This window comes from Bufo bufo, chromosome 4 (assembly GCF_905171765.1).
Source record: "Bufo bufo chromosome 4, aBufBuf1.1, whole genome shotgun sequence".
Taxonomy (NCBI): domain Eukaryota; kingdom Metazoa; phylum Chordata; class Amphibia; order Anura; family Bufonidae; genus Bufo; species Bufo bufo.
Genome location: NC_053392.1, coordinates 157,586,140 through 157,658,228, shown reverse-complemented (window position 1 = coordinate 157,658,228; position 72,089 = coordinate 157,586,140). Strand labels below are relative to the sequence as shown.

Sequence of the window (72,089 nt, the reverse complement as noted above, 5' to 3'; positions counted from 1 at the left end):
CTCGAATCCCGACGTAATTTACCGGATACGAATCCCGGTGGGGCCCAGACTGGTGGTGGCGGCGGCAGGGCACAGCAGAAGATGAGCGCTTCGCTGCTGCGGCAGGGGAGGGAGAGGCGTTTCCTTTCCCTGTTCCTCTGTTAGGCTGCCGGCACAAGGCCATCAGAGGCCGGTGCAGGCGGCGCAATGACGTCATCGCGCCGGCTGAGCCGTACAGCGCTGGACACAGGCCAGAAGAGGCCTGCATCGCAGCAGAGGTAAGTAAAAGTGTTTTTTTTTTTTATCTGTTACTGGCACATTGGCGAGGGGGAGAGGTAAGAGGCACTATGATACTACTGGCAATTTGAGAGGGAGGCACTATGATACTGGCACATTTGGGTGGGGAGAAGGCACTATGATACTGGCACATTATGGGGGAGATGGCACTAGGATACTGGCACATTATGGGGGGAGATGGCACTATAATACTGGCACATTGGGGGGGAGATGGCACTATGATACCGGAACATGAGGGGGAGGAGAGAGGCACTCCGCACTTGATACTGGCACATATGGGGGGGGGGGGAGAGAGGCACTTGTAACTGGCACATGGGGGGGAGGAGAGAGGCACTTGATACTGGCACATGATTAGGGGGGCATCTATGGGGACACTTACTGACACATTATTGGGTGGCACTGTGGGACCACTTCTTATTGGCACAATATTGGGGGGCACTATGGGGGCATCTACTGAGGCCACAAAGAAGGGGTATTTTATATGGGGGGCTCTGTGTGGTACTAGTATTATCAGGGGTATTATCTGTCTCTGCAGTATAGTATTGGGGAGCACAGCGGCACAGAATTGGGGGTGGTAGGATGATTTGTCCAGAAGATGCGAGGATGCTGGAAAAGTAGTAAACTAAGATTTTTTTTTTGTCAAACTGCAGAGACGAAAAATGGCTGAAAAATGGTGGTCTGGTCTGATAGTCTGAAAGGAGAAGATGAGGAAAGAGACCATTTACATCAAAGGAGACGTCACTGGATGTAAGAGGTATGTGGCGCTGTATTACCCTGTATTTCTGTAGTGATAGGAGCAGGGGTGTAACGATCGCGGTCATAGAGGGTGCGACCGTGACTGGGGGGTGGAGGCGGAGGTTCAGACAAACTGACGCGGTCTGACTTTGTTTCTTACACCGTTCACACAATTATGTACAGGATTCGTAGGATTCGAGATTCAAAAGATTTAATATATTTGAGAACCTTTTCGGATTCGGATTTGAAAAAAATTGGATTCGTCCCACCTCTACTTTTCAGACTATTTAACAAACAATAGAAAAAAACCGCATCAAAAACGCAATACAAACGCATGCAATGTGTTTTATTGTGTCTTTTATGGATTTTTCTTTAAAATGCTTTTTACTTCTTAAATATAAGGCAAAGAAAGATTATTAATTGGAATACAAGATACTAATCATTACTTTGTATAGCAATTATTTTATAATTAATCCATCCCACACTTTACATGCATTCCATCCTACATCTCATGGAAAATCCAGAACATGGGCATATAAAAGCAGGAAAGATTTGAGTCCTAATCAAGGCCACTGAGGAAGAGGTGGTACACCTCGAAACACGTCTGGCGGTATTGGATGGGACCCTTTTTTGATAATACTACGTGCCCATTTCACATACCCATAAGTTGGAGACTGTGTAATTCGCAAACAATTTGAATAATACTCCATTGCAAGCATTAAGAAAATCGGCATCTCGCAAATAAGGAGTAACACGTGACTTATCGTGTTATCACGTGAGCGACCCGAAATCCTGTGAGACACCGTCAGTGTAGCAAGGCCAGCTACACGAAACTACCAGACGGAAAGACACAGTGCCGGCACAGACACATCAGGACGGGTGAGTGGCTGTGTAGCGGGTGGGACGCCCCCGACTCCAGCCAAAAAACACAAGAGTCTCTTGTGAGTAGAGACTTTAGATACCAATACGTTCAGCATAACTACTATTTTGCTATTCTACCCATAAGGCCTCATGCACACAACCATTTTTTTTTAAGGTCCGCAAAAACGGGGTCCGTAGGTTCGTGATCCGTGACCGTTTTTTTGCCCGTGGGTCTTCCTTGATTTTTGGAGGATCCACGGACATGAAAAAAAAGTTTGGCCGTGCGGAGCTAAACGGATCCGTCCTGACTTACAATGCAAGTCAATGGGGACGGATCCGTTTGACGTTGACACAATATGGTGCAATTGCAAACGGATCCGTCCCCCATTGACTTTCAATGTAAAGTCAGGAGTCCCTTTTATACCATCGGATCGGAGTTTTCTCCAATCCGATGGTATGTTTTAACTTAAAGCGTCCCCATCACCATGGGAACGGCTCTATGTTAGAATATACCATCAGATTTGAGTTAGATCGTGAAACTCAGATCCGACAGTATATTCTAACACAGAGGCGTTCCCATGGTGATGGGGACGCTTCAGGTTAGAATATACTAAAAGAACTGTGTACATGACTGCCCCCTGCTGCCTGGCAGCAGGGGGCAGACCCCCCCCCCCCGTATTTAACTCATTGGTGGCCAGTGCAGCCGGCCCCCCTCCCTCCCCTGTAGTTAACACATTGGTGGCCAGTGCGGCCGCCCCCTCCTTCCTCCCCTGTAGTACTGTAGATTCATTGGTGGCAAGTGGGCCCCGCTCTCCCTCCCCCTCCTAATTAAAATCTCCCCCCCTATCATTGGTGGCAGCGGAGAGTACCGATCGGAGTCCCAGTTTAATCGCTGGGGCTCCGATCGGTAACCATGGCAACCAGGACGCTACTGCAGTCCTGGTTGCCATGGTTACTTAGCAATTTTTAGAAGCATTATACTTACCTGCGAGCTGCGATGTCTGTGACCGGCCGGGCGCTCCTCCTGCTGGTAAGTGAAAGGTCTGTGCGGCGCATTGCTTATAGCACAGACCTGTCACTTACCAGTAGGAGGAGCGCCCGGCCGGTCACAGACATCGCAGCTCGCAGGTAGGTATAATGATTCTAAAAATTGCTAAGTAACCATGGCAACCAGGACTGCAGTAGCGTCCTGGTAGCTATGGTTACCGATCGGAGCCCCAGCGATTAAACTGGGACTCCGATCGGTACTATCCGCTGCCACCAATGATAGGGGGGGAGATTTTAATTAGGAGGGGGAGGGGGGGCCCACTGGCCACCAATGAATCTACAGTACTACAGGGGAGGGAGGGGGGGCCGGCCGCACTGGCCACCAATGTGTTAACTACAGGGGAGGAAGGGGGGGCCGGCCGCACTGGCCACCAATGTGTTAAATACAAGGGAGGGAGGGGGGGCCCACTGGCCACCAATGAATTCAAAACTGGGGAGGGAGGGGAGTGTGCCCCCTCCTGCCTGGCAGCACATGATCTCTTACAAGGGGCAGCACCTGAGGGGTTAATTGTGCGGATCACCCTGATATTTAGATAAATATCAGGGTGATGACATTGTTGATGGCACAGCCTCTTCAAATAGCCTGAGTATGTCAGGCATTTTTGATGATGTCCACTGCATAACTTCAAAAGCACAGAAAGAGAAAAAAGAGAGGAGGCAGCGCCTCATGTATGGTGTTACTAGCACGATATAATTATTATAATAATTGTAGTTCTTTTACCAGACATTGTTGTGAGAGAGTCACAACAACTTTGAAGGCTTTGCTGGTATACTTCCCAACCACCATGCAAGATAATTGGCTACAGCCTGGGTTCCTGCCTGCACCCCTCGAACAGGTGCTAGAGTTGAATAAAATAATAAGAAAAAATATGGGAAAACCTCTATGCCGGCGCTGCCAATGATGACATCGAGCGTGGTAAGTAATCTCAATGGTGGAATAATTATTAACGCGTTTCAAAGGCAGAATGCCCTCTTTATCAGGACAATCAGACATGCAGGATCTTGAAGAATGACAGCACGATCAGAGCACTCTCCACCACTTCTTTCAGACTGTGATATATCATTGTGGGCTCCACCCCCCTCCTGATTCTCTGCTCTGTGTTTGCCGCAAAATGCCTCTGTATCTACCGCTGCCCCTACTTATACCATTGTTGCTATAAGTGCCACTACTACCATCACCACTAACACAGCTATGCATGGGGTCCCCCTCCTCCCCTGAACCTCTTCCTTATGGCAGTCCAAATGCTAACTATTCTCACACAACTGATCAACAGGGATACTCTCTTGAGTATCTTCCATAGTGCATGGTAGGATTTTATTACCTCTTATTATGAAAAAAGAAGATGCTCCACTAGGAAGGGGTAGTGGAAACAGGTTGGATGCAGCTAAATCTAGAAGGCTTCTCTGGGTCTGCAAGGAGGAGGAATAGGAGGAATGCTCTGACCCCTGGCTCCAAGGCATTATGTCAGACTCAGAGGTAACCTCCACATCATCCTGCTGTGACTGAGAGGATGAGTGAGCCATCAGTCCATAATCTCATTCTCTTTGTCCTCAATAATAATGTTGCGCCTTTTGAAACCAGGGAGAACTGTGAACTACTACTACTGAAAGACTGGTGCTGCTGCTACTACCGACATTCTGACTCTGGGAGGACAAGGAATAGGTTTTTCATTTTGAACTCTTCTGTTTTCCAGACAATTTATTATGAGGCCTATAAATGTAAAGTTATTTGCTACACAGATTATTACATGATACTAGAAAAATTGCAAGTTTTTTCCCCTGAAATTCTTATATTCTCCCTATCACAATTTAACAGTGGCTTATGCCTGCAATTGCTTTATGACACTCATGGTCACAAGAACAATGCAGAATGGCATTCTGTAACGCTGTCTACCACAGGACCTTGCTGAATATTGCTCCTGATATGCTTATCAGGCTGTATGTCAGCATGCCCTCCCCCTAGTTCCTCCCAATATCATGTGGCCATTGTTCTTCCTCCTTCCTCTTGGCTGTGCACACCAACATGATCAGTAAAATGGCACTGGGCACAGTTTTTTTAATTTATTTTTTATTAAAATTTTATTTTCTTCAATGATAGTTACAAAAAAGCTATTAAACAGAGCGGAAGGAACATAAATAAGCCAAAAAATATAAAAAGAAAGACAAAGCTTATACACATATGCCAAATATGTTAATATAATTTCAACATTATCATAGCCAGTATCATTCAATCCAACACTGTAAACTCAAGCCTAATACCTTTAAGCCCCACTGTTCCCCCTCTTTCCCTTAGCTGCTGTCGCTGCTAGCCCGGACCCCGTATCCCACCCCCATACCTGTCCCTATACTCCACCCTTCAAGCTGAACTAATCAATTCACCTCACTTCTGCAGAGCAGCATATTAACGCATGCCTCACCTACTCCGCCTCTCAACCTCCTCATAGAGCTTTATTTGGGACATGATCCGTCTCCACTCCTCAAGTACAGGGGAAATGGGGGAACCCCATCTCTTGACTATCAGCACCTTTGCAATCAAACAGCCCTTCAGCCAAGCTAATTGATGTATGGAAGGGTTAGGACTGTCAGGTATATAAACGCCTAAAATTGCTGAGATCATATCTGGTGCAGAGGATTGGGGTAGATCCCCCTGCAATGCTGTAAATACTTGCTCCCAAAAACTTTCGACAGAAAGAATCACGTCATCGGTTATTAGCAAATTTAGCCTGCATTTGCGGTGTATAGTATAACCTGTGAAGAATCTTAAACTGGATCAAACTATAGCTGGCTGGCGATACTATCTTTTTCATATTTTAAAAAATCTGTGACCAGGGAAGGGGGGAGAGTTGTAATTCCTGCTCCCATTTAGGTATACTTTTAAAAGGAAACACCATGGACAGTGATTCTCGCATTTCTGAGTAAATCTGTGCCATTTTAATCTTTTTCCCTGCGTGAGAAAAACAATAATCAAAAAATAAATGTTCTGCAGTAATCATATATGTTTTGTTAAGTGTGCCATCGTATGCATGTTTTAAACGTGTGTACATAAATCGATCTAAGAAAGTGTTTGTGAAGTTAAAGTCTCCTAAAACTTTTAAACGATCTACAACAAACAAATGAGCCACTCTGTTAATACCCCTACAACTCCAATAAGTGTAATCAGTTATTTTCAAAAATTCATCTAAATTCCGATTTTCCCACAACGGGGTAAAATAAAAAGCGTGTGTCACCTGCAAGGTCGTTTTCAATGTGTCCCAAACCCTCTGTAGCGTTCTCGCGATTGCGCATCTAGTGTCCAAAATGCCAAAATGTGCAGTTTCTAAGTGCATAAAAATATTATACAATGACCTACCTAATACCCTAGTTAAGTACTGCTCTAGTGCATTCTCTCCAGCATTACAACATCTTTGTAACTGCGCAGAGAAAAAATAGCCTTGAAAGAAAGGGAGTGATAGTCCCCCATCTGGCTCAGCCAGCCACAGATACCTCTGCTTTATGCAGATCCTCTTCCTCCCTCAAATTAGGTCATTTATTAAGACTTCCAATCTATAAAAAAAAGCCTTGTCTATCCAGATAGGGGAAGCACAGATCGGATGCAAAACCAGCGGTAATATGATCATTTTTACTAATGCCAGACGATCGGTTTGTGATATTACCAATTTTTGCCAGGCTCTAATTTTCCCCTTTACTTTATCTATTACCGGGGAAAGATTTAACTCATAAAATCTACCTATGGGGACACCTATCTTTATCCCCAGATAATCCAGGGAATCATCCTTAGTATATATCCGAACCCGGGAGCCTCCGTCGGGGGCATTTCGATTTAGCGGGAGGAGTGAGGACTTAGCCCAGTTAATTAAATAACCAGACAGTTGACTAAACTCCTCTATCACCTGCATAACATAGGGGACAGCATTCCAGCCCTTATCCAAAAAGAGTATGACGTCGTCGGCAGAAAGCCTGATTTTGTCACTCTCTCCCGCTACCCCGAGCCCCCGAATCTGACCGTCCAAACGAATCCTGCAAGCCAACGGCTCCATAAATAGCGCGAATAATAAGGGAGAAAGGGGACATCCCTGTCTCGTGCCACGTTGAAGCTCAATAATGGAGGAATTAACCCCATCAATATTAACTCGGGCGATTGGTTGGGTGTATAACAGTTGAGTCATTGCAATGAAGGTAGACCCCAGTCGAAAGTGAGCCATAGTCCGCCACAAGAAGGACCACTCTACCCTGTCGAACGCTTTGGCAGCGTACGTCCCATACAGATTCGCCTGGATCTGACTCCCAGATATAAATCCTGTTTGATTAGGATGAACCAGGGCTGCAATCACCCGTTTCAGACGGTTTTCTAAAAACTTTGCAAAGATCTTATAGTCAGTATTAAGGAGTGATATGGGCCTATAAGATCCAACCTCACTACCATCCTTATCTTTTTTTTAAATTAAGATGATGATTGCCTCCCTAAAAGATGGAGGGAGAGAACCATATCTATGAGATTCACTTAACACCTGCAACAAAATAGGGAGGAGTACTTTAGCGTGATATCTATAAACTTCAAATAGCAAACCGTCCGCCCCGAGGGGTGAGTTATGTTTAACCGACCGAAGAGCATCTTCCAATTCTGCCTGTTGTATGGGGTGATCGAGCATTCCAGTTTCCAGAGGTGAAAGAAAGGGCATTTCTAATTGGTCCAAATAGTCATCGATTTTAGAGGAACTACATACCGTTTCGGATCTATATATAGTAGAGTAGTAGTTGGCAAATTCCTGTCTAATCAGATCCGGATCCTTCGCTATCTGGCCCCGATTATTCCTAATATACCTAATTTTGGTCCCACCCCTTTGATTGGCGACCAATGTGGCTAACAATTAACCTTTTTTTCCCTCCTCCCTAAAACGTCTCTGTCCTTGAAAAAAGAGTTTATGCTGGGCTTTATTTACCATAAAAGACCTATATTGTTGATTAGCTTCCTTCAGTTGTATACAGAGTGAATCCGTACCATATTTAGTCAACGCACCCTGCAACCTCCTAACTGTCTCCCTGATTGCATTTTCCTGCTTATGGAACTCCGCTCGTTGTCTTTTTATTTTACTACAATAAAGGCCCCTAATGTAGGCTTTCAAAGCGTCCCATACAAAATGTATATGAGTGGAGCCCTCATTACGGTGCCAAAATTCAAGGATCTCTTCGTTGATCAAATCCAATAACCTCCAACCAATAAGGGTTCAGTCTAAAGGCTCTATTGGGACGCGTATTTAACCTCACCCCCCTGAGCAGAAGCAGAACCAGAGAATGGTCAGAGATTCAGTGCAATTCCTATTTCATCTTCACCACTTGATCAGACATAGCCCCAATTGCGAAGGCTAAGTCGATTCTTGACATTGACCTATACGTCCGGCCGAAGCATGAATACGCACTTTTTTCCCGTACAGATAGCGCCAAACATCAACCCATCCAAGCTCCTGAGTGATGCTGCCCAAAAGGGACCGAGTATGCCTCTGCTCAGAGGAGAGAGATATCCTATCCAGTTCTGGATCCAAAACCGAATTGAAGTCACCTACCAGCAACATCGGGCACGGGGGTTTACTACAAATGAACGTAGACAACAAAGATAGGACAGTTGATGCAAAAGGCGGAGGGATATAGAGAAAAGCCAAGATAGTCTCCTGTCCATTCCACTGATTGTGGAGAAAAACATATCGACCCGCCCTATCCACCCGAACATCCAACGGGTGAAAATCAACCCCATGATGAATATACACACTCACACCCCTTGAATATGATGAGAGGCATGAGTGGTATTTCAGTTTCGCCCATCGCCTCTTTAATTGGGGGAGCTTCTCAACCGTTGCGTGCCTCTCCAATAAGGCCACTATTGCCGGGAGGTGCCGAGCCATAACATCAAACACCACTGTCCTTTAAATTCTGTCCCCCAGCCCTTGCACATTCCAACACAGGACCCTACGCGTCATTATAAGTTATCACAGGACGAAGCCTTCCGCAGACCGGCAGGAGAGGGGAGAGAGGTCCCCTAGGCCCAGCGACAGCAGCTAACCCCCCCACCCCTTCCCCTTTCCTAATACCCACCCCCCACCCATATCTATTACCTAAACCCACCATTTGGCTCACAGAGAATATTATCCCCATCAACCTCTTTCACTATCGCCAACCCCACTACCAATCAAACCCCCCTCCTCACTCCACCACCATATAGCCAACGTGTAAAAGTACAAACGCCATCAAAATATAAATTAGAGATCCCAACAAGGGCTATAAACCTAAGGGGGCATTATAACTAAGTGTAGTAGCACCCTATATCAAAGGGCGTGACCGGCACAACCTAGAGAGAAGATGGAAATTCAATTCATGCAAAGTAAGTCAAAAGCGTACAACTGTAGCCATCTTTTCGGGGCATAATAGACAACCGCATATTACAGAAAAAGAATAGAGGTTAAAAGTAGGACCCCTACTCCGCACACCCGCACCTCCCACCAGTGTTTAAAGGGACTAAGCTAGTTTGCCCAATGTCTATGTCCTTGAACCGCTGCAGATTAGCACCGCCCTGAGAGCAAATAGGCGCTGCGTCTGAGTCCGTCAATATAAGCCCCCTCTATGTCCAGACCATCACGAAGGCTCAGATCACGCTGGCACACGGGCCATGTGACCAATCCCACTTGCCTCCAAAAATGCTCCTGTAGTACGGTGACTCAAAAAGCCCTGATGTTAAATCTCCACTTCCTTAAACTACTATCCATGGTAGAGGATAAACGACTGAAACGCTGGAAAAGACATCAAATAAAGGGCCCAGACGAAGCTTCACCCAGATTTCCAGCCATCCATCAGAAGACTCACTGGTGGTAGACCTGCCATCAGCAGAAGGTCACCTGGTCATCGGGATTGGCATCGGCGAACTGCAGCAGGGGAAAAGAGGCGGTGAAGAGTCCCACACCCGCGTCAACCGTTCATCCGACGTCCGGCATCCGACATCCCACAAGGACAGGCGGTGGAGCGATGGAACAATCAAGGCAGCGGTAAGGCGGTGGGGCGATGGAGCGTCCGAGCAAGGAGTGAGGCGAGGGGACGGGGGCGCGGCACGTCCTACGTCATGCCGCTCCGCTTCACGTGGGCACTGTTTTTACGCAATCTATTCAAAGCTAATCAGAAAAACCTGTGATTTGAATTCATGTGGCGTTTGGAACAAATTTGGTTCTATTAGAATCTGTGTGCTCATCCTTAATTCAAAGATTAAATAAGCATTTGTTGCTTCATGGGTCTACATATAATTACTTCTTCATTTTGATCTGTGAGCAAAGTTGACAATTCAATCTAGTCAATTCCACTATTAAGCGCCACATCTCGATGATAAAATTTAACACATCAGGGTCATGACAATTAATTTACAAAAATATGACCATATTAGGAGTATTTCTGGCGTAGATCTGCAACTTTTCACTGCTCACGCCACATCTAAAAAAGTGGGCGTAATGTGAGAGGGGAAGAGTCGGCACAGCCGTCTCATTCATCATTTTCTACTCCTGTTTTAGGAGTAAAAAATTGTCTAAATGTAAGCTGTCTTACATTTAGACTGGTGCTGGATGCCTCTTTATAACTCTTTATAGGGGTCTAAATGCCGGTCTTAATAAATTACCCACCAACTTTTTAAATGGCAATAATATTGATGCATGTAACAATCAAGTCATTTCTGAATTCAACAAGTAAGGTGTAACTTTAGCATCCATAACTGTAGATCAATTTTTTGTCGAACACACAAGGACATTTTGAGATCATATAAAATCTCAATATTTAATCATCTTCATTAAACAATATGTAATTGCTGCGGTTTGTGCCCACCAGTACAGATGTAACCGAGCTAAACTTCATGGTTAACGTGTTAAGTAAACAAATGTAAGAAAATGTTAATAGACTTTTTCAATAAATTTCAACGGCTTTTGTCACAAGATAACACTGTGACATGAGTTATCAGAATCAATTTTAGCTTGGCTACATCTACAGTATGTCTCCTTGTTCCTGCGGACACAGCCATTGGAGTGTTTGGTATCTCTGCTGTTCAACACTTGACTGCTCGTGGTCATCCCTGCCTCCAATCTCCGGGTGCATGTTAACTTTAGAGCATGGACACTCTCCTTGGCTATTAAAATAGCAGCCAATGGCTGCTTTCCCTGATATATATGCAATATGGACATCAGTATTGGGGCACCTACACATTACACCTACATGAGTTTTATGACATCACATTCTAAATTCATAGGCATTAATATGGAGTTAGTCTTCCCTTTGCAGTTATATCAGCTTCCATTGTACTAAGAATGCATTCTACAAGATTTTGGTGAGTATCTGAGGGAATTTTTGCTGCCCATAGACTTCTATTATGACACAATGCAAAACAGTCCAGGACAGATCCATTATGCTTCCATAGACTTCTATTATGACGGAATGCAAAATGGAATGCCTCTAAAGGTGTCCCTTTTGCATTCCGTCTTAAGTATTATTTTATTTTCTGATATAACTATGTTATAACGAAAATAAAGTGAAGTTTGGGTCCCCATTGACTTTAATGGGATTCAGGTTCAGGTTCGAGTTCGAGTCAAGTTTAGTTCCTGAACACAAACTTTGACCTGAAGTTCGGCAGAACCCGAGGTTCGCCCATACCTATTTATTACCTATCCTGAGGCTCATTTTCAATATTTTACTCTCGGAAAACCCTTTAACTTTATTTAAATTGAACCAGGAAAATGTAACTTGAGTTTGTTGCAATGGTCACCATTAATCTTTTCTCTAAGATAGTTTGATATATGAGGTCCATGTTTACATCAGTCTTTATATAAATATATTCTTAAAAATGTAATGTCAAGATTAAATGGAAGTTACCTTTTTGGGTGAAAAAATAAAGTTCCAATATTAACCTCTCTGTATCTGAAATCCATTTCCAGGGTTAATTCGTCAATGTCCACATGATACAAGTTATAACTGCAGGGTTACAAAAGAAAATCCTGTTGCTTTTAAATGGAATTTCTCCTATGATAAATTTGATGATGATTTTTTGCAGCATGATAAATAATATCATTGTGAAGTTTGCACATTTTTTTTATTTTTATTGTGGCTCTGCTACATTCGATTTTGACATACTGTTTGTATTTATAGATGGAGACATCAGCAGCTCTGGCTTTACAGTGAATAAATTGCTATGGAGAGTAACTTTCACGGATGAGGTAAAGGAGTAAACACCACACCGACAACCAGATGAGAAGGGAAAAGCCACTAGGCCTCAATGCTAGGGAAGGGAACGGGTCACCACCTAAAGAACCCTACTCCTGGCGCTGACTCCTAACCGTATGGGCACCCCTTGAAGGTAGAAATGTGCATACACAGGAACCTGGAAGCACTGGAGACCCTGAGGAGCCCTAAAGATATTAGCAGGGCTGAGACAAGCCGTTCCTTCGAAGATAAAGGGACAAGCGTCTCCCTGAGGCCTAGTAACCACAACCAAGGGGAAAATACAAAAAACAAACTAGCGAGACACTTAGCTTCTGTTGTAGAAGGATGAGCAAGAACTCAGGGAGAACCACACTCCAGCTCTTTCAAAAACAAAATGAAACAATCTACCACATAGTCAGAAGGGTGGGGTCAGACTATAAATTGATGACCACTGAGAAAGAGTGAGACAAGGTAAGTGGTCATTAACCCTATCAACACTGAATCAAGAGAAATCAAGGAGGCTGTTAGATTCCTCCACACTCAGCCAGTCTCCTTGATCTCCTGACATCAGTCACCTGAGGGACCGTGACAGTGACCTTTTACTTATGCTTAGAGATTTTTCTCAGATAGAATTTCATCCATAACATTTTCATTACTGTACTGGGACTTACAGTATGTAACAGAGTTGCCATTCTCTTATGCGGCAGTTTGGGTTGAAGGTACACTAAGAAAATATCCAAATGCTATCTATTCATTTTAATGCCTATAGCCCACCCTAAAGCATAAGTTAAATATGTGAAACAGCTTAAATGTGCATACTATTTAGTGATGTTCCTGAAGCAGATGTGCTACAGATTGTGAAAACACTGGAGATTTGAGCATCTGAAAACAGTGTGATGTACTGTAGTTTTGGCATCTACTGTAGGAATTTGACAGATGTACAGCTTAGTTGATGTGTAACCTAAGGCTTCTAAAAAGTGTTGTATATAAAGCTTAACACCAGAGAACAAAAAGCAAGAAAACAACGCAGATCCAGGAAAATGGTGTGTGAAAATACTGACACAAAATACAAAGTATATCACTTACATATAAACCCATTTTTATTGCAGTCATGTACTACTGATAAACTATATATGTGGTTAAGTGGGTTACTACAAGAAAATTTAGACTTGCACATTCATACTCATAGTCACAAGTGCATATCCATCAAGCAAACATGGTTGATAAAAAAATGGCTGCACAACATTTCACATACAAACAATAGAGCTGAGAAATGGGGATCATTCTAAATTAAAGTGGTATTATACCTACTATAAATGGAAAAATAGAAGCTATTTGTGCACATTTTTGGTCAAACGTGTGTCGGGCCCATCTACCAAGCGTCAAGGTGGCTTCCGCAGATGGGTACCTAACACTAAAGGAACTGTCTCTCCTGGGCTTGACTAAGCCTACAATATTCAGGACAGTGTAGGAACCAGCTACATTTATACTCTGCTCAGAAGCACCAGGCAGATGGGCGTTGCTCAGTCTAAAGGAGACGGCTACCCTCAATATATACTGCAAGAAAATTTAGACTAGCACATTCATATTCAAAGTCACAGGTGCATATCTATCAAGCAAACATGGTTGATAAAAAAATGGCTGCACAACATTTCACATACAAACAATAAAGCTGAGAAATGGGGATCATTCTAAATTAAAGTGGTATTATACCTTGTAACGGTCACGTACACACACACACAGGGGGGAGGATAGTGACCACTGCGCTCCACCCTCACCCCTGGCCCTGCCTTCTTGCCTCACGAGTCCTGATGACAGGGGACAACTGGACGGCAGTCCCTAACTTAGTATACGTGCGGGAAGGACAGACAAGACAAATAACGGATAGTGAACGGACCGGGTCAAAACCAAAAGGACAACGCAGTACAGAGGGATAAGGAAAGAAAGGTCAGGAGAAGCCGGGGTCATAAATACCAGGAGAGTCGAGAAGTACCAAAGGAGTCCGCAAAGAATAGTCAGGTGGAAGCCGAGGTCAATATACCAGGAAGGATGCGCAGTACAGGAGGAGTAGGCAAAGGATCGTCAGGGAACAGGATCAGGTAAGTACACAGGTATCCAACAACTGCCAGGAACCTAAATTAACAGGCAACCTGTGGCCAGCAGGCTGCCTGTACTTATAGTGGGGAGTGAGGGTCATGTGACGTGACCAGCGTCACATGACCGACAGACCGACCAGTCGAGCACCGAGTGATCAGATCGGCGCTCAAGGCAGACCTAGGAGCAGGGAGCCTCCCAGCTAGCAAAGCCGCCCTGGGAACGAGGTCAAACACAGATCCTCGCTCCCGAAGCTAAGCAGCAGGTCTGCGGCTGATGGGAGACCGAGTGTGCCTTCGGCACCCCGTTACATACCTACTATAAATGGAAAAATAGAAGGTCTTTGCGCACATTTTTGATCAAAAATGTGCGCAAATAGCTTCTTTTTTATTATTTATAGTAGGTAGAAAAATATGTTCACAAAGAACAAAACCTATCTACAATATGATTCTATTCCCCATGATACAGAAAGACATACTCTTCATCCATGTGAAAAATACTCAAAAGTCTACTTTAAGGCAGATTGACATGGGACAGTTGTTGGCCTTATTATTGGGAACGAACGTTAGTATGAATGCTCGTTCCTGATAATCAACCCATGTAAATATGCTGCCAATCACCCGATGGACAAGCAAAACACTCAGTAATCACCTAAATCCTCATTTCTGGGCAGCAGATTGCACTGTACGAACAGTGATCTGCTGCCCAGAAACAATCAATCTGTATGAAGATGAGTGATGGCAGCAGCCACTGTGTTTCCCCCTAAGTAGAGGTGATTGCTGCATATAAATGTAGCTCTTCACCTTCACAGAGAAGAAGGCAGTTATCAGGAAGGAAAAGTTTGTTTCCAATAATTGCACATGTATATGCGCCTTTTGGTTACTGCTAGATTTGTGTGACCTGTACAGATATACACATGTGGACAAATTTGTTAGTACCCTTCCGTTAAAGAAAGACAAACTCACAATGGTCACTGAAACAACTTGAAACTGATAAACATAATAATAAATAAAAAATTACTGAAAATCAACAAATGAAAATTAGATATTGCTTTTGATATGTGGTTCAACAAACTAATAAAACTGCCCTGGAAAAAAAAAAAATGGATCATGGTACCCTTAACTTTATATTTTGCCAGCATGTTTCAGCTCCTTCACAATTGTTCAATAGGATCAGGGCTCATAGAAGGCCACTTCAGAATAGTTCAATGATTTGCTCTTAGCCATTCCAGGATGTTTTTAGCTGTGTGTTTTCGGTCATTATCCTGTTGGAGGTCCCATGACCTGTGACTCAGACCATTGCTTTCTGACACTGGGCAGCACATTTTGCTCCAGAATGCCTTGATAGTCTTGAGATTTCATTGTACCCTGCACAGATCAAGATACCCTGAGCCAGATGCAGCAAAGCAGCTCCAAAACATAACCAAGCCTCCTCCATGTTTCAAGGTAGCTACAATGTTCTTCTCTTTGTATGCTTCATTCTTTCACCTGTGAACATAGGGCTGATGTGATTTCTCAAAAAGCTCCAGTTTTGTCTCATCTGTCCAAAATAAATTCTCCCAGACGCTTTGTGGCTTGTCAATATGCATTTTGGCAAATTCCAGTCTTGCTTTTTTAGGATTTGCTTTCAACAGTGGTCTCCTCCTCAATTGTCTTCCATGAAGTCCAGTTTGGCTAAGACAGTGACGGATGGTTTGATCTGACACTGATGTACCTTGACCTTGGAGCGCACCTCTAATCTCTTTGCAAGTTGTTCTGGGCTCTTCAGTTACCATTTGTATTATCCATTTCTTCAATTTGTCATTAATTTTCCTGTTTCTACCATGTCCAGGGATGTCGGCTGCAGTCCCGTAATCTTCAACTCCTAACTTTTGGGCACTAACAAGGCTGTAAAACAGCCCAGGAAAGAGCTAGAGGGCTGCAAAAGGCAGCAACATGTAGGTAAATCCCCTGCAAACAAATGTGGATAGGGAAATGAATTAAAATAAAAAAAAATTAAAAAAAAATGAACCAATATCAATTGGACAGAGGTCCCATAGCAGAGAATCTGGCTTCACGTCAGCAGAGAATCAGTCTCTTCATGCCATAGCAAAGAATCTGGCTTCATGTCAGCAGAGAATCAGTCTCTTCATGCCATAGCAGAGAATCTGGCTTCATGTCAGCGCAGAATCAGTCTTCATGTCATAGCAGAGAATCAGGCTTCACGTCACCCACCACTGGAACAGGCCACTGTCACACATTTAGGCCCAGGCACCCAGGCAGAGGAGAGGTCCCGTAACAGAGAATCTGGCCTTATGTCAGCGCAGAATCTATCTTCATGTCATAGCAGAGAATCAGGCTTCACGTCACCCACCACTGGAACAGGCCACTGTCACACATTTAGGCCCAGGCACCCAGGCAGAGGAGAGAGGTCCCGTAACAGAGAATCTGGCCTTATGTCAGCGCAGAATCTGTCTTCATATCATAGCAGAGAATCAGGCTTCACGTCACCCACCACTGGAACAGGCCACTGTCACACATTTAGGCCCCGGCACCCAGACAGAGGAGAGCGGTCCGGTAACAGAGAATCTGGCCTTATGTCAGCGCAGAATCTGTCTTCATGTCATAGCAGAGAATAAGGCTTCACGTCACCCACCACTGGAACAGGCCACTGTCACACATTTAGGCCCCGGCACCCAGGCAGAGGAGAGAGGTCCCGTAACAGAGAATCTGGCCTTATGTCAGCGCAGAATCTGTCTTCATGTCATAGCAGAGAATCAGGCTTCACGTCACCCACCACTGGAACAGGCCACTGTCACACATTTAGGCCCAGGCACCCAGGCAGAGGAGAGAGGTCCCGTAACAGAGAATCTGGCCTTATGTCAGCGCAGAATCTGTATTCATGTCATAGCAGAGAATCAGGCTTCACGTCACCCACCACTGGAACAGGCCACTGTCACACATTTAGGCCCCGGCACCCAGGCAGAGGAGAGAGGTCCCGTAACAGAGAATCTGGCCTTATGTCAGCGCAGAATCTGTATTCATGTCATAGCAGAGAATCAGGCTTCACGTCACCCACCACTGGAACAGGCCACTGTCACACATTTAGGCCCAGGCACCCAGGCAGAGGAGAGAGGTCCCGTAACAGAGAATCTGGCCTTATGTCAGCGCAGAATCTGTCTTCATATCATAGCAGAGAATCAGGCTTCACGTCACCCACCACTGGAACAGGCCACTGTCACACATTTAGGCCCCGGCACCCAGACAGAGGAGAGGTTCATTCAACTTTGGGTTGCCCCGCAATATAATGGTAAAATGAAATTAAAAATAGTATTGAATAAGGAAGTGCCCTGGAGTAGAATAATATATTGTTAAGGGGAGGTAGTTAATATCTAATCTGCACAAGGGATGGACAGATCCTGTGGGATCCATGCCTGGTTCATTTTTATGAACGTCAGCTTGTCCACATTGGCTGTAGACAGGCGGCTGCGTTTGTCTGTAATGACGCCCCCTGCCGTGCTGAATACACGTTCAGACAAAACGCTGGCCGCCGGGCAGGCAGGCACCTCCAAGGCATAAAAGGCTAGCTCTGGCCACGTGGACAATTTGGAGACCCAGAAGTTGAATGGGGCCGAACCATCAGTCAGTACGTGGAGGGGTGTGCACAGGTACTGTTCCACCATGTTAGTGAAATGTTGCCTCCTGCTAACACGTTCCGTATCAGGTGGTGGTGCACTTAGCTGTGGCGTGTTGACAAAACTTTTCCACATCTCTGCCATGCTAACCCTGCCCTCAGAGGAGCTGGCCGTGACACAGCTGCGTTGGCGACCTCTTGCTCCTTCTCTGCCTTCGCCTTGGGCTTCCACTGGTTCCCCTGTGACATTTTGGAATGCTCTCAGTTGCGCGTCTACCAACGTGCGCTTGTACTCGTGCATCTTCCTATCACGCTCCAGTGTAGGAAGTAAGGTGGGGACATTGTCTTTGTACCGGGGATCCAGCAGGGTGGCAACCCAGTAGTCCTCACACGTTAAAATGTGGGCAACTCTGCTGTCGTTGCGCAGGCACTGCAGCATGTAGTCGCTCATGTGTGCCAGGCTGCCCAGAGGTAAGGACAAGCTGTCCTCTATGGGAGGCGTATCGTCATCGTCCTGTGTTTCCCCCCAGCCACGCACCAGTGATGGGCCCGAGCTGCTTTGGGTGCCACCCCGCTGTGAACATGCTTCATCCTCATCCTCCTCCACCTCCTCCTCATCCTCGTCCTCCTCGTCCTCCAGTAGTGGGCCCTGTCTGGCCACATTTGTACCTGGCCTCTGCTGTTGCAAAAAACCTCCCTCTGAGTCACTTCGAAGAGACTGGCCTGAAAGTGCTAAAAATGACCCCTCTTCCTCCTCTTCCTCCTGGGCCACCTCCTCTTCCATCATCGCCCTAAGTGTTTTCTCAAGGAGACATAGAAGTGGTATTGTAACGCTGATAACGGCGTCATCGCCACTGGCCATGTTGGTGGAGTACTCGAAACAGCGCAACAGGGCACACAGGTCTCGCATGGAGGCCCAGTCATTGGTGGTGAAGTGGGTCTGATCCACAGTGCGACTGACCCGTGCGTGCTGCAGCTGAAACTCCACTATGGCCTGCTGCTGCTCGCACAGTCTGTCCAGCATATGCAAGGTGGAGTTCCACCTGGTGGGCACGTCGCATATGAGGCGGTGAGCGGGAAGGCCGAAGTTACGCTGTAGCGCAGACAGGCGAGCAGCGGCAGGGTGTGAACGCCGGAAGCGCGAACAGACGGCCCGCACTTTATGCAGCAGCTCTGACATGTCGGGGTAGTTGCGAATGAACTTCTGCACCACCAAATTCAGCACATGCGCCAGGCAAGGGATGTGCGTCAAACCGGCTAGTCCCAGAGCTGCAACGAGATTTCGCCCATTATCGCACACCACCAGGCCGGGCTTGAGGCTCACCGGCAGCAACCACTCGTCGGTCTGTTGTTCTATACCCCGCCACAACTCCTGTGCGGTGTGGGGCCTGTCCCCCAAACATATGAGTTTCAGAATGGCCTGCTGACGTTTACCCCGTGCTGTGCTGAAGTTGGTGGTGAAGGTGTGTGGCTGACTAGATGAGCAGGTGGAAGAAGAGGAGGAGGAAGCTGAGTAGGAGGAGGAGGAGACAGGAGGCAAAGAATGTTGCCCTGCGATCCTTGGCGGCGGAAGGACGTGCGCCAAACGGCTCTCCGCCTGGGGCCCAGCCGCCACTACATTTACCCAGTGTGCAGTTAGGGAGATATAGCGTCCCTGGCCGTGCTTACTGGTCCACGTATCTGTGGTTAGGTGGACCTTGCCACAGATGGCGTTGCGCAGTGCACACTTGATTTTATCGGACACTTGTTTGTGCAGGTAAGGCACGGCTCTCTTGGAGAAGTAGTGGCGGCTGGGAACAACATACTGTGGGACAGCAAGTGACATGAGCTGTTTGAAGCTGTGTGTGTCCACCAGCCTAAATGACAGCATTTCATAGGCCAGTAGTTTAGAAATGCTGGCATTCAGGGCCAGGGATCGAGGGTGGCTAGGTGGGAATTTACGCTTTCTCTCAAATGTTTGTGAGATGGAGAGCTGAACGCTGCCGTGTGACATGGTTGAGATGCTTGGTGATGCAGGTGGTGGTGTTGGTGGTACATCCCATGTTTGCTGGGCGGCAGGTGCCAACGTTCCTCCAGAGGCGGAGGAAGAGGCCGAGGCGGCGGCAGCAGCAGCAGAAGAGGCCGAGGCAGCGGCAGCAGCAGAAGAGGCCGAGGCGGCAGCAGCAGAAGAGGTAGCAGGGAGAGCCTGAGTGACTACCTTGTTTTTAAGGTGTTTACTCCACTGCAGTTCATGCTTTGCATGCAGGTGCCTGGTCATGCAGGTTGTGCTAAGGTTCAGAACGTTAATGCCTCGCTTCAGGCTCTGATGGCACAGCGTGCAAACCACCCGGGTCTTGTCGTCAGCACATTGTTTGAAGAAGTGCCATGCCAGGGAACTCCTTGAAGCTGCCTTTGGGGTGCTCAGTCCCAGATGGCGGCGGTCAGTAGCAGGCGGAGTCTCTTGGCGGCGGGTGTTCTGATTTTGCCCACTGCTCCCTCTTTTGCTACGTTGTTGGCTCGGTCTCACCACTGCCTCTTCCTCCGAACTGTGAAAGTCAGTGGCACGACCTTCATTCCATGTGGGGTCTAGGACCTCATCGTCCCCTGCATCGTCTTCCACCCAGTCTTGATTCCTGACCTCCTGTTCAGTCTGCACACTGCAGAAAGACGCAGCAGTTGGCACCTGTGTTTCGTCATCATCAGAGACGTGCTGAGGTGGTATTCCCATGTCCTCATCATCAGGAAAAATAAGTGGTTGTGCGTTAGTGCATTCTATCTCTTCCACCCCTGGGGAAGGGCTAGGTGGATGCCCTTGGGAAACCCTGGCAGCAGAGTCTTCAAACAGCATAAGAGACTGCTGCATAACTTGAGGCTCAGACAGTTACCCTGATATGCATGGGGGTGATGTGACAGACCGATGGGCTTGGTTTTCATGCGCCATCTGTGTGCTTTCTGCAGAAGACTGGGTGGGAGATAATGTGAACGTGCTGGATCCACTGTCGGCCACCCAATTGACTAATGCCTGTACCTGCTCAGGCCTTACCATCCTTAGAACGGCATTGGGCCCCACCAAATATCGCTGTAAATTCTGCTGGCTACTGGGACCTGAGGTAGTTGGTTCACTAGGACGTGTGGCTGTGGCAGAACGGCCACGTCCTCTCCCAGCACCAGAGGGTCCACTAACACCACCACGACCATGTCCAGGTCCGCGTCCGCGTCCCTTATTAGATGTTTTCCTCATTGTTCCCGTTCACCACAATTTTGAGAATGGCAAATTTGGGAATGCTTTTTCAACTCAGAACAAAAGTCTGCTTTTACGGTCACTACAAATAACTTGACCAGCTAAAACAGTGCAGATTTGGTTGAATAGAGATGTGAGACCTGTTTTTTTTTGCGCTGTGTGACAGGTATAGGTTTAATCACAGAATCACACTTCTATCAGCACGCTAGCGTGTGTCTTAGGTTTTTCTGAATGACACTATCAATACCTTCAATGTAAGATTTTCTTTTTGGGATAGATTTCAAGTAGGCCTCAAATACCAGAAACTAGTTATTTTGAGAATGTCAAATTTGGGAATGCTTTTTCAACCCAGAACAAAAAGTCTGCTTTTACGGTCACTACAAATAACTTGACCAGCTAAAACACTGCAGATTTGGTTGAATAGATATGTGAGACCTGTTTTTTTTTTGCGCTGTGTGACAGGTATAGGTTTAATCACAGAATCACACTTCTATCAGCACGCTAGCGTGTGTCTTAGGTTTTTCTGAATGACACTATCAATACCTTCAATGTAAGATTTTCTTTTTGGGATAGATTTCAAGTAGGCCTCAAATACCAGAAACTAGTTATTTTGAGAATGGCAAATTTGGGAATGCTTTTTCAACCCAGAACAAAAAGTCTGCTTTTACGGTCACTACAAATAACTTGACCAGCTAAAACACTGCAGATTTGGTTGAATAGAGATGTGAGACCTGTTTTTTTTTGCGCTGTGTGACAGGTATAGGTTTAATCACAGAATCACACTTCTATCAGCACGCTAGCGTGTGTCTTAGGTTTTTCTGAATGACACTATCAATACCTTCAATGTAAGATTTTCTTTTTGGGATAGATTTCAAGTAGGCCTCAAATACCAGAAACTAGTTATTTTGAGAATGGCAAATTTGGGAATGCTTTTTCAACCCAGAAAAAAAAGTGTGCTTTTACGGTCAATACAAATAACCTGACCAGCTAAAACAGTACAGATTTGGTTGAATAGAAATGTCAGGTCTATTTTTTAGGCGCTGGGTGACAGGCTCAACTTGCCCCTGATGTAATATATGGCCAAAAAATAACCACACTGTTGATGGTTAAATGCACTTGGGTGACACAGACTCAGCCTGCACCAGATGTAGTATATGGCCAAAAAATAATCAGACTGTTGATGGTTAAATGCACTTGGGTGACACAGGCTCAGCCTGCACCAGATGTAGTATATGGCCAAAAAATAACCAGACTGTTGATGGTTAAATGCACTTCGGTGACACAGGCTCAGCCTGCAGCTGATGTAGGATATAGCACAAAATAACCACACTATCGATGGTTAAATACACTTGGGTGACACAGGCTCAGCCTGCAGCTGATGTAGTATATGGCCAAAAAATAACCAGACTGTTGATGGTTAAATGCACTTCGGTGACACAGGCTCAGCCTGCAGCTGATGTAGGATATAGCACAAAATAACCACACTATCGATGGTTAAATACACTTGGTGATAGCTCGTGCTGGCGCACCACAAGTCACAAAATGGCCGCCGATCACCCCAGAAAAAAGTGATCTAAAAACGCTCTGGGCAGCCTCAAAAAAGTGAGCAAGTCAATAATAGCATTTCAATGATCCACAGCTGCAGATCGATCACAGAATGAAGTCTTTTGGAGGAGTTAATCTGCCTAATCTCGCCCTAACGTCGCAGCTGCAACCTCTCCCTATACTGATCATAGCAGAATGACGTGCGGCGCTACGTGACTCCAGCTTAAATAGAGGCTGGGTCACATGGTGCACTGGCCAATCACAGCCATGCCAATAGTAGGCATGGCTGTGATGGCCTCTTGGGCCAAGTAGTATGACGCTTGTTGATTGGCTGCTTTGCAGCCTTTCAAAAAGCGCCAAGAAAGCGCCGAACACCGAACCCGAACCCGGACTTTTACGAAAATGTTCGGGTTCGGGTCCGTGTCACGGACACCCCAAAATTCAGTACGAACCCGAACTATACAGTTCGGGTTCGCTCATCCCTACTTATAGCCTTTACCTTTAACATGTTTCTCTATAATTTTTTTATAATCTCCTGAGACAACTCTCTCCGTGATACCAAACAGCACAGTGACTACTTTGAACACTTTAAATAGACAGACCTACTAATTACAAGTTTGAAGACACCTGTGATGCTAATTACAGTACACACCTTAGTTTAACATATCCCTATGGTAAAATTATTTTCGATCACATCTAGGGATACCATCATTTTTGTCCAGGTCCGTTTCATTAGATTTTTTTTTTTTTTTCAAATTATTCTGTTGAACCACCATTCAAATGTCTGATCTTTATTAGTGGATTTTCAGTACATCTTTATGTATTACTACTTTTGTCAGTTTTAAGCTATTTCAGTGACCATTTTAGATATTTCTTTCTTTAACAAAAGGGTATCAACAATTTTGTCAACATGTGTATAAATACAGAATAAAAGGAATTAAAAGAATATTTTGACACAAGGCAAAAGCTTAAGAATTTTTATAAGATACATTCTATAGCGAAGCGGTTAATATGTCTTGAGTGTAAAGGATTCTTATAAAATGATGTTTAATTTGCCTTGCTATTAATGCAGTCCAGTGCTCCTTCACATCAAGCTGTTTATTGATTTTAAATCATTGTGCTATCTAAGAAGGCTTGTACAGTTAGTTCTCACTTGGTGGTAACTCTCGCTTCATTAACTCCATTATGTTAACAGAGACTACCTAGGACAGAGACAACATTATTGGATTGTATACTCTGGAACTTTATAAGGGCACATTGTATATGTCATGTAAATCTCTGTTAACAGCATATAATAAGCATATCCTTGGAGACAATAAAGACACTCTGTCACTTACGACACCCCCCTCCCCCAAAAGTACTGTAATCAGTAAGGCTACTTTCACTCCTTCGGCGTGGAACTCCAACTCCGGCATGGCCTTTCCATCTGACAAGTGGAGGATCGGCGGGACACAAACCGTAGCATGCAACGATTTGTGTCCTGCCAGTTCTCTGCCTATATGCTTGAATGTGCAAGGATTTTCACCTGACCCCAGCATCCGGCAGCGCCAGTCCCGGAGAATTCCAATCGGGCAGGCTCTGTCTGAAGGTGTCTTGAGCTGTCCTGAGCCTCTATTGAGCACTTTCAGACTGGAATGTCTATTTCAGTTCTCTGCCAGAACATCCTGCCAAGGATGTGAAAATAGCCTAAATAGTTTAGAAGACTCTACTCCCATGTATTCTCCTGCTATGCATCTGCTAATGGACCATGATCTGCAAGCTGATGCACAGAGAGGACTCCTAAGAAAGTGCGATACAATGGAGAAGATTCTTTAGACTCCTTCATCAGCATGCAGTGTCTGGCCAATTTGAGTGCACATAGTGGAGAAATGCTTTTCCATTCAGAATGCATTAGGGCAAAACTGATCCATTTTGGACAGCTTGTGAATACCCTGAACGGATCTCACAAACGGAAAGCCAAAACGCTAGTGTGAAAGTAGCCACGAAATGCAATATGTTCCTATTATTTTCATGAGCCTAAATTACCAACCCACTAATATGTCTTCCAGCCATCATCAGGGCCCTCTCCAGAATAGATGGCTACTAACAAGCAGCTTCTTTAGCTGTGTTATAAGGATTGCAATTTATTGTAGTATTTTTTAGATCAAATGCATGAAGATGAAGCTAACGACAGTATTATTTGCGGAGTGCATGGCGGAAGCAGGGCAGAGCAGGAGCTCTGTGAGGTACAGCTTCAGAGCACTCAGCGGTCAGAGAAAGGGGCGATATCTTGGTAACGTCTCCTGCACAGTCTTGTGGTGTCGATGGTATTAAAGATATAGATTGTAAAGAGCATCTTGGGAGAGCAGAGTGAATTAGTTTACCACTTTGGTATGTTAAATGACCCTAGCCATTTTTTTATCTTTTGTAAATTTCACTTTAAAGAAGTTGTGTCAAAGAGCAGTTGTCAGCAGGATCAACCCTATTGACCCAGGCATACTGCCTAGTAAAGCTGAATAAAATGATAATTGTCTTGTGAAAATTGGTTGAAGTGTTCTCGAGAGAAAAAGAAGACTTTTACTTTTTATGTAAATTAGGGCTTCAGTGCACTGAGGGGTGTGGCCAGCACCGAAAATCCGAGGAGCTGAGGCCCACAGAGGAGCTAGGCCCCACCCCTCATGCACTGAAGCCCTCAGTAGCCTAAAGAATAAAAATATTTTTTTTCTTGGCAAGGCCACAACCAATTTTCACAATCATTTTAATCAGCTGGATTAACCCTACCAGGCAGTATCTGCTAACAGGTTCTCTTTCAAGCATGAAAACCATTAGTAGCAAAATCATGAACAGTCCTAAACACATCTTGAACAAATAAAAATGAAATAAACACAAGCTCACTCGTTTCAGACAGTGGGTCCAAAATATACGGGCCCCAGGCATTTTTGCACAGCATCACAGATGAGGAACCATTCCCTTGAATGGGTCCGCAGTCCGGTGTGGAACGGAGGCACGGAACCACGCGGAAACACTACGGAGTGCTTCTGTTGGGTTTCTCTCCCTGCCTCCGCGCCGCAAAAAAATAGAACATGTTCTATTATTTGCTGTGCGGATGCATCACGGACCCATTCAAGTTGAACGGGTCTGGATCCGTCTGCGAAATCCGCACAGGTTGTTGCTCGTGCATTGGAGACCACAAATTTAGCCCTTAGTGAGATTGAGGAAGAGTGGTTGTCACAATGCACTACTGTGGTGACTAAATTACTGGCACCTACTGTCTGTCTGTCTGTCTATCTAGATTATTTTTTTATGTAAAGCGGAAATGAATAATATGGTTTGTAATTTGCTCAAGTCAATGAGATCCTAGACAACTTCTACCATAAATTAGCAGGTTGATGATTTACTGAGTCCAACAAGCAATCAGCTTTATTGGATAGCACAAGTTAGGATTGATTAAGACAGGGAATGGTTCTCATGAATATTGGGAGATCTTGTTAGCAAACTGTAAGATCAGTGTAACCTTCTGTTTATTGAAGTATTTGACCATATCCACATATATCACACTGCTTTCTCGGGGGCAGAATGTGCTATAAATGCTAATAATTTTTATTATTCAGTATAGCAAGATTGGATGGAATTGCAAATAAGAAAAATAAATCCCAGTCGCATTATTTGGGCTGAGGGTCTGTGATGCATACATGATATGTTACAGGTTATCAGATTCAGATATATGAGACTTTGGAGAATATGTCAAAATGTGTCCTTTCCTTTTAGCAAATGATATAGTAAATCTAAACATAAGGGCTCGTTCACACGGCCGTTGGTGTCCCGTTCCCAAGCAGGTGTGGATGCAATGCATTTTTCACTGATGGTTGCTAAGAAATATTGTTTGTAAACCCTCCGTTTTTTAGCACGCGCGTGAATTGCACCTGCACAGAAAAAACTGAACAACTGAACGTAATCGCATGAAGAAGGCATTGGCTATTCGTTCAGTCCTATAAGCCTACCCATCCCTAAACCCCACCCCTTACCCTAACCCACATAAATAAACACACCACACCACTGCTTGGATTTAATCGGCCACAGCAGCCGTTTATTAAATAAATATAACATGAGTTAACCCATGACGAGGGAGGTCCTAGAAGCCCCAATAACTTTATAAACACTGGAACACCTGCGTCTCCATCTTGCCCCCAGCCGTTGAACCCAGCTCGGAGGCAGCAACTGATGGACGCGTAATTAGTTCCTACCAGCTCCTCAATGAGAGTCCAGCCCCTCCCGCGGGGCCCTCCCATCCTCAGGTACCACCATATTCCACCACTTCAAGGACCTCCCCCGCCTCCAAGAACGCGCAGCTTGACCACCTCAACCCTGCGCGTCCCTCCACATACGCAAAGCTATCTCCACTCCACTCTGCAGCCCCAGAGCCCACAAATCCGTACCTACCGCATTCAGGTGCACTCCATCTGCCCTCCAAAACGCACCCTCACCCTTCTCCAATACCTCATGCCGCACCACCACACCACCATTCCTCGCCATAAAACGGCCCACCGCTCTGTTTACCTTTATCCTAGCCTTGTTAAGGCTCTCCACTGACCTCGCACCTCTCCACGCCTTCCGCGGCACAATGTCAGACCAGACAATGATCACCCCCGGAAACAACGCCCAAATCCTGAGTAAGTCAAACTTGACATCCCGAACCAATTCCCTAAGCGGACGCTTTCCTAAATCATTCCCCCCCACATGCAAAACCAACACATTAGGAGGACGATCCAAACGAACGAAATGATGCACTTCCCGCAACACTCCGCCCCACAACATACCTCTGACGCCTAACCACCTAACCGTAGCCAACTCCGGACTCACACCCAACTGCCGCCCACTCGGCCTCACATCCGCTCTAATCGCACCCCAGAACACATAGGAGTGCCCCAAAATCCACACCAACGCCGCCATCATTCGACCTGTGAACACAAAAGAACAAAATAAACATCACCTACCTACATCCTTACTCTACAACAATGCAGGCCGCACATACGATTTAAAACGAACCGACTCCCAACGCCCAATCCTCCTAATCACCTCCTCACTGGCGCCCAACCTGGCTGCCTCCGTCGCCGCCCCAATTCTGAATGAATGCCCAGAATAATCTTTGACCGGCACCCCCAAAACCTTTAAACATTTTTTAAAGACCGCCAGAAACTGGAACCTAGACAAAAAGGAACCGTCCTCATGCCTCAAAAACGGGACCTCGTTCCTCTGCAGACCCGCGCCATACGATCCCGCACACCTCACCGGGCACATACTACACCCCGGCACTGTAAACAACGTAAAACGCTGCCCCCTACCTTCCTGATCCGTTTTTGACCTGCAAATCCGGACATGCAACCTATCCCCCACCAACTCAATATCCTCACTCCTAAGGCCCCCCGCTCTCCTAACACTATCACACACCAACTCCCCCAAGCGGAAAGCCCCAAAAAATGCCAAAGCAAACGCAGCCTTAAACAGCCCTAGCTCCCACCCTGAACTACAAACACCACTCAGCTTATCACCTATTTGCACCAACAGCTCAAAAGACACCGGCCTACGACAGTCCGGCACCCTGCCTGCCCCCCTACGCCAACCCTTCAAAACCTGCCGCACCAAAAAACTCTTAGTCAAATCAGGTAACCCCCGCCATTTAAAACCAAACGCTATACCTGAAATAAGAGTCACCTTTGACACCGACCACCCCTCGTTCTTCAACTGCCCCAACAACATCAATAACCGCACATCACCATCCCCTCCACCAGCACCCCAAGACCCATTCCACGCCTCCCAGGTCGTCCACGCCTTACCATACTCCCTCCAAGTACCCGGACTCAATGAATCCCTCAACAAACCCATCACTTCTCCTCCAGGATCGCCCACAGCCACGACGGACACTCCAGACCCTCCACCTCCGCTTCTGGCGCAAGAAGCCGGAACCGCTCCCACTGTAAACGAGAAAGAGAATCCGCCACTGAATTAGCCACTCCAGCCACATGTTCCGCCACCAACCACACGTTAATCGACAAGCATCGCAATACCAAAAACTGTAACAGCCTCACCACCGGCGGGGAAGATGCGGACAAACTGTTGATAGCCTGAACCACCCCCAAATTGTCACAATGAAAGCGCACCTTCCTGTTTTCAAATTTCTCGCCCCACAACACCACCGCCATTACAATGGGAAAGAGTTCTAACAAGGCCATGTTTTTCACCCACCCACGACTTACCCACGACTCTGGCCACACGCCTGCACACCATTGTCCCTGGCAATAGGCCCCAAAACCCACCCCTCCTGACGCGTCTGTATATAACTCAAAATCCACGCTATCACACAACTCCGCCATCACCAAAGACCTACCATTGTACTGACCCAAAAACTCCGCCCACACCCTCAAATCCCCTTTTAACTCTTTACGTAACCTGATAAAATGATACGGCGCCGATACCCCCGCCGTAGCCGCGGCCAATCTTCTACAAAAAATTCTACCCATAGGCATAATTTGACACGCAAAATTCAATTTACCTAACAATGACTGCAACTCCCGCAACCTAATCTTCTCCCTCCCAATGGCCCTATCAATCTCCTGACGTAAATCCACCAACTTATCCTGCGGAAGCCTACACTCCATCAGTTCCGTATCTATAAGAATCCCCAAAAAACACAATTCCGTCACCGGACCAAACGTCTTCTCCTGCGCCAACGGTACCCCAAAGCGCGCAAAAACCGACTGCACTGTATGCAGCAACAAAGAACAAACCCGAGAATTCGCCGGCCCTAAACATAAAAAATCGTCTAAATAATGGATAACGGATGAACAACCTGAAACTTCCACCACTACCCATTCCAAAAATGAGCTAAAGGTCTCAAAATACGCACACGAAAGAGAGCAGCCCATCGGCAAGCACCTATCCACAAAATACTCCCCATTCCAACAACAACCCAACAATCTCATGCTCTCTACATGCACCGGAAGCAAGCGAAATGCCGCCTCCACATCAACCTTAGCCATCAATGCCCCCCGCCCCAACCGCCTCACCCATTTTACAGCCGCATCAAATGAAGTGTAGACCACCGAACAAAGTTCAGGATCTATACCATCATTGACCGACGCACCTTTCGGGTAAGACAAGTGATGAATGAGCCGAAACTTGTTCGGCTCTTTCTTCGGCACCACCCCCAGCGGAGACACCCTCAACCCCCCAATCGGCGGCTCCTTGAATGGACCCGCCATCCGCCCCAACTCCACCTCCTTCCTCAATTTCTCGGTTACTACTTCCGCGTGAACAAGCGCAGACCTAAGATTCTTAGGAACCATAGGCCCCGCCGTAACCACCGATGGAATCTGAAAACCAAACCTAAAACCATCCCCCAACAAACCAGCCGCAACCCGATCCGGGTATCTATCTAGGAACACCTGCATCTCTTCCACCCGCACCGGCGTCCGTCCCTTTTCCAGAACCATCACCCCCCTTATTCCTTCCTCCTTTGAAACAACGGTTAGCTCCATGGGCTCCCCCACACCCCGTGCACTCGTGCTTAAATTTGCACTTGGCCCCAAATCTGCAATTTCCTTCGTTGAAAAGGAAACACAACCCTTTTGCCGATGCCGCTGCCAACGCCCCCGGGGATGATCCCCCGGACTCCCCCCGAAAGGACTGCCCAGCCCTAGGAGGCGCCGTCACCCTCAACCACAACCCAATATCCTTATGATCCCACCGGATATCAGGCCTCACCGCCTTACGCTGCCAGAACTGCTCATCGTACCTGAGCCAACCCATCCCACCATAAACCCTATACACCTCCCCAATAGCGTCCTGGTAGCAAAAAAGCGCCGAACAACATTCCGGAGCCCTTTCCCCAATGACACTTGCTAATATGGCAAACGCCTGAAGCCAATTAGCAAAGGTACGTGGGATCAAACGGTGCCGCCGCTTCTCCTCCTCCTCCTTTTTTCCCTCGTCCTTCTTACCCCTATCCAAATTAAACCTTTCTAATGGGAGCAGCGAGAATATCTCCACGTACTCACCTTTCCAGATCTTTTCCCTCACTTCTTGCTTCAAATGAGCCCCCAGCGGCCCCTCAAAGCACACATACACCTCACCACGAGCCCTATCATCTAACCTCTGCCCCTCCCCTTCTCCACCAGCCTGCGTCTCTACTGACACCGACCCCAACCCCGCCGCAACCCCTTGCACACCAGCCCCTGACCCCGGCACCACTCCCCACCCAGGCAACGGAGACCCCCCGCCAGCTCCCATACCTGACAACCATCCTGCCAATCCCCCCCAAAAACTGCCCCAAACCCTTACTAAAATCCCCCATGGTCCCCCCCCCACCAACCGGGAGACCCTGCGCTAACATGGAACCCCAAGCAATCTCACCAGGCACCACGGGCGCTGTGACTCCCGCTGCCGTAGATCCTGACTCCTGCCGCACGGACACCGCACCATCATAGCTCCTGGACGTCGACGGCTGCTCCTCCTGGACCGCTTGCACGACCCTCTGCACCACACTGGCCGGACACCGGGACGAGACCGCGGCCTCCACCACCGCAAGGGGACCTTCTTCCACGCTGCTCAAATCTTCTCTGGACCTGCGCTGGTATTCGTCCACCACCAGCGCAGTCCGAGGAACCCGGACCTCATCAAACCGCCGAGTGGACCGCCCGCTGAAGGAGGGACTGGGCCGGTCCACCGTTCCTGGTCCCGAATCCAGCTGCACAGCCGCAGGGAGCGGGGGAAGGGGCGTCCCACTGCTCACAGGGCCCCGCCGCTTATCGGGATTCCTCCCACGGCGAGAGCGGCTCGCAGAAGGCTGAGCGGCCGCTCTCCGCCGCCGAGGGTCCACAGGGGGGCTCCCTACTCGGCGCCGGGCCCGGGGGGTGACTTCAGGGCTTAGGCGCGCCGGTGGAATACTCCGCCGCGGCCGGGCAGCCCGAGCATTAGGGGTAGCCACAGGAGCAGGTGAACCCATGCATGCACCAACCTGCTCCTGCAGCCAGCCAGGCCCCCGCACCTCCGCTTCTCTCCTCAGCCTCTCTAACATCTCCTCCACCGTCATCACAGGTGCCGACATGCTGCCGATTCAGTCTCCTGGCCAACACTGCTCCTGCTTCCGCCTTCTTCCTCAGTCTCGCCTCTGGCCACGCCCCCCGCCGCCCTAGCAACTCGCGCCTCACCTCGGCTCCCGCCCCCACTCACCATTAACCCTTTCCTCACCTAGTCCTGCACTGCCAAGCCTCTTCATGGACGTCCTCCCCCACCGCTGCGCTCCTGTCCGGACTAACTGACAAAACTGACTGAACTTGCTTGCAAAATGGTGTGAGTTTCACTGAACGCACCCTGAACGCATCCGGACCTAATCCGTCATGCTCGTCTGAAAGAAGCCTAATAGCTCAGACAGAATGGTCCAATGTGAACAGAGCATGTTATGTGGCATTTATGATTATATTATCATTGTGAGCAGTGCCATCTCTGTAGTGAGTAGCACCATTTCTTTTGCATTATGAATCTAGCTCCTTCCCCTTGTGCCTACATCACCTATATCAGTTCATCATGATATTTGTTTAACAGCTCTGCATGAGTAGGGCTTGGGGCTCAGGTATAGATTATTCAACAGTTATTTTTCCAGTTATAATGATTTTTAAGCAAGTGGCAAGAACTTGCTCCCCGAAACAGTAGATTCATACTTACCTGCTCCACGTCTATACTTACCTCCCTTCTAACCTCAGTGCTGCCTCCGCTGGCTCCATCTTGTGGTCCCCGGTGGTGAATGGGTTGGATAATCATATCAAAATTGAATAAATAAAAATTATATGCAACCCTGACTACATAATTGCCCCCTCTCCAATCACATTTAAATGGAACCTGTCACCTCAAAAATGCATCTACATCTGCCAGAAGTACCTCATAGTAGCCCGCAGCCTGTTAAAAATCAAATGTTTCATCCTGTTGTCCGATGCTGCGTATGCTCAAAAAACGCAGTTTTATTTTCCATCAGTGCTATAGTGCCGGCCAGCTTGAAGTCAAGTGGGCAGCGGCATCCTTGCTTCAAGTCAAGGCAACCACGCCCCCTAACCGTCCCTTCTTGCCTGAGAGTGACAGCCTACAGTCAGGCCGCGAGGTGACAGATTACTTTTAACTAGTTGTAAAGTCAAGCCACTTGGATCACCAAGAAATTTGAATGTGGAGGTTGAAATCATTGGGTTTCTATAAATTATTTGGGGAATCTATTAGGAGGAGTGGATTTGTGCCATGACTGTCTCCTGTCAGTCTGATTACCAGAACAGAAAGGCCCCTTTCACACAGGCGAGAATTCCGCGTGGGTACAATGCGTGAGGTGAACGCATTGCACCCGCACTGAATCCGGACCCATTCACTTCAATTGGGCTATGCAGATGAGCAGTGATTTCAAAGCATCACTTGTGCGTTGCGTGAAAATCGTAGCATGTTCTATATTCTGCGTTTTTCATGCAACACAGGCCCCATAGAAATGAATGGGGCTGCGTGAAAATCGCAAGCATCCGCAAGCAAGTGTGGATGCAATGCGATATTCACGCATGGTTGCTAGGAGTTGATGTTAGTAAATTGATTAAAGTCAATTTACTGTATTATTTTCCCTTATAACATGGTTATAAAGGAAAATAATAGCATTCTTAATACAGAATGCTTAGTAAAATGTTGCTTGAGGGGTTAAAAAATCTTCATTCAGCAGGACCTGTGCTGACGTCACCGTGCTCACCACGTGGTTAGCATGATTACGTCATCACAGGTCCTTTTGCAGGTCCTCAAAGAAGAAGAAAGAAGACGATGCCGGCTGCACAATCAAGTGGATGAGGTGAGTACATTTTTTATATTTTCTAACTCCTCAAGCAACATTTTCCTAAGCATTCTGTATTAAGAATTCTATTATTTTCCCTTATAACCATTTTATAAGGGAAAATAATAACATCTACACAACACCGAACCCAAACCCGAACTTCAGTGAAGAAGTTCGAATCTGGGTACCACATTCAGTTTTTATCACGCGCGTGCAAAACGCATTGCATTCGCACGACAAAAACTGAACAATGCAACGCAATCACAGTCAAAACTGACTGAAATTGTGTGCGCACTTGTGCGGGTTTCCCGCAATGTACCCAGGACGCATCTGGAGCAAATACGGGATGCCCGTCTGAAAGAGGCCAAAGGGTCTCTGCGGATCCGAAAAAAACCGAAGCCACCCGTGTGCCTTCCGCAAATTTGCGCAACGGAACGGGCGGCCCATTGTAGACATGCTTATTCTTGTCCAAAAAATGGACAAGAATAGGATATGCTATATTTTTTTTGCGGGGCCTTGGAACGGAGCAACGGATGATTGAAGTGAATGGGTCCGCATTCGAGCCGCAGAAACTGCGTCTCGGATGCGGACCATAACTACGGTCGTGTACATGAGGCCTAAAGAGCAGACCCGGGTCGGTGAGATCGTGCACTCACCTCACTGCAGTGTTGGTGCCTAAAGACCGAGACCAGTTCTGTAGTTAGGTAATTAGGGTCTCTGCTTTGTGTCAGGTCTAAAATGTTGATACTGGTACTACAAGGACTCCATTACTAAAAGGGATATTGCACATTTGAGAGCTGATAAACACCCCCACGAACTCCATCCTGTTGAGCGTTTTGCTCAGGAGTAATAATCAGTCACATGCTACGGGACTAGTTATGGGAGGGGAAATAATATAGAGCACGGTAAGATTGTGAACTGATGTGTTGTACTGCAGGCCAGCCCATACTAAGCACCCAACCAATTGTTCGTGTTAGTTTCAGGGTAGTAATAGGTATGACGAGGCATTTTTAGTGTGCCTGCCAGTAGGTAAATTACCATGAAACTTCCACTGGCATTATCAGGGGGCACCATACTATGCAACACAGGGGTCTCAGCCTTCGGGCTGGGTGTATGTAAATCTATTTTATGTTCTCAGCTTTTGTGGCTGTGTTTATTATCACGTGTTAGTAAAATTCAGTTTTTTGCAAAAGCTGGTGTCAACGTTGCTTTCCTCATTCGTGACTTTGCTGTATCCTGGGGAGCCCACCCTGGTACATGGCTTACAACTTGTCATAGTTGGCAGGACGCAGCGACCGTTATGGACAGGAACGCGGCAGGAGACCTTCCCCCAGCGCCAATGGCACCGGTTCAGGACCCAGCTTAGGGTGCGCCAGTGCAAGACCAACTTGCCCCAACACTGCTGATACAGCTTGCCCCTGCCATGCCCGCCCCAGTAGGGTACGTCCCTGTGGGGGCGCTGTTGCATCATCTGCCAAAATTTGACAGCAAAAACATGATGTTGCAGGACTGGACTGAAAGGGTGTGAAGTGCGGTTAGAATGTGTAACCTGACCCCCGAACTGTGGGCAGAGGTTGCATTGGGAGGATGACGTCAGATGGACAGTGATGGTAAGGCCCGAATGCGAGAGAGACACCCTATAGAAAATATTCTCCCTGCTGGAGAGAGCTCAGGGGGGGCGTGCTAAAGTAGTGCAGCTGCGGAGCCACTTCTTCAACACACCACAGCGAGAGGGCGAGACCCTGATGCAGTACTCCAATGCCCTACAGGAGCGAGATCCAGAGGCCATTTCATAGTGGGGCTCCCCAACAAGTTCTTACAGGACAAATTGCAAGAGATGACCTGGACGATGGCCAACATGACATTCTACAGCACCTACTAAGCCGCCGTGGAGAGAGAGTAAGAGCACATGCCTGTGGCGGTGAGAGTAGTAAGTAGCACCCATGCTACAGGGGACCTGTCGGGGTCTGAAGCCTCTGAGTCCTCAAAGAATGTGGTCCAGGCCCTGCGGACAGTATTGAGAGAACTTCGGCTGGAAGTGTCACAGATGAAGGCAGAATCTCCCCGGGGTCCGGAAATGACCCCAGCACCCCGTGCCACTACACCCAGGATAACTCAGGTGCGGGGGCACTTTAAAAAAGTACCCCTCTGCTGGGCTTGTCGACAGTATGGCCATCTGGCCAGAGAGTGCCCCGAACAGAGGAAGTCTGAGCCGACATTAAACTTCCAACCGCCGCAGAAGCTGAGCATCCTGCGGTGGCACTCCAGAAGCTAAGCCCTATGCATGAGGAACACGACCTGTATGTCAACAGCCCCATTATGGAAGCTGAGTTGGAAGGCCAGAAGGTATGCTGCCTAGTTGATAGAGGATCGGAGTGCACCCTTATGCCTCTGGAGTTCTCAAGACACTTCGGACATATGATGGAGCCAGAAGATGGGAGCATCATCAGGCTGATGGCTGCCAATAACAGAGAGATGGACATCCGAGGGATAGTCTGGATGCAGGTCCAACTGCTTGGGCAAGACGTCGGCAAGAAGGGGGTTGTGCTGGTGGACCATTCATCCTGGACAGGAATGGACATGACACTAGGTATGAATGTGCTGAGAGACCTAGAAAATCAACTCTATGCCAAAGAAGCGCCAAAGTATTGGCAATGGGCCATCACACACCGGCCAACCCAGAAGGTTCTACAGCAGATAGTGAGGAGCTGTAGTCTGCGAAAGAGCAACATGTCCAGACGGCCCATTGGACACGTGAAGGTGCCACGAAGGACCCCGGTGAAGATCCCACCTCGACAAGAACAAATATTGACGCTGCCGGTGGGGGCTGGATGACAGCTGAATGGACTGGAGGTTCTGATCGAGCCCGCTTACCAAGAGGAAATGTAGGCTCACCCACTGGTAGCTCAAGCCCTCACTATTGTGAAGGATGGATGTGTGCCTGTACGCTGCCTCAATGTTGAAGACTGCAAGTTGACCGTTTCTGGGAATACCTTGCTGGCCAAAGTTTATTTGTCCGAAGACATCCTTCGACGAAGGGGCTTCATGCTACAGCCAGATAGGAGATCAGCCTAGATCTATGCTGTAGAGGTCCATCAAAGTGAGACCCCAACAGTGGAGTGGAACGGTCAAGTGATCATGGCCCAGATGGGGGTGGACTGAAAGGCCCTGACTCCAGGACAACAGAAGTTGCTGGAAGACATGATAAGGACTTTGGATGTGCCTCCGCCATCGAGAACGAAATCCCCACCGGCGATGCTGCACCAATCAGGGAACTTTACTGACAAATCCGGTCTAAAATGTACCAGGAGGTGAAGGACATGGTGGCCAGCATGTTGGAGAACCAGGTGATCCAGGAGAGTCAAAGTCCTTGGGCTGCTCCAGTAGTCTTGGTGTGGAAGAAAGACGGGAGTCTCTGTTTCTGCATGGATTATCGGAAGCTGAATGCCTAGACCGTCCGGGATTCCTACCCCCTTCTGCGAGGAGTCATTGTCCACCCTGAGTCATGCAAAGTTCTTCTCGACTCTTGACCTGGCCAGTGGGTATTGCCAGGTATTGGTGGCCAAGAAGGACAAAACAAATACGGACTTAATTCTACCTATGGGACTCTACGAGTTCAACCGGATGCCATTTGGCCTTTCCAATGCCCTGGGTACATTCCAGCGGTTGATGGAGCACTGTCTGGGAGATGTCAGCTTCGAGTCAGTATTAATCTACCTGGACGACATAGTATTTGGGGCCTCCTTCGAGGATCACCTCCAAAAGCTGCGACAGGTCCTAAGACGGCTGCGAGACCATGGACTCAAGATCAAGTCCAAGAAGTGCCAACTGTTCCAACAGCAGATAGAGAATTTGGGACATTTGCTCACCCAGGAGTGGGTAAAACTGGCCCCCAGCAAGGTGGAGGCCGTCCAGAAGTGGCTCCAGCCGATTACACTATGAGTGGTGCAGGCGTTCGTGGAGCTTGCCAGCTGCAGGAGGGTTATACACAAATTCGCTCATTTGGGGGCCCGTTAAACAAGTTATTAAGGGGCACTGCGGGGGGCCAGAAGAATCATCCCATCAAATGAGGACCACGGCAACAAGAGGCCTTTGAAGCAGTGAAAGAGGCGCTGACCAGTTCCTCAATTCTGGCTTATGCGCGGTTCAACATCCCATTCTTGCTGTACACTGACGGAAGTCTACATGTCTGGGGGCCATGTTATCCCAAGTCCAAGATGGACGAGAGAGATTCATTGCCTATGGTAGCCGGTCTCTGAGGGAGTGCAACCCTGACAACTATAGCTCCTTTAAACTGTAACTACTGGCACTGGTGTGGGCCATGACCGAAAGGTTCGGGGAGTACCTGACAGGTGCAGAGGTGACCGTGATGATGGAAAACAACCCTTTAGCACATCTGGAGAATGCCAAGCTTGGTGCGCTTGAACAGAGGTGGTTGGCTCGCCTTTCTAAGTACCAATACAGCATCAATTTCTGGGCATGTAGGGAGAACGGCAACGCCAATGCACTCTCTCGAATCCCTGTAGGGTTGTCGACTCAGAGTGCCGATGAAAAGGTAGAGGACTCTGAAACTCCTAACTTTGGTTGATTACCCATGTTCCAGGACGTGGCACATTCAAGTGGGGTAGCATCTGGGATGGCCATGGTGTTGGGCAAGATGTTGGCTGATTGGGAGGGAGTCCAGAATAGCTGTCCGGACCTGTGGAAAGTGATGGGTCCGTACCAAGATTTGGCCTCGGCCAGGAGAGTTGGCCCATCTCACTACAGAGAGCCAAAAGTTGCTGAGGCAACGGAATAAGCTGACTGTTACCCAGGGCCTCCTGTGTCGGACCATATACTTACAATTAGAGTTGCAGTATCGGCGACAGATTTTCATCCCCATGTCATTGAGACAGGAGGCTGCCCAGGAAGCCTATGAGAGGGTTGCCCACTTTGGAAGCGATAAGACGTTTAAGTGGCTCCAACAGCTGGTATACTGTCCAGATTTGGCAGACATGGTGACCGAGGCATGTCTTAAGTGTCGACCTTGGGGGCTGAGTAAGAGTAATGATTAATGAACAGTGGGATCCTGTTCAGGCCATCCAGACCTCAGTGCCCCTAGAGCTCCTTATAATCGATTACGTACAGATTGGGTACTCTACATCGGGACACTAATACTGTTTAGTCATGACAGATCATTTCATAAAGTATGCTGTGGATGTGCCCACCAGAGACCAGACGGCAGATTTGGCCTCTGAAGCGGTCTGCAAACACTTTATATAGGTGTTCGGGTGTCCACGGAGGATACATTCGGACCAGGGGGCATATATTCAGGGTACTCTCATAAATGATCTGTACCAGTATTATGGGATCAAACATTCCTGCACCACCCCGTATCACCCTCAGGGAAACGGGGCATGCGAATGGTTCAACCGCATCTTGCTCCAGATGCTGCGGACTCTGGAGGACAGCCAAAAGGCTCGGTGTCAGAGCTGGTGTCAGAGTTGCTTTCTTCATTTGTGACTTTGCTGTATCCTGGGGAGCCCAACCCGGTACACGACTTGCATACCCCAAAATGCGCCTAGCGCATATAAAAGTTCGAGTAGTGTACTGCTGGCTGTGATCCACTACCTCATTACCGTATTGGTGAAGCTATTATTGATTGCTAACATGATCTATGCACACTATGTGAGATATTTTACACTTTATTTTTGTGGCTTAGTTCCACCACTGCTAACAAGACATCACAATCCACAGCTAGGATAACTATACTCCAAACATGCCGGCTTCATACCATGGGAGGAGTGCTGCACTGCTAGGTACTGTGTGGCAGTAGTGAGTACTCATAATCTTAAAACATCGCAGGTGGTGCATGCTAAACTATATCTCTAGTTGCACTATGGAGTTATTACCAATGCAATTTTGCCAACAGTAGAAGTAGGGATTATTGAAGTACAAATTGCTTATACTTTTAACATGCATCTCACAGTTATATTATAGTGGTGGGACTGGTTTAATTTTTTGCCCCATTAAAATTTTTATTAGGGGCGCTACAAAATATTGTATATTATATTTTATGCTAAGGATGGAATTGTATTTATCTCATATCTCGCTGCACAAGACAAAAATGAGACTGCCCAATAGACTTTGAGTGTGTCTCACTTTCTGTCCTGCAGCGAGGAGAGAGAATGCACTAAGTAAGTGCTTCTCTTCTCTCATTCTAGATATTGAGGGGGTCTCAGTGCTCAGACCCCCGCTGGTCTAAACTATTGATATGTCCTTATGGTATATCAAATGTACAGTACCACCTTAAATGGACTCCGTAATACAGACCTTGGGGTAATGAGAATATGTATAGGATTAACCTGAGTATAGTGTTCTGTCAAGGAGGGAAAGAGCATTTATAATCAGAATGCGATACCAACTCTTGCGTTGTCCCATTTTCTGCCAGGTGGGTGAGATAAGAGGTGGAGAGGATGGAGCAGAGTTCCATTCTGGCAGTGCAGGAGGACAAAGTTCAAAGTCCACACAAAAGTCCCTGATCGTCTGAGAATCAGAGTGTTGCTGATTTTCCATTCTTTCTCGCTGTCAGCCTAAAGGGAAATTCCCACTGTTATGAAATCTCATGTTCCCTGAGCAAATACAACTGGGGGTGTATTGCCTTAGGTTTTTTGAAGAGTGATCCAGGAAGATCCTGCAAGAGTTAAACTTGCACTCCCAGAAAAGCGACATGGCTGGTTGAGTATGCTTTAGCCATTATTATTTCCTTTTTGAAAGGAAATGTATTGACATAGCAAATTACAGTATATCTCAGGGTGTACCCACCACACTTTCTGGGTAGAGAGCCCCGCCGCCTCTTGTCCATCATTATCACACTATCTCACGCCTAAAAGCAGATTAAAAATATGTTGCAACTTTTTCAGAACAATTTTTCCCCTTGCACTTTGGGGATCCTTCTGTACTCTCATATTGTGACATCTTTCTCTATTATCTAAGTCCTCTAGATCAGTTGTGCCCAACCATTTTTCGTCTGAGAACCGCACTAGACATGGTATAAATTTAGTGGGCCAGAACCAGGTAGCTTTGCCAGAAATAAATGCAAATACCGTGAGGGGGCACGTGTGAGCATTACTAAAATACATAATATGTAGGCCTTCAAATCTGCGTTGGAGGCTGCGTTTGGAGCCTCTGTTGCAGATTCTGTCGAAAGACCAGATGAAAAAAGCCTTGTATGCAGCAGTTTTGTGTCCGGTAAAAAGACAGGATCCCGAACGGAAACTGAACGGATCCCATCATAGTCGGTGGAGTCTGTTCAGCTTCTTCCCTGTGGGGTGACAGGAAGAGGGGGGAGCAGGGTCACTAGTGGGGTGACAGGAGGAGGGGGGAGCAGGGTCACTAGTGGGGTGACAGGAGGAGGGGGAGCAGGGTCACTAGTGGGGTGACAGGAGGCGGGAACAGGGTCACTAGTGGGGTGACAGGAGGGGAGAGCAGGGTCACTAGTGTGGTGACAGGATGGGGGAGCAGGGTCACTAGTGGGATGATAGGAGGAGGGGGGAGCATGGTCTCCAGGGACCAGTCACATGAGTCCACAGCTCCTTACCTCTCCAGTGGCCCTGTCATGTTTCCCAAGGTCCTCGGGCAATGCGCCCCGCTCTCCTTACAACAGTCACCCCTGGAGCAGGACGCTCCTCCTTCCAGCTCCCGCCGGCATCCCTTGCCTGACTTGACCTGTATTGCTCCGGCGTGCACCTATACCAACCAATAACAAAGCTCCTTGTTGTAAGGAACTTTGCTATTAGTTATTTCAGGCACAGGCAGCATCGCTGCGCTGCCTGTCTCATTCACAGCGTTCACTGCGCTGATGAATGTAAGGAAAAAGTCTAAGGCGTATTGGTACTCCTTAGACTTTTTCCAGGGAGTCGCACGGGCTGCATGACACAGCTTCGCGGGCCGGATTTGGCCCGTGGGCCGTAGGTTGGGCATCACTGCTCTAGATGGCATTGGAAATCTCAAATGACATTAGCATGATACGATATTTGGCATTGCACATTGCAGACAACTCCCTGTGACTAATTGTGATCGTCGTCAAGCTGATTAAGGTGATGATGACCAATATTGTGGACATCTTGTTGAATCAGAAATGAGAGCAAAAAAGTCCTCCTAGTGCATCTAGTGTAGGGGCTTGAGTAGTCGAGCCATCGAGGTCATGGAGGAAAGGAGGTTATACATCATGGCGGGTTCCTAAGAGGCAGCAGAGTGCTGGAGAAGTAAGAGGCCTTCTGAGGTTAGGGATGGTAACAGAGATTGAGACTCCAAAGGCACTTTTGGATTCTTTCCCAGTCTTTTATTTCCCATTTGGCAATAGGGGTGCAAATTCACCATGCATTAGGGCCCTTGGGTCTAGGAGGTCTTGCCTCACACAACGACTGCCATGAGCTTCCGGCCATGCACTGCTTTATGAGTGTTATGCTTATGGCTCTGAAGCATCTATAAAATACTTCACGTGTTGCATCACAAACTATATGAGTTCTTTTTAGCTTTGTTGTGTTTGGGATCGATTGAGACCTGTAAGAATGGGCTTTAAAGAGGACCTTTCATGTTTTTTTATTAATTGAGATAAATACCTTTACTTGCGGGGTACCCCCCGCTGATGCTGCCACCCTGCCTGATTTTTTTAAATATCGCTTCTGCGCCCCGCTGTGTTCCCCTGTAGTTTTCCCGCTTAGTATGCTAATACTAAGCATTGGTAGAGGGAGGAGGAGACACCAGGGTTTCTCAATGGGCGTCTCTTCCTCCCTGGCTGTAACGCGATCCAATCACAGCAGAGAGCGTCGCAGTCAGGGAGAAAGAGACGCCCATTGAGAAACCCTGGTGTCTCCTCCTCCCTGTACCGATGCTCAGTATTAGCATACTGAGCGCTAAAATTACGGGGGAACACAGTGGGGTGCAGGAGCGATATTTAAAAAAATCCGGCAGGGTGGCAGCATCAGCCCGCAAGTAAAGGTATTTATCTCACTTAATTTAAAACCATGAAAGGTCCTCTTTAATGAACATGCACTATAATATACTTTTACATGGAGTGGGCAGCTTTCTCCATTGGTTCTATTATGGGAATGTATCAATAAGCTGACAACTGGGTATTACTTGTGTTGATCGAGCATGCTCGGTCGAACACCAGTTCGACTGGAGCATCTCGATGCTCGGCACATGGCGGTATTCGGAGGAATACCTCATGTGCTTGAGCGCAATGCTCGAGTCTCCTCTCCGCGCGTTTCTTGGCTGCTATGCAGCCAATAAATGTGCTGGTAAGTACTGCAGTCACTGTAATGCCATGTTGTTTACTGGCATTACAGTGATTGGCTGGCCGGAACGCGTCATCGGCTGCTATATAGCACCCGATGACGAGTGTTCAGCTCAGTCTTAGTCAGGGAGAGAGGTATGCTGAGTAAGGGACAGACAGTGTAGGGAGTGATATAGGAATATTTTTATTCGAAAATTTTTTTAGAGACCCAAAATTCCTTTTTAGGACTATTGTTGTGTGGGGCAGCAACAATATATATTTTTTATATACCAAAATTCCCTAATGGACCCTATCAGGGTATGGGCAAATGTATACTATTAACACTGAAAGCCAAACAAGGCTAATTACCCAAACTTGACCCTGATATAAAGTGTATATAAAATTTAACTTTTATTTGTGATGGTTTAAAAGTAGAGTTGAGCGAACACCTGGATGTTCGGGTTCGACGAGTTCGGCCGAACTTTCGAAAAATGTTCGGGTTCGGGATCCGAACTCGACCCGAACTTCATCCCGAACCCGAACCCCATAGAAGTCAATGGGGACCCGAACTTTTGGGCACTAAAAAGGCTGTAAAACACACCCGGAAAGGGCTAGAGGGCTGCAAAAGGCAGCAAAATGTAGTTAAATCCCCTGCAAACAAATGTAGATAGGGAAATGATGAGTTAACATAAAATAAATAAAAATTAAACAATATTAATTGGAGTGAGGTCCCATAGCACAGAATCAGGCTTCAAGTCACCCACCAATGGAGAATGTCACTTACTATTATTTTGACCACAGCACCCAGACAAAGGAGAGAGGTCCCACAGCAGAGAACCAGGCATCATATCACCCACCACAGGAGTAGGCCACCATTTAGTTACTTTGACCCCTACACCCAGACGGAGGAGAGAGGTTACACAGCAGAGAATCAGGCATTTAGATCACCCACCACAGGAGTAGGCCACCATTGAATCAGACCCCGGCAACCATGTCAGATGGCACAAGCATAAGCTTTATATCAATCAGCACAGGAGAAGGCGACTTTGACAGACTTTGACCCCTACACCCGGACGGAGGAGAGAGGTTTCAAAGCAGAGAATCAGGCATTTAGATCACCCACCACAGGAGTAGGCCCCAATTTAATGGGACCCCCGGCAACCATGTCAGATGGCACAACCATCAGCTTCATATCAATCAGCACAGGAGAAGGCGACTTTGAAAGACTTTGACCCCTACACCCAGACGGAGGAGAGAGGTTTCACAGCAGAGAATCAGGCATTTAGATCACCCACCACAGGAGTAGGCCCCCATTGAATCAGACCCTGGCAACCATGTCAGATGGCACAACCATCAGCTTTATATCAATCAGCACAGGAGAAGGCGACTTTGAAAGACTTTGACCCCTACACCCAGATGGAGGAGAGAGGTTTCACAGCAGAGAATCAGGCATCATATCAACCACCACAGGAGAAGCCACCATTTAGTTACTTTGACCCCTGCACCCAGGAAGAGGAGAGAGGCACCACAGCACATATTCTGGCATCATATCAGCCACCACAGGAGAAGCCACCATTGAGTTACTTTGACCCCCGCACCCAGGAAGAGGAGAGAGGCACCACAGCACATATTCTGGCATCATATCAGCCACCACAGGAGAAGCCACCATTGAGTTACTTTGACCCCCGCACCCAGGAAGAGGAGAGAGGCACCACAGCACATATTCTGGCATCATATCAGCCACCACAGGAGAAGCCACCATTGAGTTACTTTGACCCCTGCACCCAGGAAGAGGAGAGAGGCCCCACAGCACATATTCTGGCATCATATCAGCCACCACAGGAGAAGCCACCATTTAGTTACTTTGACCCCTTCACCCAAACAGAGGAGAGAGGTTCCACATCAGAGAATCAGGCATCATATCAACCACCACAGGAGTAGGCCACAATTTAATGGGACCCCGGCAACCATGTCAGATGGCACAACCATCAGCTTCATATCAATCAGCACAGGAGAAGGCGACTTTGAAAGACTTTGACCCCTACACCCAGACGGAGGAGAGAGGTTTCACAGCAGAGAATCAGGCATTTAGATCACCCACCACAGGAGTAGGCCCCCATTGAATCAGACCCTGGCAACCATGTCAGATGGCACAACCATCAGCTTTATATCAATCAGCACAGGAGAAGCCCCCATTGAGTTACTTTGACCCCTGCACCCAGGAAGAGGAGAGAGGCCCCACAGCACATATTCTGGCATCATACTAACCACCACAGGAGAAGCCACCATTGAGTTACTTTGACCCCTGCACCCAGGAAGAGGAGAGAGGCCCCACAGCACAATTTCTGGCATCATATCAGCCACCACAGGAGAAGCCACCATTTAGTTACTTTGACCCCTGCACCCAGGAAGAGGAGAGAGGCACCACAGCACATATTCTGGCATCATATCAGCCACCACAGGAGAAGCCACCATTGAGTTACTTTGACCCCTGCACCCAGGAAGAGGAGAGAGGCCCCACAGCACATATTCTGGCATCATACTAACCACCACAGGAGAAGCCACCATTGAGTTACTTTGACCCCTGCACCCAGGAAGAGGAGAGAGGCCCCACAGCACATATTCTGGCATCATATCAGCCACCACAGGAGAAGCCACCATTGAGTTACTTTGACCCCCGCACCCAGGAAGAGGAGAGAGGCACCACAGCACATATTCTGGCATCATATCAGCCACCACAGGAGAAGCCACCATTGAGTTACTTTGACCCCTGCACCCAGGAAGAGGAGAGAGGCCCCACAGCACATATTCTGGCATCATACTAACCACCACAGGAGAAGCCACCATTGAGTTACTTTGACCCCTGCACCCAGGAAGAGGAGAGAGGCCCCACAGCACATATTCTGGCATCATATCAGCCACCACAGGAGAAGCCACCATTTAGTTACTTTGACCCCTGCACCCAGGAAGAGGAGAGAGGCACCACAGCACATATTCTGGCATCATATCAGCCACCACAGGAGAAGCCACCATTGAGTTACTTTGACCCCTGCACCCAGGAAGAGGAGAGAGGCCCCACAGCACATATTCTGGCATCATACTAACCACCACAGGAGAAGCCACCATTGAGTTACTTTGACCCCTGCACCCAGGAAGAGGAGAGAGGCCCCACAGCACATATTCTGGCATCATATCAGCCACCACAGGAGAAGCCACCATTGAGTTACTTTGACCCCCGCACCCAGGAAGAGGAGAGAGGCACCACAGCACATATTCTGGCATCATATCAGCCACCACAGGAGAAGCCACCATTGAGTTACTTTGACCCCCGCACCCAGGAAGAGGAGAGAGGCACCACAGCACATATTCAGGCATCATATCACACACCACAGGAGAAGGCCTCTTTCAGTGATTTAGGCCTTTGGACCCAGACAGAGGAGAGAGGCACCACAGCACATATTCTGGCATCATATCAGCCACCACAGGAGAAGCCACCATTGAGTTACTTTGACCCCTGCACCCAGGAAGAGGAGAGAGGCCCCACAGCACATATTCTGGCATCATATCAGCCACCACAGGAGAAGCCACCATTTAGTTACTTTGACCCCTGCACCCAGGAAGAGGAGAGAGGCACCACAGCACATATTCTGGCATCATATCAGCCACTACAGGAGAAGCCACCATTTAGTTACTTTGACCCCTTCACCCAAACAGAGGAGAGAGGTTCCACATCAGAGAATCAGGCATCATATCAACCACCACAGGAGTAGGCCACAATTTAATGGGACCCCGGCAACCATGTCAGATGGCACAACCATCAGCTTCATATCAATCAGCACAGGAGAAGGCGACTTTGAAAGACTTTGACCCCTACACCCAGACGGAGGAGAGAGGTTTCACAGCAGAGAATCAGGCATTTAGATCACCCACCACAGGAGTAAGCCCCCATTGAATCAGACCCTGGCAACCATGTCAGATGGCACAACCATCAGCTTTATATCAATCAGCACAGGAGAAGCCACCATTGAGTTACTTTGACCCCTGCACCCAGGAAGAGGAGAGAGGCCCCACAGCACATATTCTGGCATCATATCAGCCACCACAGGAGAAGCCACCATTGAGTTACTTTGACCCCCGCACCCAGGAAGAGGAGAGAGGCACCACAGAACATATTCTGGCATCATATCAGCCACCACAGGAGAAGCCACCATTGAGTTACTTTGACCCCTGCACCCAGGAAGAGGAGAGAGGCCCCACAGCACATATTCTGGCATCATACTAACCACCACAGGAGAAGCCACCATTGAGTTACTTTGACCCCTGCACCCAGGAAGAGGAGAGAGGCCCCACAGCACATATTCTGGCATCATATCAGCCACCACAGGAGAAGCCACCATTTAGTTACTTTGACCCCTGCACCCAGGAAGAGGAGAGAGGCACCACAGCACATATTCTGGCATCATATCAGCCACCACAGGAGAAGCCACCATTTAGTTACTTTGACCCCTTCACCCAAACAGAGGAGAGAGGTTCCACATCAGAGAATCAGGCATCATATCAACCACCACAGGAGTAGGCCACAATTTAGTTTATTTGACCCCTGCACCCAGGAAGAGGAGAGAGGCCCCACAGCACATATTCTGGCATCATATCACACACCACAGGAGAAGGCCTCTTTCAGTGATTTAGGCCTTTGGACCCAGACAGAGGAGAGAGGTCAGAGATTAGCTTCATATCCCCCAGCACAGCAGAAGACCGCTTTATTTGACTTAGGCCTCAGCACCCAGACAGAAGACAGAGGTAGCATGGCAGAGGTTATGGCTTCATGTCACCCGTTAGTTTAACCGGCCACTTTCATCTGGTTAGGCCCCGGCGCCCAGACAGAGAAGAGTTTCATTCAACTGTGGGTTTCATAAAATTTGTATCAAATAAAGAAGTGGCCCGTAGCACAACAAGACATGTTTTAGGCAGTTAATAAGGACTACTCTGCACAAGGGAGGGACAGGTCCTGTGGGATCCATGCCTGGTTCATCTTTATGAAGGTCAGCTTGTCCACGTTGGCTGTGGACAGGCGGCTGCGCTTGTCAGTAATGACGCCCCCTGCCGTGCTGAATACGCGTTCAGATAAAACGCTGGCCGCCGGGCAGGAAAGCACCTCCAAGGCATAACATGCTAACTCTGGCCACGTGGACAATTTCGAAACCCAGTAGTTGAATGGGGCCGAACCATCCGTCAGGATGTGGAGGGGTGTGCAGACATACTGTTCAACCATGTTAGTGAAATGCTGCCTCCTGCTAACACGTTCCGTATCAGGTGTCGGTGCAGATAGCTGTGGCGTGGAGACAAAACTTTTCCACATTTCTGCCATGCTAACCCTGCCCTCAGATGAGCTGGCCGTGACACAGCTGCGTTGGCGACCTCTTGCCACTCCTCTGCCTTCACCTTCCACCTGTTCCCCTGTGACATGTGGGAATGCTCTCAAGAGCGCCTCTATCAGCGTGCGCTTGTACTCGCGCATCTTACGGTCGCGCTCCAGTTCAGGAATTAAAGTGGGCACATTGTCTTTATACCGGGGATCCAGCAGGGTGGCCACCCAGTAGTCTGCACACGTTAAAACGTGGGCAACTCTGCTGTCGTTGCGCAGGCATTGGAGCATATATTCGCTCATGTGGGCCAGGCTACCCATGGGTAAGGACAAGCTGTCCTCTGTGGGAGGCGTATCGTCATCGTCCACCGTATCCCCCCAGCCACGCACCAGTGATGGGCCTGGGCTGCCACCCCGCTGTGAACTTGCGTCATCCTCGTCCCCCTCCACCTCCTCCTCCTCATCCTCCTCGTCCTCCAGTACAGTGCCTTGGCTGGCGACTTGTGAACCTGTCCTCTGCTGCTTAAACAAACCTCCCTCTGAGCCACTTCGAACAGACTGGCCCGAAAGTGTTAGAAACGAGCCCTCATCCTCCTCCTCCTCCTCCACCTGGGCCACCTCCTCTAACATCATTGCCCTAAGTGTTTTCTCAAGGAGACATAGAAGTGGTATTGTAACGCTGATAACAGTGTCATCGCCACTGGCCATGTTGGTGGAGTACTCGAAACAGCGCAGCAGGGCACACAGGTCTCGCATGGAGGCCCAATCATTGGTGGTGAAGTGGTGCTGTTCGGCAGTACGACTGACGCGAGCGTGCTGCAGCTGAAACTCCACTATGGCCTGCTGCTGCTCGCACAGTCTCTCCAGCATGTGCAAGGTGGAGTTCCACCGGGTGGGCACGTCGCATATGAGGCGGTGAGCGGGAAGGCCGAAGTTCCGCTGTAGCGCAGACAGGCGAGCAGCGGCAGGATGTGAACGGCGGAAGCGCGCACAGACGGCCCGCACTTTATGCAGCAGCTCTGACATGTTGGGGTAGTGGTGAATGAACCTCTGCACCACCAAGTTCAGCACATGCGCCAGGCAAGGGATGTGCGTCAAACCGGCTAGTCCCAGAGCTGCCACGAGATTTCGCCCATTATCGCATACCACCAGGCCTGGCTTGAGGCCCACCGGCAGAAACCACTCGTCGGTCTGTTGTTCAATACCCCGCCACAACTCCTTTGCGCTGTGGGGCCTGTCCCCCAAACATATGAGTTTCAGAATGGCCTGCTGACGTTTACCCCGGGCTGTGCTGAAGTTGGTGGTGAAGGTGTGTGGCTGACCGGATGAGCTGGTGGAAGCAGTGGAGGAGGAAGCCGAGTAGGAGGAGGAGGCTACAGGAGGCAGAGAATGATGCCCTGCGATCCTAGGGGGCGGAAGGACGTGCGCCAAGGAACTGTCCGCCGGGGGCCCAGCCGCCACTACATTCATCCAGTGTGCAGTTAGTGAGATATAGCGTCCCTGGCCGTGCTTACTGGTCCACGTATCTGTGGTTAGGTGGACCTTGCCACAAATGGCGTTGCGCAGTGCACACTTGATTTTATCGGACACTTGCATGTGCAGGGAAGGCACGGCTGTCTTGGAGAAGTAGTGGCGGCTGGGAACCACATACTGCGGGACAGCCATGGCCATCAGCTATTTGAAGCTGTCTGTGTCCACCAGCCGGAATGACAGCATTTCAAAGGCCAGCAGTTTAGAAATGCTGGCGTTCAGGCCAAGGGCTCGAGGGTGACTCGGGGGGAATTTGCGCTTCCTCTCTAAGGTTTGAGATATTGAGAGCTGAACGCTGCTGTGTGATATAGTGGAGACGCTAGTTGACGGTGGCGGTGGTGGTGGTGTCGGTGGCACATCCTCTGTTTGCTGCTCGGCAGGTGGCAACATTCCTCTCGAGGCGGAAGCCGAGGCAGCAGCGGTAGAGGGAGCAGGGGGAGCCTCAGCGAGTGCCTGGTTTTTAAGGTGTGTACCCCACTGCAGTTCATGCTTTGCATGTAGATGCCTGGTCATGCAGGTTGTGCTGAGGTTCAGAACGTTAATGCCTCGCCTCAGGCTCTGATGGCAGAGCGTGCAAGTCACTCGGGTCTTGTCGGTAGGACATTGTTTAAAGAAGTGCCATGCCAGGGAACTCTTTGAAGCTGCCTTTGTGGGGCTGGGTCCCTGTTGGCGATGTCCAGTAGCAGGCGAACTCTGGGGGCGGCGGCTCGTCTGCTTTGGCCCCCTGCTCCCTCTTTGGCTTCGCTGTTGTCTCGGTCTCACCACTACCTCTTCCTCTGAACTGTGAAAGTCATCGCCACGACCTTCAGTCCATGTGGGGTCTAAGACCTCATCGTCCTCTGCATCGTCTTCCACCCAGTCTCCCTCCCTGACCTCCTCCTGTTCAGTCTGCACACTGCAAAAAGACGCGGCAGTGGGCACCTGTGTTTCGTCATCATCAGAGAGTCGGTGACTCTGCTGTGGTGGTATTCCCATGTCCTCTTCATCTGGAGACATAAGTGGTTGTGCGTCAGTGCATGGTATGTCTTCCTCCACTGGGGAAGGGCTAGGTGGACGCCCCTGGGAAACCCTGGAAGCAGAGTCTTCAAACAGAAGAAGAGACTGCTGCATAACTTGTGGCTCAGACCGTTTCCCTGATATGCTTGGGGGTGATGTGACAGACTGATGGGCTTGGTTTTCAGGTGCCACCTGTGCGCTTTCCGCAGAAGACTGGGTGGAAGACCATGTGGTGAACGTGCTGGAAGCACTGTCGGCCACCCAATCGATTAATGCCTGTACCTGCTCAGGCCTTACCATCCTAAGAGCGGCATTGGGCCCCACGAGATATTGCGGTACATTCTGCCGGCTAGTTGAGGGAGTTCGTTCCCTACTGTGTGCGCCTGGGGCCGAACGGCCACGTCCTCTACCAGCAACAGAGGCTCCACGGACACCACCACGACCGCGTCCTCGTCCCTTAATAGTATTTTTCTTCATTGTTGCGATTCAACTCGCACCACAATTAAATATATTATTTTTTATAAGCAAAATCCCCTCACTGGAATACTTTCAGTCTTTTGACTGTATGGATTACAGATGGAATGACTGTTATATGTGAGTACCGCTTTCTTTTACAGATTCTAGTATGGGTACATATATGTTTTCCCAACCCCAGCACATTAGTTTGCTAATTCCAGATGTATGAAACGCAGGCCTAACTGTATCTAGTATATTGAACGCCAGATAAACTAACTTGGCCTTTTTTAAATAAAAAAAAAATTCCCTCACTGGAATACTTTCAGTCTTTTGACTGTATGGATTACAGATGGAATGACTGTTATATGTGAGTACCGCTTTCTTTGACAGATTCTAGTATGGGTACATATATGTTTTCCCAACCCCAGCACATTAGTTTGCTAATTCCAGATGTATGAAACGCAGGCCTAACTGTATCTAGTATATTGAACGCCAGATAAACTAACTTGGCCTTTTTTAAATAAAAAAAAAATTCCCTCACTGGAATACTTTCAGTCTTTTGACTGTATGGATTACAGATGGAATGACTGTTATATGTGAGTACCGCTTTCTTTGACAGATTCTAGTATGGGTACATATATGTTTTCCCAACCCCAGCACATTAGTTTGCTAATTCCAGATGTATGAAACGCAGGCCTAACTGTATCTAGTATATTGAACGCCAGATAAACTAACTTGGCCTTTTTTAAATAAAAAAAATTCCCTCACTGGAATACTTTCAGTCTTTTGACTGTATGGATTACAGATGGAATGACTGTTATATGTGAGTACCGCTTTCTTTGACAGATTCTAGTATGGGTACATATATGTTTTCCCAACCCCAGCACATTAGTTTGCTAATTCCAGATGTATGAAACGCAGGCCTAACTGTATCTAGTATATTGAACGCCAGATAAACTAACTTGGCCTTTTTTAAATAAAAAAAATCCCCTCACTGGAATACTTTCAGTCTTTTGACTGTATGGATTACAGATGGAATGACTGTTATATGTGAGTACCGCTTTCTTTGACAGATTCTAGTATGGGTACATATATGTTTTCCCAACCCCAGCACATTAGTTTGCTAATTCCAGATGTATGAAACGCAGGCCTAACTGTATCTAGTATATTGAACGCCAGATAAACTAACTTGGCCTTTTTTAAATAAAAAAAATTCCCTCACTGGAATACTTTCAGTCTTTTGACTGTATGGATTACAGATGGAATGACTGTTATATGTGAGTACCGCTTTCTTTGACAGATTCTAGTATGGGTACATATATGTTTTCCCAACCCCAGCACATTAGTTTGCTAATTCCAGATGTATGAAACGCAGGCCTAACTGTATCTAGTATATTGAACGCCAGATAAACTAAATTGGCCTTTTTTAAATAAAAAAAATCCCCTCACTGGAATACTTTCAGTCTTTTGACTGTATGGATTACAGATGGAATGACTGTTATATGTGAGTACCGCTTTCTTTGACAGATTCTAGTATGGGTACATATATGTTTTCCCAACCCCAGCACATTAGTTTGCTAATTCCAGATGTATGAAACGCAGGCCTAACTGTATCTAGTATATTGAACGCCAGATAAACTAACTTGGCCTTTTTTAAATAAAAAAAATCCCCTCACTGGAATACTTTCAGTCTTTTGACTGTATGGATTACAGATGGAATAACTGTTATATGTGAGTACCGCTTTCTTTGACAGATTCTAGTATGGGTACATATATGTTTTCCCAACCCCAGCACATTAGTTTGCTAATTCCAGATGTATGAAACGCAGGCCTAACTGTATCTAGTATATTGAACGCCAGATAAACTAACTTGGCCTTTTTTAAATAAAAAAAATCCCCTCACTGGAATACTTTCAGTCTTTTGACTGTATGGATTACAGATGGAATGACTGTTATATGTGAGTACCGCTTTCTTTGACAGATTCTAGTATGGGTACATATATGTTTTCCCAACCCCAGCACATTAGTTTGCTAATTCCAGATGTATGAAACGCAGGCCTAACTGTATCTAGTATATTGAACGCCAGATAAACTAACTTGGCCTTTTTTAAATAAATAAAATTCCCTCACTGGAATACTTTCAGTCTTTTGACTGTATGGATTACAGATGGAATGACTGTTATATGTGAGTACCGCTTTCTTTGACAGATTCTAGTATGGGTACATATATGTTTTCCCAACCCCAGCACATTAGTTTGCTAATTCCAGATGTATGAAACGCAGGCCTAACTGTATCTAGTATATTGAACGCCAGATAAACTAACTTGGCCTTTTTTAAATAAAAAAAATTCCCTCACTGGAATACTTTCAGTCTTTTGACTGTATGGATTACAGATGGAATGACTGTTATATGTGAGTACCGCTTTCTTTGACAGATTCTAGTATGGGTACATATATGTTTTCCCAACCCCAGCACATTAGTTTGCTAATTCCAGATGTATGAAACGCAGGCCTAACTGTATCTAGTATATTGAACGCCAGATAAACTAACTTGGCCTTTTTTAAATAAAAAAAATCCCCTCACTGGAATACTTTCAGTCTTTTGACTGTATGGATTACAGATGGAATGACTGTTATATGTGAGTACCGCTTTCTTTGACAGATTCTAGTATGGGTACATATATGTTTTCCCAACCCCAGCACATTAGTTTGCTAATTCCAGATGTATGAAACGCAGGCCTAACTGTATCTAGTATATTGAACGCCAGATAAACTAACTTGGCCTTTTTTAACCACCTCAGCCCCCAGTGCTTAAACACCCTGAAAGACCAGGCCACTTTTTACACTTCTGACCTACACTACTTTCACCGTTTATTGCTCGGTCATGCAACTTACCACCCAAATGAATTTTACCTCCTTTTCTTCTCACTAATAGAGCTTTCATTTGGTGGTATTTCATTGCTGCTGACATTTTTACTTTTTTTGTTATTAATCGAAATTTAACGATTTTTTTGCAAAAAAATGACATTTTTCACTTTCAGTTGTAAAATTTTGCAAAAAAAAACGACATCCATATAGAAATTTTGCTCTAAATTTATAGTTCTACATGTCTTTGATAAAAAAAAAATGTTTGGGTAGAAAAAAAATGGTTTGGGTAAAAGTTATAGCGTTTACAAACTATGGTACAAAAATGTGAATTTCCGCTTTTTGAAGCAGCTCTGACTTTCTGAGCACCTGTCATGTTTCCTGAGGTTCTACAATGCCCAGACAGTACAAACACCCCACAAATGACCCCATTTCTGAAAGTACACACCCTAAGGTATTCGCTGATGGGCATAGTGAGTTCATAGAACTTTTTATTTTTTGTCACAAGTTAGCGGAAAATGATGATTTTTTTTTTTTTTTTTTTTTTTCTTACAAAGTCTCATATTCCACTAACTTGTGACAAAAAATAAAAAGTTCTATGAACTCACTATGCCCATCACGAAATACCTTGGGGTCTCTTCTTTCCAAAATGGGGTCACTTGTGGGGTAGTTATACTGCCCTGGCATTCTAGGGGCCCAAATGTGTGGTAAGGAGTTTGAAATCAAATTCAGTAAAAAATGACCTGTGAAATCCGAAAGGTGCTCTTTGGAATATGGGCCCCTTTGCCCACCTAGGCTGCAAAAAAGTGTCACACATCTGGTATTGCCGTACTCAGGAGAAGTTGAGGAATGTGTTTTGGGGTGTCTTTTTACATATACCCATGCTGGGTGAGATAAATATCTTGGTCAAATGACAACTTTGTATAAAAAAATGGGAAAAGTTGTCTTTTGCCAAGATATTTCTCTCACCCAGCATGGGTATATATAAAATGACACCCCAAAACACATTCCCCACCTTCTCCTGAGTACGGAGATACCAGATGTGTGACACTTTTTTGCAGCCTAGGTGGGCAAAGGGGCCCATATTCCAAAGAGCACCTTTCGGATTTCACTCGTCATTTTTTACTGAATTTGATTTCAAACTCCTTACCACACATTTGGGCCCCTAGAATGCCAGGGCAGTATAACTACCCCACAAGTGACCCCATTTTGGAAAGAAGACACCCCAAGGTATTCCGTAAGGGGCATGGCGAGTTCCTAGAATTTTTTATTTTTTGTCACAAGTTAGTGGAAAATGATGATTTTTTTTTTTTTTTTTTTTTTTCATACAAAGTCTCATATTCCACTAACTTGTGACAAAAAATAAAAACTTCCATGAACTCACTATGCCCATCAGCGAATACCTTGGGGTCTCTTCTTTCCAAAATGGGGTCACTTGTGGGGTAGTTATACTGCCCTGGCATTCTAGGGGCCCAAATGTGTGGTAAGGAGTTTGAAATCAAATTCTGTAAAAATTGACCTGTGAAATCCGAAAGGTGCTCTTTGGAATATGGGCCCCTTTGCCCACCTAGGCTGCAAAAAAGTGTCACACATCTGGTATCTCCGTATTCAGTAGAAGTTGGGGAATGTGTTTTGGGGTGTCTTTTTACATATACCCATGCTGGGTGAGAGAAATATCTTGGTCAAATGCCAACTTTGTATAAAAAAATGGGAAAAGTTGTCTTTTGCCAAGATATTTCTCTCACCCAGCAGGGGTATATGTAAAATGACACCCCAAAACACATTCCCCACCTTCTCCTGAGTACGGAGATACCAGATGTGTGACACTTTTTTGCAGCCTAGGTGGGCAAAGGGGCCCATATTCCAAAGAGCACCTTTCGGATTTCACAGGTCATTTATTACAGAATTTGATTTCAAACTCCTTACCACACATTTGGGCCACTAGAATGCCAGGGCAGTATAACTACCCCACAAGTGACCCCATTTTGGAAAGAAGACACCCCAAGGTATTCGCTGATGGACATAGTGAGTTCATGGAAGTTTTTATTTTTTGTCACAAGTTAGTGGAATATGAGACTTTGTATAAAAAAAAAAAAAAAAAAAAAAAAATCAGCATTTTCCACTAACTTGTGACAAAAAATAAAAAATTCTAGGAACTCGCCATGCCCCTCACGGAATACCTTGGGGTGTCTTCTTTCCAAAATGGGGTCACTTGTGGGGTAGTTATACTGCCCTGGCATTTTCCAGGGGCCCTAATGTGTGGTAAGTAGGTAAATGACCTGTGAAATCCTAAAGGTGCTCTTTGGAATATGGGCCCCTTTGCCCACCTAGGCTGCAAAAAAGTGTCACACATGTGGTATCGCCGTATTCAGGAGAAGTTGGGGAATGTGTTTTGGGGTGTCATTTTACATATACCCTTGCTGGGTGAGAGAAATATCTTGGCAAAAGACAACTTTTCCCATTTTTTTATACAAAGTTGGCATTTGACCAAGATATTTCTCTCACCCAGCATGGGTATATGTAAAATGACACCCCAAAACACATTCCCCAACTTCTCCTGAGTACGGCGATACCAGATGTGTGACACTTTTTTGCAGCCTAGATGCGCAAAGGTGCCCAAATTCCTTTTAGGAGGGCATTTTTAGACATTTGGATACCAGACTTCTTCTCACGCTTTGGGGCCCCTAGAATGCCAGGGCAGTATAAATACCCCACATGTGACCCCATTTTGGAAAGAAGACACCCCAAGGTATTCAATGAGGGGCATGGCGAGTTCATAGAAAAAAAAAATTTTTGGCACAAGTTAGCGGAAATTGATATTTTTAATTTTTTTCTCACAAAGTCTCCCGTTCCGCTAACTTGGGACAAAAATTTCAATCTTTCATGGACTCAATATGCCCCTCACGGAATACCTGGGGGTGTCTTCTTTCCGAAATGGGGTCACATGTGGGGTATTTATACTGCCCTGGCATTCTAGGGGCCCTAAAGCGTGAGAAGAAGTCTGGAATATAAATGTCTAAAAAATTTTACGCATTTGGATTCCGTGAGGGGTATGATGAGTTCATGTGAGATTTTATTTTTTGACACAAGTTAGTGGAATATGAGACTTTGTAAGAAAAAAAAAAAATAATTCCGCTAACTTGGGCCAAAAAAATGTCTGAATGGAGCCTTACAGAGGGGTGATCAATGACAGGGGGGTGATCAATGACAGGGGGGGTGATCAATGACAGGGGGGGTGATCAATGACAGGGGGGGTGATCAATGACAGGGGGGGTGATCAATGACAGGGGGGGTGATCAATGACAGGGGGGTGATCAATGACAGGGGGGGTGATCAATGACAGGGGGGGTGATCAATGACAGGGGGGGTGATCAATGACAGGGGGGGTGATCAATGACAGGGGGGGTGATCAATGACAGGGGGGTGATCAGGGAGTCTATATGGGGTGATCACCACAGTCATTGATCATGCCCCTGTAAGGCTTCATTCAGACGTCCGGATGCGTTTTGCGGATCCGATCCATCTATCAGTGGATCCGTAAAAATCATGCGGACGTCTGAATGGAGCTTTACAGGGGTGTAATCAATGACAGGGGGGTGATCAGGGAGTCTATATGGGGTGATCACCACAGTCATTGATCACGCCCCTGTAAGGCTTCATTCAGACGTCCGGATGCGTTTTGCGGATCGGATCCATCTATTAGTGCATCCGTAAAAATCATGCGGACATCTGAATGGAGCTTTACAGGGGGGTGATCAGGGAGTCTATATGGGGTGATCACCACAGTCATTGATCATGCCCCTGTAAGGCTTCATTCAGACGTCCGGATGCGTTTTGCGGATCGGATCCATCTATCAGTGCATCCGTAAAAATCATGCGGACATCTGAATGGAGCTTTACAGGGGGGTGATCAGGGAGTCTATATGGGGTGATCACCACAGTCATTGATCATGCCCCTGTAAGGCTTCATTCAGACGTCCGGATGCGTTTTGCGGATCCGATCCATCTATCAGTGCATCCGTAAAAATCATGCGGACGTCTGAATGGAGCTTTACAGGGGGGTGATCAATGACAGGGGTGTGATCAATGACAGGGGGGTGATCAGGGAGTCTATATGGGGTGATAACCACAGTCATTGATCACGCCCCTGTAAGGCTTCATTCAGACGTCCGGATGCGTTTTGCGGATCCGATCCATCTATCAGTGGATCCGTAAAAATCATGCGGACGTCTGAATGGAGCTTTACAGGGGGGAAATCAATGACAGGGGTGTAATCAATGACAGGGGGGTGATCAGGGAGTCTATATGGGGTGATAACCACAGTCATTGATCACGCCCCTGTAAGGCTTCATTCAGACGTCCGGATGCGTTTTGCGGATCCGATCCATCTATCAGTGGATCCGTAAAAATCATGCGGACGTCTGAATGGAGCTTTACAGGGGGTTGATCAATGACAGGGGGGTAATCAATGACAGGGGGGTGATCAGGGAGTCTATATGGGGTGATCAGGTGCTAATAAGGGGTTAATAAGTGACGGGGGGGGGTGTAGTGTAGTGTAGTGGTGCTTGGTGCTACTTTACTGAGCTACCTGTGTCCTCTGGTGGTCGATCCAAACAAAGGGGACCACCAGAGGACCAGGTAGCAGGTATATTAGACGCTGTTATCAAAACAGCGTCTAATATACCTGTTAGGGGTTAAAAAAATCACATCTCCAGCCTGCCAGCGAACGATCGCCGCTGGCAGGCTGGAGATCAACTCTCTTACCTTCCGTTCCTGTGAGCGCGCGCGCCTGTGTGCGCGCGTTCACAGGAAATCTCGCGTCTCGCGAGATGACGCACGGATGCGTCCAGGAGGAATGAATCAACCACCTTCCGGACGCATCCGTGCGTTAGGCGGTCGGGAGGTGGTTAAATAAAAAAAATCCCCTCACTGGAATACTTTCAGTCTTTTGACTGTATGGATTACAGATGGAATGACTGTTATATGTGAGTACCGCTTTCTTTGACAGATTCTAGTATGGGTACATATATGTTTTCCCAACCCCAGCACATTAGTTTGCTAATTCCAGATGTATGAAACGCAGGCCTAACTGTATCTAGTATATTGAACGCCAGATAAACTAACTTGGCCTTTTTTAAATAAATAAAAAATTCCCTCACTGGAATACTTTATGGCTTTTCACTGTATGGATTACAGGTGGACTGGTATTAGTAGGGGTGACACAAGCACACCCAAGTCCCTGATGTAGGATTTCTATGGCACAGACCACTATTACAAGTGATTAATGGACGTTGGGAGAGATTGTGCTGCAGCACTAGTCCCAAGATGGCCGCCGCCTATCAGCCCAGTAACATGTGCCACAAAATGGTCTGCACAACCTTTAAAAAAAATAGCCTTGGACTGTGCTGCTAAATCGCTATTGGTCTGAATCCCAGGTGTAGATGTCTGACTTGTTTGGAGCTTTGGAATGCACACTGTGGCAGCTTCTGCTGCAGCACTACAAGTCGCAAAATGGCGGCCGGCGGTCAGCCCAGGTACATGTGGATGGAAAAATCACTCTGGCCACTCTAAAAATAGCCAATCCCTATCAAAAAAGCAGCTCAGCTGCAGTTGTTCAGATGAATCACAGGTGGAGGAGAGAAATTTGCTTCCAGTTATTCAATTATCCCTGCCTATTCTCGCCCTAGCATCAGCTGCGTCTATCCCTGTTCTATTCACATCGGGAGTGAGCACGTCCCGACGTGCGCACAAGCTTATAAAGAGGCTGAGTCACATGCTGCACTTGGCCAATCACAGCCTTGCCAATAGTAGGCATGGCTGCGATGGCATCTTAGGGCAAGTAGTATGATGCATGTTGATTGGCTGCTTTGCAGCCTTTCAAAATGCGCCAAAATACATGCCGAACGACGAACCCGAACCCGAACTTTTACGAAAAAGTTCGGGTTCGGGTCCGTGTCACGAACACCCCAAAATTCGGTACGGACCCGAACTATGCTCGAACTGTTCGCTCAACACTATTTAAAAGAACTCTTGTGAGTCAACAAAAGGTAAAATTAGCTGCATCCAGTGTGTATGCTATTAGAAATCATGCACTATAGAGATGGTAGCCTGCAGGGGACATGCACTATCCCTCCAATGCTACACAAACGACCATGTCTGTGAAATGCTAAAGTGAAACTGTGCAAGGATCACTAAATACTTCACTGGCAATTAGACTCCCTTAAGGATAATGCAACACCATACACTGGTTACATATCCACTGAGGCTTTTAGCTACGCTATACTGGATGCAGACACCTAAAAACTTCTAACTGCCCCCCAACATGTTTCACCAGCAAAATGGCTTCATCAGGGGCACGGGCAGCAATGAGGCTGGGTGTTGCCATGGGGGTATAAAAAGGCCATCCAGTAGAAAATGCAATTGTCGGACCTGTGTATTGACAGACAGGTGTCTGGACCTATAGTACCAAACCTAGGGGAAAGATTACCCATTTGTTTGCAACCAATACTGATTCATTATGGGAGGTTCTGAGTTGATAAAAAAAACTAAAAACTTTAAATACCCAGACACGATCGAAAGCATTGGCAAGTATGCTGCAAGGATGTATTACATATTTATACATTGTCATAGTACCCAAGCCAAGGAGAACCAGAGGATAGACCAAATTTGTAATAAATATGCTGTGATATTTTATTTGCATGATAACGTCACCTAGTATATGTTACAGGGTAAATAGACCCCCTACTACACAGCAATATTGTATTAAATGAACACCCATGTCATCTGACCAACCCGAGCACCGACAATCCCAACAGACGGCATGAGACACTTTATAAATGTGAATGGTACCAACATAACAGCAAAAAAAAAGGATGTCCTACAAAAAGAAGAGAAATATTGATATCCATTAGCCAAAACAGAAAGGTGCAAATCTCCTGGCTGGCAACCCCATCAACGCTCACTTATCGTGTACAATAATGTACCATAATTATTGGAGAAAACTCCACTGCAGTGTTTATAAAAATTATGTATATGCAAAGCCCTCATTGAGGCCTTTTGGGCTTAGGCTATCCAGCCTATAAATCCACCTGGTCTCTTCTTGTAACAAAAGTTTATCCAGGTTTCCTTTTCTTACCCCAAGAAATTTTTTACATACGCCCCAGAATTTCTGACAATTGGGATTGCCCTCATGGAAATGTCTCACATGTCTGGAAATAGCTGTGTCTGCTTTTGTATTGATGCTACTAATATGCTGACACATACAGTGCCTAAACTCCTGTGTTGTTTTGCCCACATACATTTTTGTACAGGGACACTGAATGATGTAAACAATGCCACTTGTTTGACAATTAATAAAGTCTTTGATATGATAAACTTTATTGTCCATGGGATTAATGAAAGATTTTGTTTTTCTTATAAAAGGACAAAAGGAACATCTGCCACAGGGGTAGGTTCCCTCCATTTTGGATCTCAATAACATTTTAGGAGGACCATCTAGGGTAAATACACTGTGAACCAAGATGTCTTTCAGGTTTTTTCCTCTACGATAGGTGATGCTCGGTCGTGTGGTGATTACGTCTCCTAAATCATTGTCTGCCTGGAGGACATGCCAATGTTTATTAAAAACTTGGTAAACCTTAGAACTTTGAGCATCATAAGTACCAATACATCTTATTACATGTGACGTCCCAGTCTGCCCCTTATCAACAAGTAAATCCGCTCGTTTTGTAGCCTTAGCACGAGCAAAGGCTCTATGTAATACTTTTTTGGGGTACCCCTCTGTATAAACCGTTGATATAAGTTCTTACTCTCTTTGATGAAATTAGAGTCATTTGTGCAATTTCTACGGGCCCTTATATATTGGCCAATGGGGATGCCCCTTCTCAAGGGCAAAGGATAAAAACTTTGCCAGTGTAACAAACTGTTCGTAGACATAGGTTTGCGATAGAACTCAGTTGAGATGCGGCCACCAGAGTCCACAGAGATCCTCAGGTCCAAAACGGTCAAAGTGTGCATATTGATCTCGGAGGTAAATTTCATACCAACATCATTGTGGTTCAGAAGAGTGACAAACTCATTAAGTAAATCTATGGTGCCATCCCAAAAAATTAAAACATCATCAATATACCTACCCCAAAATAAAATGTGATTGGTGTATTGTTGGAACCGTTCTGTGAAAACTATAGTGTTCTCCCACCACCCCAAAAATAAATTTGCGTAATTCGGTGCGCATTTACTACCCATAGCGGTCCCATTTTTTGTCAATAATTCTGCCCGTTAAATTGAAAATAATTGTGAGTGAGAAGAAATCGTAGCAGAGTGAGAATGAACTCACTGTGTGAGTGAAATTGTGTGCCCTTAGTGTATAAAAAAGTGGAAACTGCCATTATACCCAATTCGTGTTTGATATTGGTGTACAATGCCTCAATATCAAGACTCGCTAATTTTGTATTTCCTGTGATCTGGATCTCCGGGAGTCTGGTGACCGCGTCCTTGGTGTCTTTGATGTGGGACGGAAGACTGGGGACAAAAGGAGCCAAAAAATAATCCACATATTGGCTACAATTTTCCGTAAGGCTATTATTGTCTGACACAATCGGTCTGCCCGGTATAGGGCGTCTTTGTTTGTCTACCTTAGGAATAGCGTACAAAACCGCAATTGTGGAATATGGATTGAAAATAAATTTAAACTCATCTTTTGAGATGAGCTTATCATGCATTGCTTGCGTGAGAATTTTCTTGAGCTCTATAAGGTAGCCAGTTTGTTGGTGAAAAATGTTGGGGGGCAGTTAGACGTTTTTAGGTGTCTGCATCCAGTATAGCGTAGCTAAAAGCCTCAGTGGATATGTAACCAGTGTATGGTGTTGCATTTTCCTTAAAGCAGTCTAATTGCCAGTGAAGTAACTGGTGATCCTTGCACAGTTTCACTTTAGCATTTCACAGACATGGTCGTTTGTGTAGCATTGGGGGGATAGTGCATGTCCCCTGCAGGCTACCATCTGTATAGTGCATGATTTCTAATAGCATACACACTGGATGCAGCTAATTTTAACTTTTGTTGGCTCACAAGAGTTCTTTTAAACCATCACGAATAAAAGTTACATTTTATATACACTTTATATCAGGGTCAAGTTTGGGTAATTAGCCTTGTTTGGCTTTCAGTGTTAATAATATATATTTTTAGCGCAAACTACGCTAAATAGCTAAAACTTTACAGACCCAAAAATCCTTTTAAGGACTGTTGTGTGTGGCAGCCATATTTATTTTTAGTGCATACTGCGCTAAATAGTGTGCAATAGTTGGGCCACTGCGACATTATCTGAGCTACAACTCCTGTGTAAAGTGTGTGCATCCAAAAAATATCTGTGACATCCAGCGTACTTTTTCCGTAGACGGTGTCCGCTGCGGACAGTGATATTTGCTGCGCCACATCTCCAAGGTAAAGTGTGTGCATTCAAAAAATATCTGTGACTTCCAGTGTACTTTTTCCGTAGACGGTGTCCGCTGCGGACAGTGGCATTAGCGGTGGTACCTCTCCTGTATAATGTTTCCTCATCCCAAATACCTGTCGCATTACCTATAATTTTTTATTAGCCGCTGGTGATATCTCCTGTGTGATGTTTCAACATCCAAAATATCTTTTTAAATTTGTTTGCGCATACACTTCCAAATCCTACGCTACTCTACGCTACGTGTGACATACTTTCAAGCATATACAGTCAGGACCATAAATATTGGGACATCAACACAATTCTAACATTTTTGGCTCTATACACCACCACAATAGATTTGAAATGAAACAAACAAGATGTGCTTTAACTGCAGACTGTCAGCTTTAATTTGAGGGTTTTTACATCCAAATCAGGTGAACGGTGTAGGAATTACAACAGTTTCCAAATGTGCCTCCGACTTGTTAAGGGACCAAAAGTAATGGGACAGAATAATAATCATAACTCAAACTTTCACTTTTTAATACTTGGTTCCAAATCCTTTGCAGTCAATTACAGCCTGAAGTCTGGAACACATAGACACCACCAGACGCTGGGTTTCATCCCTGGTGATGCTCTGCCAGGCCTCTACTGCAACTGTCATCAGTTCCTGCTTGTTCTTGGGGCATTTTCCCTTCAGTTTTGTCTTCAGCAATTGAAATGCATGCTCAATTGGATTCAGGTTAGGTGATTGACTTGGCCATTGCATAACATTCCACTTCTTTCCCTTAAACTCTTTGGTTGCTTTTGCAGTGTGCTTTGGGTCATTGTACATCTGCACTGTGAAGCGCCGTCCAATGAGTTCTGAAGCATTTGGCTGAATATGAGCAGATAATATTGCCCGAAACACTACAGAATTCATCCTGCTGCTTTTGTCAGCAGTCACATCATCAATAAATACAAGAGAACCAGTTCCATTGGCAGCGATACATGCCCACGCCATGACACTACCACCACCATGCTTCACTGATGAGGTGGTATGCTTAGGATCATGAGCAGTTCCTTTCCTTCTCCATACTCTTCTCTTCCCATCACTCTGGTACAAGTTGACCTTGGTCTCATATGTCCATAGGATGTTGTTCTAGAACTGTGAAGGCTTTTTTAGATGTTGTTTGGCAAACTCTTATCTGGCCTTCCTGTTTTTGAGGCTCAACAATGGTTTACATCTTGTGGTGAACCCTCTGTATTCACTCTGGTGAAGTCTTTTCTTAATTGTTGACTTTGACACACATACACCTACCTCCTGGAGAGTGTTCTTGATCTAGCCAACTGTTGTGAAGGGTGTTTTCTTCACCAGGGAAAGAATTCTTCTGTCAATCACTACAGTTGTTTTCCATGGTCTTTCGGGTCTTTTGGTGTTGCTGAGCTCACCTATGCGTTCCTTCTTTTTAAGAATGTTCCAAACTGTTGTTTTGGCCACGCCTAATGTTTTTGCTATCTCTCTGATGGTTTTGTTTTTTCAGCCTAATGATGGCTTGCTTCACTGATAGTGACACCTCTTTGTATTTTATCTCGAGAGTTGACAGCAACAGATTCCAAATGCAAATAGCACACTTAAAATGAACTCTGGAACTTTTATCTGCTCATTGTAATTAGGATAATGAGGAATTAACACACACCTGGCCATGGAACAGCTGAGAAGCCAATTGTCCCATTACTTTTGGTTCCTTAACAAGTGGGAGGCACATATGCAAACTGTTGTAATTCCTACACCGTTCACCTGATTTGGATGTAAATACCCTCAAATTAAAGCTGACAAATTAAAGCTGACCCTCAAATTGAAGCTGACATTGTGTCAATGTCCCAATATTTATGGACCTGACTGTATAACATTTAATATGAAAAAGGCGAGCAGTAAAGGATGGGGAAGTGGCCGTTATGTTGATGGTGCACGCAGAGGCCGTGGCCCTGGGCACGTTGAAACTGTGCCTACTGCCAGAGCACAAGAAAAACAATCATCCACGATACCTAGCTTCATGTCCCAGTTTGCAGGGCGGCACAGGACACAACTCTTGAAGTCAGACCAGGGCGACCAGGTGGTCGGTTGGATTGCAGCAGATAATGTTTCCAGTCGGTTAAGCACCACCCTGTCTTCTACCAAGTCCAGTCTCAGTAGCCAAGAGTCTGCTCAACACAAATCTCACCCTGATCCTCCTTCCTCCCACCATGGAGAGTCTGGGCAAACAAGCGATCCCACACTCGGATATTCCAAGGACCTCTTTTCAGCGCCATTCCTTGATTTGGCCCTCTCGCCAAGCACGCTTGAAGAGGGACAGATCTTGTGCCCTGATTCCCATACTCTTGAGCTTCCACAGTCACAAGAAGATGACGGTGGGGAACAGCAATTACTGTTTAATAAAGTGTATGATGATGAGAAACAGTTGCCAATAAGTCAACGGCAATTACTGTCTCAAGCGGTTGATGAAGAGAATGAGACAAAGTTGTTAATCACTGAGGTTGTGGTTAGGTCAACAAGTCAGGAGGATGAGCAGAGTGGTGAAGTGGGAGAGGAGGTGGTGTACGATGAAGTCACTGACCTAACCTGGGATGGTAGAAAGCCGAGCGAGGACAGCAGTACAGAGGGGAAGGGATCTGCTGCACCGCAACAGGCTGGAAGAGGCAGTGGGGTGGGAAAAGGGAGAAGGCCCGCAACTGTTCTATGGAGCACCCCTTGCAGAAATCTCCCTTGCCAAGGGGTAGGTGTTCAACAGTATGGCACTTTTTTGAGGAAAGTGCAGACGACAAAAGAATAGTAGTTTTCAACCTGTGCCGTACCAAAATGAGCCGGGGCGTGAACACTAGCAACCTCCCCACCATCAAGATGATACGCCACATGGCATCCAAGCACCGTAGTAAGTGGGACGAACGCCTGTGTCCACAATCTGTGTCTGCGGGTCACACCACTGCCTCCTCTTCACCTGTGTTACGTGCTGGACAATCCCCTGTAGAAGGCGCAGGCCCGGATGCCTCCCACCCTGCACCTGGAGCTTCGCAAGCACCATCAATGACCACAACCACTTCCGTGTCCCAGCGCAGCGTTCAAATGTCCTTACCCTAGGCCTTTGAACGCAAATGCAAATACCCAGCCACCCACCCACAGGTTTTAGCACTAAATGTGCAGCTTTCTAAATTTCTGGCCCTGGAAATGTTGCCATTTAGGCTTGTGGACACTGAGGCCTTTCGCAGTCTCATGTCGGCGGTAGTGTTGAGCAAGCATGCTTGGCCGAACAGCAGTTCGACTCGAGCATCGCTATGCTTGACACATCGCAGAGTTCGGCCGAACACCGCGTGTGCTTGAGTCAGTGAATTTTAATGTAATTTAGCCTCTATTTCTATGCAGAAGATCGCTGTACAGTGAGGGAATGCCTCAGTGTGAGTGTGAGTCTGCGGCTTAGAAGTCCCTGCTCTGACTCTATATATAGCTGTATCCATATATGGAGTCAGTGCTTGGGGACACCTCAGTGTATATAAATCTAATTTAGCCTGTATTTCAACAAAGTTTCTGCCGGAATTCAACCTCACAACTTTCTGCATTAGAGGCAAGGCACTTAACTACTCAGCTATAATAGCTGCATAGCCTGCTATTTAAAAAAAATAATAATAAAAAAAAAATATATATATACATATATACACTGCTCAAAAAAATAAAGGGAACACTTAAACAACACAATGTAACTCCAAGTCAATCACACTTCTGTGAAATCAAACTGTCCACTTAGGAAGCAACACTGAGTGACAATCAATTTCACATGCTGTTGTGCAAATGGGATAGACAACAGGTGGAAATTATAGGCAATTAGAAAGACACCCCCAATAAAGGGGTGGTTCTGCACGTGGTGACCTGACCACTTCTCAGTTTCTATGCTTCCTGGCTGATGTTTTGGTCACTTTTGAATGCTGGCGGTGCTTTCACTCTAGTGGTAGCATGAGACGGAGTCTACAACCCACACAAGTGGCTCAGGTAGTGCAGCTTATCCAGGATGGCACATCAATGCAAGCTGTGGCAAGAAGGTTTGCTGTGTCTGTCAGCGTAGTGTCCAGAGCATGGAGGCGCTACCAGGAGACAGGCCAATACATCAGGAGACGTGGAGGAGGCCGTAGGAGGGCAAAAACCCAGCAGCAGGACCGCTACCTCCGCCTTTGTGCAAGGAGGAACAGGAGGAGCACTGCCAGGGCCCTGCAAAATGACCTCCAGCAGGCCACAAATGTGCATGTGTCTGCTCAAACGGTCAGAAACAGACTCCATGAGGGTGATATGAGGGCCCGACGTCCACACGTGGGGGTTGTGCTTACAGCCCAACACCGTGCAGAACGTTTGGCATTTGCCAGAGAACACCAAGATTGGCAAATTCGCCACTGGCGCCCTGTGCTCTTCACAGATGAAAGCAGGTTCACACTGAGCACATGTGACAGACGTGACAGAGTCTGGAGACGCCGTGGAGAACGTTCTGCTGCCTGCAACATCCTCCAGCATGACCGGTTTGGCATTGGGTCAGTAATGGTGTGGGTGCCATTTCTTTGGAGGGCCGCACAGCCTTCCATGTGCTCGCCAGAGGTAGCCTGACTGCCATTAGCTACCGAGATGAGATCCTCAGACCCCTTGTGAGACCATATGCTGGTGCGGTTGGCCCTGGGTTCCTCCTAATGCAAGACAATGCTAGACCTCATGTGGCTGGAATGTGTCAGCAGTTCCTGCAAGACGAAGGCATTGATGCTATGGACTGGCCCGCCCGTTCCCCAGACCTGAATCCAATTGAGCACATATGGGACATCACGTCTCGCTCTATCCACCAACGTCACGTTGCACCACAGACTGTCCAGGAGTTGGCAGATGCTTTAGTCCAGGTCTGGGAGGAGATCCCTCAGGAGACCGTCTGCCACCTCATCAGGAGCATGCACAGGCGTTGTAGGGAGGTCATACAGGCACGTGGAGGCCACACACACACTACTGAGCCTCATTTTGACTTGTTTTAAGGACATTACATCAAAGTTGGATCAGCCTGTAGTGTGTTTCCTTAGGGACTCCAAATCCACAACTCCATGGGTTAAAAAATTTGATTTCCATTTTTTTTTTTGTGTGATTTTGTTGTCAGCACATTCAACTATGTAAAGAACAAAGTATTTCAGAAGAATATTTAATTAATTCAGATCTAGGATGTGTTATTTTTGTGTTCCCTTTATTTTTTTGAGCAGTGTATATATATATATATATATATATTTATATATAGACTTCTACTTGTACTGTACTTCTACTGAGACCTACATATATTCTTTTAGTAATTGTAAATAAATGTATGGCACAAAACAAATGTGTAAAAAAAAAAAATATATATATATATATATATATATATATACATATATAGAATGTGTCGGCAGATAAGAACCATTTGGCCCATCTAGTCTGCCCAATATACTGAGTACTATGGATAGCCCCTGGCCCTATCTTATATGAAGTATGGCCTAATGCCTATCCCATGCATGCTTAAACTCCTTCACTGTATTTGCAGCTACCACTTCTGCAGGAAGGCTATTCCATGCATCCACTACTCTCTCAGTAAAGTAATACTTCCTGATATTACTTTTAAACCTTTGCCCCTCTAATTTAAAACTATGTCCTCTTGTAGCAGTTTTTCTTCTTTTAAATATTCTCTCCTCTTTTACTTTGTTGATTCCCTTTATGTATTTAAAAGTTTCTATCATATCCCCTCTGTCTCGTCTTTCTTCCAAGCTATACATGTTAAGGTCCTTTAATCTTTCCTGGTAAGTTTTATCCTGCAATCCATGTACCAGTTTAGTAGCTCTTCTCTGAACTCTCTCCAAAGTATCAATATCCTTCTGGAGATATGGTCTCCAGTACTGAGCACAATACTCCAAATGAGGTCTCACTAGTGCTCTGTAGAGCGGCATGAGCACCTCCCTCTTTCTACTAGTAATGCCTCTCCCTATACACCCAAGCATTCTGCTAGCATTTCCTGATGCTCTATGACATTGTCTGCCTACCTTTAAGTCTTCTGAAATAATGACCCCTAAATCCCTTTCCTCAGATACTGAGGTTAGGACTGTATCACTGATTTTATATTCTGCTCTTGGGTTTTTACGCCCCAGGTGCATTATTTTGCACTTATCCACATTAAATTTTAGTTGCCAGATTTTTGACCATTCCTCTAGTTTTCCTAAATCCTTTTCCATTTGGTGTATCCCTCCAGGAACATCAACCCTGTTACAAATCTTTGTGTCATCAGCAAAAAGACACACCTTACCATCGAGGCCTTCTGCAATTTCGCTGATAAAGATATTAAACAATATGGGTACCAGAACAGATCCCTGAGGTACCCCACTGGTGACAAGACCTTGGTCTGAATATACTCCATTGACTACAACCCTCTGTTGCCTGTCCCTCAGCCACTGCCTAATCCATTCAACAATATGGGAGTCCAAGCCCAAAGACTGCAATTTATTGATAAGCCTTCTGTGTGGGACAGTATCGAAAGCCTTACTGAAGTCTAGATAAGCGATGTCTACTGCACCCCCGCCATCTATTGTTTTAGTCACCCAATCAAAAAAATCAATAAGATTAGTTTGACATGATCTCCCTGAAGTAAACCCATGTTGTTTTTCATCTTTCAATCCATGGGATTTTAGATGTTCCACAATCCTCTCCTTAAGTATGGTTTCCATTAATTTCCCCACTATTGATGTCAGGCTTACTGGCCTATAGTTGCCCGATTCCTCCCTACTTCCTTTCTTGTGAATTGGCACAACATTTGCTAATTTCCAATCTTCTGGGACGACTCCTGTTGCCAGTGATTGGTTAAATAAATCTGTTAATGGTTTTGCTAGTTCACCGCTGAGCTCTTTTAATAGCTTTGGGTGTATCCCATCAGGCCCCTATGACTTATTTGTATTGATTTTAGACAGCTGACTTAGAACCTCTTCCTCTGTAAAGACACATGCATCAAAAAAATCATTAGTCTTCTTACCTAACTGAGGTCCTTTTCCTTCATTTTCCTTCGTAAAGACTGAACAGAAGTATTCATTGAGGCAGTCAGCTACTTCTTTATTTTCTTCCATATACCTTCCTTCTTTTGTTTTTAATTTTGTAATTCCTTGTTTTAGTTTCCTTTTTTCATTTATGTATCTGAAGAATGCCTTATCGCCTTTTTTCCCTGACTAATTTCTCTTCTGCCTGTGCTTTAGAAGCTCTTATAACTTGTTTGGCCTCTCTCTGCCTAATCTTGTAAATTAGCCTGTCATCCTCGTTTTTTTTTTTTTATAATTCCTAAATGCTATCTTTTTGTTTTTAATGATTTTGGCCACTTCTGCTGAGTACCACAGTGGTCTTTTCCTTTTTTTGCTTTTACTGACAAGCCTAATGCAATTTTCTGTTGCCTTCAATAGTGCCTCTTTTAAGTAGTCCCATTTCTCCTGGACTCCAATGAAACTGTTCCAATCTGATAGGGACTCGTATACCACTAATCTAATTTTAGAAAAGTCAGTTTTTCTAAAATCTAAAACTTTTGTTTTTGTGTGGTGTGACTCAGTCACTGTACTTATAGTAAACCACACTGACTGGTGATCACTAGATCCCAAGCTTTCCCCTACAGTAATATCATAAAACAAATTCCCTTTTTTGAATACTAAATCTAAAATTGCCTTCTTCCGGGTTGGCTCCTCAACTACTTGCTGTAGAGATAATCCCAGTAGGGAATTTAGAATATCTGTACTCCTGGCAGAACTAGCTATTTTGGTTTTCCAGTTTACATCAGGAAGATTGAAGTCTCCCATAATGATAACTTCCCCCTTCAATGTCATTTTAGCTATTTCCTCAACTAGTAGATCATCTAATTCTTTGACTTGGCTAGGTGTTCTATATATCACACCTACACAAGTTACCTTATGATTATCAAGCTGCAAGGTAACCCAAACTGACTCTAAATTGTTCTCGCTAACTTGTATCAAATCAGATTTTATGCTGTCTTTCACATACAGGGCCACCCCTCCCCCTTCTTGCCTTCTCTGTCTTTCCTGTATAGAGAGAACCCTGGTATTGATATATCCTAGTCATTACTCCCCTTGAACCACGTCTCAGTAACAGCCACTACATCTATATTCTCAGATGCCATTTTAGCCTCAAGTTCATTGATCTTATTCCCTAAACTGCGAGCATTTGTAGATAAGAATCTGAGCTTGTCATTTCTTAACCTTTATGCTACTGGCATCTTCTGGCATTGTTCCGGGGGGCAGTCGGACTGCTGGATTATCACTCTTTTGCCCCCCTTTCCTAGTTTAAATTCTCCTTAGCAAATACTTGGAACTGTTCACCGAGGACATTCGTTCCTTTGAGAGAAAAATGCAAACCATCTTTCTTGTACAGTTATTTTCCATTCCAACAAGAGCTATCATGAGACACAAAGCCAAACCCTTGGTTCCGACACCATTCACTAAGCCATACATTGAATTCCTTAATGCACATCTTCCTGTCATGCTGAAGGTTATGCACAGGCAAAACTGCAGAGAATGAAACAGTTGATGCAACCTCCCGTATATCCTTTCCAAGTGTGTGAAAAGCTTCTTTCACCTTTGAAACCTCATTGCAAGCCAGATCGTTTGTCCCCAGATGGACAATAACATCCACTTCCCTTTCCTGTTTTGCTTGCCTAACAATATTAAGGATCCGTTGTCTATCCCTGCTAGCGGTA

General features: G+C 46.4%; 1 protein-coding gene across 1 annotated transcript; it reads right to left on the bottom strand.

Moving 5' to 3' along the window:
• Positions 1–15,712: 15,712 nt before the first annotated feature.
• Positions 15,713–31,688, bottom strand: LOC120999069. The gene is made up of 3 exons (XM_040429946.1): positions 30,995–31,688; positions 27,336–27,543; positions 15,713–16,115 (listed from the first exon to the last, which is right to left on the bottom strand). Exons 1-3 carry the CDS (start codon positions 31,686–31,688, stop codon positions 15,713–15,715), a joined length of 1,305 nt encoding a protein of 434 aa, XP_040285880.1.
• Positions 31,689–72,089: the final 40,401 nt, after the last annotated feature.

Coding starts and splice junctions, on each gene's coding strand:
- LOC120999069 (XM_040429946.1), bottom strand. CDS start 31,688: ATGTCGGCACCTGTGATGACGGTGGAGGAGATGTTAGAGAGGCTGAGG. Junction 27,544..30,994: donor CACAGCGCCCGTGGTGCCTG/GTGAGATTGCTT, acceptor TTGTGTTCACAG/GTCGAATGATGGCGGCGTTG. Junction 16,116..27,335: donor TTGGATCGTCCTCCTAATGT/GTTGGTTTTGCA, acceptor GCTGTTTTACAG/CCTTGTTAGTGCCCAAAAGT.